General features: G+C 38.7%; 3 protein-coding genes across 3 annotated transcripts; 2 read left to right on the forward strand and 1 right to left on the reverse strand.

The window, feature by feature from the left end:
* Positions 1 to 9,788: 9,788 nt before the first annotated feature.
* Positions 9,789 to 20,889, forward strand: BTNL2 (butyrophilin like 2). Its single transcript, XM_046639254.1, has 6 exons — positions 9,789 to 9,867; positions 11,519 to 11,866; positions 13,594 to 13,875; positions 15,065 to 15,085; positions 18,931 to 19,278; positions 20,600 to 20,889. Exons 1-6 carry the CDS (start codon positions 9,789 to 9,791, stop codon positions 20,887 to 20,889), a joined length of 1,368 nt encoding a protein of 455 aa, XP_046495210.1.
* Positions 20,890 to 27,264: 6,375 nt separating this feature from the next.
* Positions 27,265 to 37,500, reverse strand: LOC124226376 (butyrophilin subfamily 1 member A1-like). Its single transcript, XM_046639565.1, has 9 exons — positions 37,422 to 37,500; positions 36,506 to 36,853; positions 31,252 to 31,533; positions 30,967 to 31,134; positions 30,568 to 30,588; positions 30,447 to 30,473; positions 29,630 to 29,656; positions 29,396 to 29,422; positions 27,265 to 27,923 (listed from the first exon to the last, which is right to left on the reverse strand). Exons 1-9 carry the CDS (start codon positions 37,498 to 37,500, stop codon positions 27,265 to 27,267), a joined length of 1,638 nt encoding a protein of 545 aa, XP_046495521.1.
* Positions 37,501 to 39,688: 2,188 nt separating this feature from the next.
* On the forward strand, positions 39,689 to 48,549 carry LOC124227038 (butyrophilin-like protein 1). Its single transcript, XM_046640959.1, has 9 exons — positions 39,689 to 39,842; positions 42,510 to 42,860; positions 43,443 to 43,724; positions 43,866 to 44,066; positions 44,649 to 44,669; positions 44,759 to 44,785; positions 44,966 to 44,992; positions 47,071 to 47,097; positions 48,032 to 48,549. The coding sequence occupies exons 1-9, from the start codon at positions 39,689 to 39,691 to the stop codon at positions 48,547 to 48,549; spliced, it is 1,608 nt and encodes a 535-aa protein (XP_046496915.1).
* Positions 48,550 to 72,089: the final 23,540 nt, after the last annotated feature.

The raw sequence follows: 72,089 nt of genomic DNA on the forward strand, positions 1-72,089 counted from the left end.
TGTCTTTTTGACAATACCCATTCTGACATGTGAGAGGTGATATCTCATTTTGGTTTTGATTTGCATTTCCCTGATGGTTAGTGACATTCAACCTCTTCATATGTCTGTTGGCCATCTGTATGTCTTCTTTGAAAAAATGTCTATTCAGGTCCTCTGCCCTTTTTTTAATTGAATTGTTTGTTTATCTGATATAGAGTTGTGTGAGTTCTTCATATATTTTGGATATTAACCCTTTATCAGACATATCATTTGCAAATATATTCTCCCATTCAGCAGGCTGTCTTTGCATTTTGTTGATGCAAAAGCTTTTTAGTTTGATGTAGTTCCATTTGTTTATCTTTGCTTTTGTTACCTTTACCTGAGGAGACAGATCCAAAAAAAATATTGCTAAGACTGACGTCAAAGAGCTTACTGCCTATGTTTTCTTCTAGGAGTTTTGTACTCTCGGGCCTTTTATTTAATTCTTTAATCCATTTTGAGTTGATTTTTATGTATGGTGTAGGATAGGGGTCCAGTTTCATTCTTTTGCATGTAGCTGTCCAGTTTTCTCAATACCATTTATTGAAGAGCCTGTTTTTCTCCCATTGTGCATTCTTGCCTCTTTTGTCATGGATTAATTCACCATATGAGCATGGGTTTATTTATGGAATCTCTATTCCACTCAACTATGTGTCTGTTTTGTGCCAGTCTCATACAGTTTTGACGACTATAGCTTTGTAGTATAGTTTGAAATCAGGGAGCATGTACCTCCAGTTTCTTCTTTCTCAAGATTGCTTTTGCTATTCAGGGTCTTTTGTGGTATCATGCAAATTTTAGGATTATTTGTTTTAGTTCTGTGAAAAATATCATTGGTATTTTGCTAGGTATTGCACTGAATCTCTAGATTGCTTTGGGTAGCTTGGACATTTTAACAATATTAATTCTTCCAATCCATGAGCACGGTATATCTTTCCATTTATTTGTGTTACCTTCAATTTCTTTCATCAATGTCCTATAGTTTTCAGAGCACAGATCTTTCATTTCCTTGGTTAAATTTATTCCCAGGTATTTTATTCTTTTGGATGCAATTGTAAATGGGATTATTTTCTTAATTTCTCTTTCTGATTGTTCATTATTAGTGTATAGAAACACAACAGATTTCTTTATTTTAATTTTGTATCCTGCAACTATACTTAATTCATTTATTAGTTCTAACACTTTTTTGGTGGAGTCTTTAGGCTTTTCTGTATATAGGATCATGTCATCTGCAAATACTGACAGTTTTACTTCTTCCTTTCCAATTTGAATGCCTTTTATTTATTTTTCCTGTATGATTGTTGTGGTTAGGACTTCCAATACTATGTTGAATAAAAGTGAGAGTGGGCATCCTTGTCTTGTTCGTGATCCTAGAGAAAATGCTTTCAGCTTTTTACCATTGAGTGTGATGTTGGCTGTGGATTTGTCATATTTGGCTTTTTATTATTTTGAGGTAAGTTCCCTCTATACCTAGTTTGTTGAGAGTTTTTATCATAAATGGATAATGAATTTTTTTTCAAATACTTTTCTGCATCTATTGAGATAATCATATGATTTTTATCCTTCATTTATTTAATATGGTGTATCTTGTTGATTGATTTGCAGATATTGAGCCATCCTTGCATCCCTGGAATAAATCTTACTTGATCGTGGTGTATGATCCTCTTAATTTGTTGTTGAATTTGGCTTGCTAGCATTTTTTTGAGGGCTTTTGCATCTATATTCATCAGGGATATTGGCCCGTAATTTTCTTTTTTGTAGTGTCTTTGTCTGCTTTTGGTATCATGGTGATGCTGACTAACTAGAATGAGCTTGGAAGCATTCCTTCCTTTTCAACTTTTTGGAATAATTTGAGAAGAATAGGTATTAACTCTCTGTAAGTATTTGGTAGACTTCGTCTGTGAAGCTGTCTGGTCCTGGACTTTTGCTTGTTGGGAGTTTGTTGATTACTGATTCAATTTCATTACTAGTAATCGATCTGTTCAGATGTTCTATTTCTTCCTGATTCAGGCTAGGAGGATTGCATATTTCCAGGAATTTATTCATTTCTTCTAAGTTGTCTAATTTGTTGGCATATAATTGTTCATAGTAATTTCTTAAGATCCTTTGTATTTCGGTGGTGTTGGTTGTAATATCCCTGCTTTCATTTCTGATTTTATTTATTTGAGCCCTCTATCTTTTTACTTCATGAATATAGCTAAAGTTTTATCAATTTTTTTTTTATCTTTTCAAAGAACCAGCTCTTAGTTTAATTGATCTTTTCTATTGCTTTTTTTTCGGTCTCTATTTCTTTTATTTCCACTCTGATCTTTATTATTTCCTTCCTTCTACTATCTTTGGGCTCTGTTTGTTCTTTTTCTAGTGACTTTAGGTATAAGGTTAGATTAACTGATATTTTTATTTTTCTCCGAGATAGACCTATAGCACTATGAACTTCCCTCATAGAACTGCTTTTGCTGCATTCCATAGATTATGGAACATTGTGTTGCGATTTTCATTGTCTCAGGGTATGTTTTGATTTTCTCTTTGATTTCTTTGAGGACTCATTGGTTATTTAGTAGCATGCTGTTTAGCCTCCATATGTTTGTGTTTTTTCTAGTTTTCTTCTTGTAATTAATTGCTAGTTTCATACTGTTGTGGTTGGAAAAGATACTTGATATGATTTCAGTCTTCTTAAATTTACTGAGACTTGTTTTGTGGCCTAACCTGTGACCTATCCTGGAGAATGTTCCAGGTGCACTTGAAAAGAATGTGTATTCTGCTGTTTTGGGATGGAGTGTTCTATATATACCTATTAAGTCCATCTGGTCTAATGGGTCATTTAAATCAGTATTTCCTTGTTGATTTTCTGTCTGGATGATCTATGCACTGATGTAAGTGGGAGTGTTGAAGCCCTCTACTATTATTTGTGTTAGTGTCAATTTCTCCCTTTATGTCTGTTAATATTTGCTTCTTGTGTTTAGGTGCTCCTATGTTGGGTGCATAGATATGTACAAGTGTTATATATCATTTTGTTGGATTGATCCCTTTATCATTATGTAACACTATTTATCTCTTGTTATAGTCTTTATTTTAAAATCTATTTTGTTTGGTATAAGTATTCTTAGTCCAGAATTCTTTTCATTTCCATTTGCATGTAATATCTTTTCCATTCCTTTACTCTCAGTCTGTGTGTGTTTTTAGACCTGAAGTGAGTCTCTTTTAGGCAGTATGTATATGCGTCTTTTGATTGGCACATTTAGTCCATTTACATTTAAGGTAATTATTGATAGGTGTGTACTTATTGCTATTTTGTTAATTGTTTTCTGGCTGTTTTTGTAGTTCTCTGTTTCTTCTTCTCTTGCTCTCTTCCTCTGTGATTTGTTGACTTGCTTTAGTGTCATGTTTGTATTCCTTTTTCATTATTTCTTTTGTATCTGTTATAGATTTTTGGTTTGTGGTTACCATGAGGTTCATATGTAACAACCTAGATATAAAGCAGTCCATCTTAAGTTGCTGGTCACTAAAATTCAAGTGCATTCGAAAAACACTCCATTTTTATTCTCCACCCCACAGTTTATGTTTTTGATGTCATATTTCATATTTTTTAATTTTATGTATGCTTTAAGCAATTATTGTAGATATAGATGATTTTACTACTTTTGTCTTCTAGCCTTAAAACTAGCTATATAGGGGCCAGCCCAGTGGTGTAGTGATTAAGTTTGCCCACTCTGCTTCAGTGGCCTAGGGTTCACTGGTTCAGCTCTTGGGCATGGAACCACACACCGCTCATCAAGCCACGCTGAGGGAGCATCCCATATAGATGAACTAGAAGGACCTACAACTAGGATATACAACTATGTACAGGGGCTTTGGAGAGAAAAAAAAGAGGGTGATTGGCAACAAATGTTAGCTCAGGGCCAATCTTCCTCACCAAAAAAAATAAAAGCATACCTTAAAAAAGCAAAACAAAAGGGGCTGGCCCCGTGGCCGAGTGGTTGAGTTCGCGCGCTCCACTGCAGGAGTCCCAGTGTTTCGTTGGTTCGAATCCTGGGCGCGGACATGGCACTGCTCATCAGACCACGCTGAGGCAGCATCCCACATGCCACAACTGGAAGAACCCACAACGAGAAATATACAACTATGTACTGGGGGGCTTTGGGGAGAAAAAGGAAAAAATAAAATCTTAAAAAAAATAAAAAAGCAAAACAAAAAACTAGCTATACAGATGGTTAATCCACTACCTTTACTACGTGTTTGCCATTACCAGTGCATTTTTTTCTTTCATAATTTTCTTATTTCTAGTTATAGTCTTTTCTTTGCCATTTAAAGGAGACCCTTTAACATTTCTTGTAAGGCTGGTTTAGTGGTGATGAACTTCAGCTTTTGCTTGTCTGGGAAACTCTTTATCTCTCCCTCAATTCTGAATGATAACCTTGCTGGGTAGAGTATTCTTGGTTGTAAGTTCTTTTTTCCTTTAAGCCCTTTGAATATATCATGTCATCCCTTATGGCCTGTAAAGTTTTTGCTGAAAAACCAGCTGATATTCTTATGGAGTTCCCTTGTATGTAACTAGTTATTTTTCTCTTGCTGCTTTTCAGATTCTCTTTTTATCTTTGACTTTTGACATTTTAGTTATCATGTGTCTTGGTGTAGGTCTCTTTGGGTTCATCTTATTTGAAACTTTCTGGAGATGCACAAAGATTTAAACAGAATGTCTTTAAGTGGCCAATGCCTGCCCATAAACAAAATGCAAACATGGGTGCTAAGACTCCTGAAAGAATTCCAACACCATATATCATCAAGATGATACAGAATATGCACAATAGGTAGAATATTTTCATTCCACAAATGTGGGTGTGAAAAAATAAATTTCTGTATTTTCCTATTACTGATCCTAATTTTTATGTCAAGCGCTATACTGTTTTATAGCAAGGAGTTAATCTAGCAATTTCCAGATAAACTCAATGGCTTTCACAACAATTAATAATTTAAAAACTGCCCTCTGCCTAGGGTTATTTGTAAGCCCTAAGGTAGGAGATGGTTCAGGGTTGGTGTGGAATGTTTCCTTCATATTTTCAACATTGACTCTTACTATATGTCATGGTCACATCGTGCCCTCCAGTTGTCACTGTTCTTCCCATACAGGTGATGATGACCGTTATGGCCATAGCACCACTATCCTTTTGCTCTATCATTCTGTGCCAGCATTTTAGGCAGCAACTTTCATTCCAATATTTGAGCCTTCCAATGCCTACCTCTTCTTGCCTTGGGTAATTTTCCCTTTGTTGCTGCTTTTCAGCAGCATTGTAAGAAAGGCAAGTCTGTAGGCACTGCTGTCATTCCAGGAACAAGAAGTACAGGGGAGCACTGTCCCTTCTACTCTGATTGAGAGAGAGAAACAGAGTAAAGAGACCCTCACCAATGTTTCATTGTATTCCTCTCCTTTTCAAACTCCTCATCCTTCACAGTGGCAAGGGTCTTTATGTACACTGAAGATTAGAAGGAAAAATCTTTACTTTAAGAATAGCAACCTCAGGGGTCGGCCCTGTGGCCAAGTGGTTGGGTTCGCACACTCCACTTCGGTGGCCCAGCGTTTCACCAGTTTGGATCCTGGGTGCAGACATGGCACCGCTCATCAGGCCATGTCGAGGCAGCATCCCACATAGCACAGCCAGAGGGACCTACAACTAGAATATACAACTGTGTACTGGGAGGCTTTGAGGAGAAGAAGGAGGAGGAGGAGGAGGTGAAGGAGGGGGAGGAGGGGGAGAAGAAGGAAGAAGAAGAAGAAGAAAAGAAGATTGGCATAGATGTTAGCTTAGGAGCCAATATTAAAAAAAAAAAAAAAAAGAAGAATAACAGGCTCAAGTTAGGTGACCCAAATATGGGCTGATCATAACAGGGGAGGGGAGAAATTTCATGGAAAAAAACCAGCTTAAATCTTATCACATCATGATGTCACATATGCTTACATTACTACATTCAAATGAACATCTAAAATTAAATTTAAAATTATTCTGGAGAACTCTTGTATCCTTGAGAATACATCTGCAGAACCCTGGGGTTACTTGCACTCTGATTCAAGAAAAACTGACTTAAAGGGAATTTAAAGGAAAATCTAGCCTAAACAAAAGCACACACACAAAATGTGCCTATAACTCCTGTCACCATAATTTTTGGGCCCAAACATTGTGTTGAGAAGCTTATTAGATTTCTTATTAAACATCTGAGAGTAATTAAGCTCTTTATTACCCAGCCAAAGGAGATAAAAAACCAAAGTAAAAAGCAATAAACTAGCATGCAAAGGACCTTGGCCTGGTGCTGTGATGCTGCATAAGTTAATTCTTTTCTCTGGCCCCTGTTTCCTCATCAGTGATGAGGGATAGAGTATTTGATATTCAATCTTGCTTCTGGCTCTAAGCCCTGTGAGTACTGTATTTTGGTAGAGACTTGGCATTAGGTGGGAAATCCTTGACATCTGGTGAGGCAGAGGGAATGATGAGGACAGACTGCCAGCACTAGATGCTGTGTGAGGACCTAAGTGGAGGTGGTGCAGATAGGGTGTCACCTGGGGACAGCATGAGTGCCCTGACTTTCTGGGGAAGGATGAGAAGTGCTAATGTCACAGTTTTGTCTGCAGGTTTAAGGAACTCATAACTAAACCCAGTCAAAGTCCACTTGTTGTCTGAGTTTCACTTTTCAGAGGTGAACATGCTGTTCTAATTGGAATCTCACTTTCAGAGCGGGCCTCAGGGATTTGGCTCTCCCTTCAGCTTGAGTGGGATCTTCACCGAAAGCCTGGGGGCACCAAGAGCTGCCTCTACCCAGTCTGGCTGTCCCACAGTTCTCTCTCCAGTCAGCACTGCAGGGCTCTGATCTGTCCTGGGACACCTGCTGCGTGGATGAAGCATACACCTGAGGCCAAGTGAGGAGAGGACCCAGCAGGCCCTGGTTTCACGTGAGTGGTTTGCAGAGTCCTTGGTGGAAGATGGCCAGGGGAAGTTGGGGGAGTCTACTGAGCTGAGGAAGCTGGGCATATAGACAGTCAGTCCCCTGCAGGGAAACTTGCCACTTGTAGTAATACCTCCCTTTGTATTTATACTCACACCCTACTTTATATTTTTCAATCTGATATCATAGCTCACGAGATCCTCACAATATTACTGTGAAGCAGGCTGGGTGAGGAGGGGCACTCGGTTAAAACTCAGAAGACCTGGATCACATTATCCATTTGTCACACATGATGTTGTGCTTGTGTCTCAGTCTCGGTTTCCTTGTCTGTCACACGGTGATAATACAGCTGGAAAAATGTTAGGAATGATTGTTTCCATCAGAGAGGAGAGAAAGGAAAGATTCAAAAAGTAAAGTGAGATTCTCAAGGTCACTGAAATAAACACAAAGTCACCTGTCTCCTAGAAATCTTATTCCACTTTGTTTTCTTTCTATAAAAATGTGTTGTTTTAACATATGATAAACTATATGTATTTTTAAAATTTATATAGGTATATAAGCTTCAAACTTCATGAAATGGATAAATTTATTCTCATCAGTTAGTTACTGTGGTCTCTTGGCATTTTGAGAATTTAACATTTGAGTTTTTTTTGTTGAAAAGAAAAACCTCTAATGACCCACAACATGTGGTAATTTCTAATTTTCTTTGGTGTGAATTTTAACAGTGCATGTATAAACCTTGGAATTCAGAGTTGTTATTCATTTAATGCCTAAATACAAACCACCACTTATCATCACATCTTAACACTTGTACTTTATCCAGAAAATTAAATGAAGCACCAGTTTTTGAGAATTTGGTGATACATATACATATTAAATCAAATCTCTTGACACTATCAAAGTTTACCATATTTAATATCAATGGCAGTTTCAGAAGACTCTTGTCCTACTTTTAAATGGTAAAATAGAGATGTAAAACATCTTATAACTAAAATGAGTTGATTTAAAGTTGACAACTTAAGTCCAGTTATTTATTTACAAAAATGTGCCTAAGATTTTTAGCACGCTGACAGCAGATGGTCTGTGGCCATGTTTTTCCTCGGCACTATTGACCTTTTGGGCTGGATAATTCTTTGCTGTAGGGGCTCTCCTGTGCATTGTAGGATGCTTAGCAGCATCCCTAGCTACTACCCATTAGATGTTCCCTGCCTCCAGTTGTGACAACCAAAAGAGTCTGCAGACACTGCCCGATGTCCTCCAAGTGTGAAACCGCCCCCTACCCCAGTGAGAACCCTGGGCTAAGGCAGTTATTCTCATCGTTTATACTGGCTCACAAGTCTCTCTCTGGGCACCAATGAAGGCTAAGATGCGTTCTCACAACTTCCTTCAAAGCTTCATTGATTTGGGCAACTTTTTTACTAGAGTGCATTTGTAGGTTTCCTCTTTGCTTTAAAATAAAAAACCTAAAGGAACACAAATCTATAAGCTGGTTTGTACGAAGTGTGGTCCTTCTTGGTCCACACGACTGAGCTTGGCTGATGGTACTTGGCATGGGCTCTGTGGGCTCTCTTTGCTCTTCCCTGGTGGAACAAAATGTTTCTGCTTTTCATAAGAAGAGTCAAGGAGGCGTCGGCCATCTCCTCAGTCTGAGGGAAGTGACTGATAGGTTTCAAGAGGCAAGCTACTGACGGTCTGTGCTGTCCTCTAGTGCTCAGCCCCATTTTCAAATAAGTATTTTAGCACCCTTTCAGATCTAGGTATTGTGACTGGGCTTATATCAGCTTCCTGAGAGCTATTTTAAATGAAAGTATGCATCATTTTAGAATGAAAATAGGATAGTAATAGAGTAAAAATAATCTCCTGAACCACTTGACTCATGATCTCCATTTCAGATGACTTGATTTTCCCCCTGCCTTATAGAATCTTACTGGCATTAGTTTCTGGGGAGAGAGAAGCAGTAACCAACTTACCATTGCTCCTGAGCTGGTAAGTCTACTTGTCATGAAGCAAGTTGTTCTTTCAATAAAGATACTTGTCACATCAGATAGAATAAGTCTTAGAGGTCTTTCACTCTTAATTTTTCATTTTCCAAAACTAAAGCTGGCATTCCATTTTTGTCCTGGTAGTTTTAAAACTTTTTAGCTGGGAGGAAGTATTTTTATAATGCAGGTAAAATGGGCATGTAGGGCTTGCCCATCTCTGACAGTTGGGCTATTTCTTTTATTCATTCCTATGTGTCTTCAAGATGATTCTGAAAGGCCATTTAGAGTCATTTCTTTGGCCAACTCCTTCTGTAGTACCATTTCCACCACTTTTTCCTTCATTTTCCAAGGCATCTCCTTGCCCCTGGGTTCTCCTGAGATACTAATGATAGCCACCTGGCTGCAGTGTGGGACTGTAGAGCCTTTCCTCTCGTTCCTCTACACCTGGGAAACTGTGGTGATGAAGGACTTTGCAGGAGGGACTGGGAGGAGGATGAGGAAAAATATCAGAAGCCTGCTTTATAATTTCTGCAGGTTCAAGATGGATGGACCAAAGGAGGTGTTTTAAAAGTCTAAATACTATTGTCCCTTTAGCCCAGGAAGGCTTTTCATTTTAATCAGAAATCTTCCTTCAGGCCTAAAAAATGGCTTAAAGTACAACACATTAGGAAGGGGTTGGAAATGATCGATAACTGCAGAGAAATGGAGCCAAGTACATTTCATTGTTTGATTGTGGAGGGGTTGATGTTGATTCTTCGTTATGATTACATGACCATTGGAAACCATGGGGTATGCTTGCTGTATTGCAGCCTCATTTAGGTACAAGTCATAGTTTCTCTTGTGATTGCTCCAGGGAAGATGGTGGATCTTCCAGGATACCGTCTGTCTGGTGCTGTTGCCTCCTTCATCTTTGTACTGTTCACCATGAAGCAGTCAGGTAGGATGGCCTTCTTCCCTTTACTATATACCCGAATGTCCCAGAGATCCAGTCTGGATGCAGAGTTCTAAATCAAAAGGGCTAGTTCAACATTAAGAGTGAGAGTCCAGGGTACAAAGCATTTGTGTTCCAAAAAGAGCTCCTCCACTTCCAGCTGTGTTACCTTTGGGAAGTTATTTGAGTACCTTCCACCTTAGTTTCCTCACCTTTATGAGAAGACTAATGACATTCCTACATCTCACAGGCTAGCACAGGCTTTAGGATTAGACTAGGCTGCACTTAAATCACTACCTGGAACACATTAAGTTATTCATTCACTCTCCTGCTTCTGTGCAGGACAGAACACTGGGGGCTAGAAAAGTGACTACTTCTTACCATAAATTGAACAGCATAAAAATACTTAGAAACAAGAAACTAGAAATGGACTTGGAAATCTCATAGCTGAATGTTGTCAGTCAAAGCATCCTACCTTGATAAAGGATTATGAAAATTCAATGTCAGAGGGAAATATCTGAGCCCCGAGGAAAATGCTGGGTGGTGAAGTAGGAAAAACACTGGACAGGGCACCCAAAGGCACAGGCTCCAGACTGAGTGCTGCCAGAAGCTGTGTGATGTGGCAAGGCTGCCCTCCCTTCTCTGTGCTGCACTTTCCCAACCTGTAAAAGAAGTCAACCAGGTGGTATGACTTCAGTTCTAGCTTCACAGTCAGACGCCGTCAATGGAGAATGCAAGCGGATCTCTACTTAAGTTTTATAGTGACCTTTTGAACAGCATCTATTTGACATTGAGCCGCAAATAAACAAGATGAGGCTCCTTCTTAGGAGGACTGAATCTGCACAGAGGAAGTGCAAATGGCCCTGACGCATTTTACGATGAAAAGAAACATAATACACATGACAAATGAAATTGTTAAACATAATAACAGATAGAATTATTAAACGTTGCTTCAATTTGCAGGTAACAACAAAGAGGTCAAACATGACTCAAAATTTGATTGGAAGGCTCAAACCATTGTCCTTAATCTATCACAAAATGTCCTTGCAAAACCTGCATCATACATATAGCCCCAGTAACTGGAGTCTTCCCTGTTCCAGACCCGAAACAAAAAAGCACAGTTCCTTACCTAGGACGAGAGCAATCCTGAAAAGCTAAAAGATCTAATGAGTGAATATATTATCTAAATTTTAGGAAAAGTGGTTACAATGTCAGTCACTAACAATATAAAGTGAAATCACTAACTATAAAATAAATTACTAACTAATAAAGTTCCCAATTAAAAAGAATGAATTTACACATTAACTTATTTGAGAATAAAAACAACCCAGAGATGGTGGTTTTAGTGTCTTAAAGACGAAGAAATTGAGGTTACAAATCTCAAGTCTCACTGAAAATAATGGTTTTGTCCCCCAAATTATGCAGCTGGTGACAGATTCAGCACTGACTCTCAAATTTTTGAACTGCATGTTATTTTTAGTACACAGAATTGTCACTGTAACAGCCAAATGTGCAAATCCTGCTGGATTTCTCTAAAACATTGAAAATAAAGCCCTCCCTCCAGGTGCCTCTATTTTGATAGATTGGACCTCCCAAGCAAGTGTGTTAATCTTCTGATTGACATTTACTCGTTCCTCTTTTTCACTCTGTTTTGTAGATGACTTTAGAGTGAGTGGTCCTGCCCATCCTATCTTGGCCAGGGTTGGGGAAGATGCCCTACTAACCTGTCAGCTCCTCCCCAAGAGGACGGCGATGCACATGGAGGTGAGGTGGTACCGCTCAGAGCCCGGCACACTTGTGTTTGCATACCGGGATGGATCTGAGGTGACCGAGCTGCAGATGGAGGAGTACAGAGGCCGGATAGAATGGATAGAGGACAACATTGCTGAGGGAAGTGTGGCTCTGAAGATGTACAACATCCAGCCGTCTGATAGTGGGCAATACTGGTGCCGTTTCCACGAGGGGAACTATTATGGAGAAACAAGCTTGCTGCTCAAAGTAGCAGGTGAATATCTGGGAAAAGACATAGGGTCTTAGGGGGAGAAGTATGTAAATTTGTGTGGTAAGTTTTTGCCAGTTGAAGAATTTCCTTCTAATCATCAAAGCAATTCCTAATGCCCAGTCCTCTATCCTGATTCATTTGAAGACAAGCAGTTCTGAAGTCTTCAAAGCAGCTCACTTATAAACAATTTTCCCAAATCTAACTTACACAGTTTTGACTATTCTTGATAATTATTTGCAATCCATGACATGTGGTCATTAGCAATTTTGCTGATGCACAAATTTGTGCCACATAGCTGGTATGCAGGCGCAAGTCAATTGCTGAGTGAGTGAGTCTAGCTGACTGCCCAGCATCTGTATTTCAATGGAATTGGTTGTTCTCTACCCAACCTCAAACATGCAGTAACTGAGATGTGAAAACTGTTTCTTTGTAATGCCTCTAGTTAGAAAGCTAGCGATCAGTCTTAAGAGGTAAGAACATTGTGCTCTTGTGGACATTATCAAATACTAGTGTTCAATGAATTGGAGACTCATAGATGATTTGGACATGCCCGCTAAGAATGGCATGGTTCTACGTGACGCTTTTGTATTAGCAAAGCAGGAAAGAGTTGAGAAAAAGGGGATGACTAAAGAAAGGGTCTGTCTTAAGAAAAAACAAATATCTGAAAAGTAAACTATCATATGGTTCCCTGGGAGGAATAACTCTTCAGCGCCCTAAAGAGAAAATCAGGCAAATCTGTTAACCTTATCAGGGAAATAATTCTCTGTAGATGTTAATAGCTCTGGCTGATGCTGCTTCCTTCTTTACTGTTTCCTAACACCTTTCTCTTAATGTTCATGACTATGATTATTATTATTATTATCATTATTATGTTCAAGGTGATTCAAGATGGATGAAAGAACCCATGTATTTCTGAGATGTGGAGTGGGGAGGGCACATACTAAGACATTTCACTGTCAGGGACATTTCAAAATAAGCCACACATTTTCTAAGGCTCTAGGTGAAGGGAGTGGGTCCCTTTCCCCCAGGAAGTGATAGAGACAGATTCCCATCTATGGAAATATAGACACCATTGAGTTTGAGAGTTGTGTTGACTGGAGAAATAATTTTATGATTATATAAAACTAGGATTTCTCAAAAAACATTTTCCCATTGAATGGAATATTTAGATAAAAGAACTCTTCACAGACCTTCCTATTTCACACACTCCACTTTATCTACTTGCATCCCAAGATCACAACTACCAACAAAAGGAACGGGAGGAATAGTCCCCATGGAGATGATTTCTGACTTTATATTAAATATTCCGTTTAAATTAGAGTCAGAATATAAAACAGAGAGCCTTACACAGATAATATTAACTTGAAAAAGGCAGAGTTTGTAGCATGGGGGAGTCTATGAATAAACTACAACACATCTTTGTTTGCAGTACTAAAGAAATAAGCAAATTGTCATTTTGTCCCCCTTCTCTTATTCTTCTGTCTGGATCTAACGAAAAATGCTAAAGATGCTAAAATATAAACATCTAGACTGGGGAACAAATAAAGTGTATGTGAACTACAGTTTGAATAGGAAGATGACTTTAGACCACTCTCTGCTCCTCAGACCCCTGAAGTCTTGCCCTATCCCTATGAGCAATGTCGATGGGGTCTCAGTCTCTATTATGTGTGCCTCCAAGGGCTCCAGGGCTCTGGGCTATGGCTTCCTTCCTAACCCTAACCCTAACCCAGGTCTGGGGTCTGCCCCTAACATCCACATGGAGGGACCTGTGGAAACTGAAGTCCAGCTTGTGTGCACTGCAAAAGGCTGGTTCCCAGAGCCCCAGGTTTATTGGAAAGACATCACGGGAGAGGAGTTGCTGACTGTCTCCGAGCATCACATCCAAGATGAAGATGGCCTGTTCTATGTGGAAGCCACTCTTGTCATTAGGAATGCCTCTCTAGAGACCGTGTCCTGCTTCATCCACAACCACATCCTCAATGAGGAGAAGGGGTCAGTCATCTCCATCCCAGGTCAGTGCTCTGCCTCTAGGACCAAGATGCTCAGATTAACAGGAAAGATTTCAGGGACTGTGCTACAGCACTTAATAATTTTTTACTGAGAAAAATCTCTAACGTTTAATAATATGTATTAAAAGCTATAAAACATTTATGACTGGAAATATATATACTATATTTTGACTGAATAGCTGTTAATGGTTTTTCAGTTATTTTCAAGTTCTGCCTTTTCTTCTTTCTGCATTGATTTTCTTTACTCACAAGTATGCATCACGTTGTGAAGAAAATAAAACCATATTCTTTCCACTGAAATTTTTTCCTATGCTCTATTGTGCCAATTACTTCTAGGAACCTATCATATGAAGATAATCAGAGATGGAGACAACTATTTATATAACAGCATCTTACTTATAATCTCTTTTATAAATAGCAACTAAAACAAGGGTCAATAAAACAGTACAACAGTGGAGTATTGTGTCTTATGTTACTATAAATTATAACATGGATGAAAATGATTTTTTAAAATAATTTTAATGGTTAAAAAAATCCTCATCATGCGCTATTCAATGGTAAAGAGTCTATCTATCTATCTATCTATCTATCTACAAATAGACATTTCCAGTCATATAAACATTATTGGCTTTGGATACCTTATAACTGCACTAAGACTTTTGAGACACTCTCTATATTTAGATATAAGGAGATAAGGATATAGTTATTCATATAAATGGATATAGGAAAAAATTAAAAGTAAATGTTATATGTTAATGTTAAAAGGAGTCAAACTATGTATATGTATATGTATATCACAATAGCAAAACATATATATATGTATTTTGTCTCTAAGTTTGGAATTATAGGTGATAATCATCTACGTCCATATATTTTTATACTTTCTATGCATTTATAAAAAATATATTATTTGTATAAGGTAGTTAAATATCTATATGTTAAATATCAGCAGAAACAAACAGAATCATGGGATGGTAGAACCAAGGGCGTTTTTGTTGTGCAGAGAAAAGGAAAAGCAGCTGGACCACCAGGTGACGCATGGGAAAGACTTAATGTTTTTCTGTATTTAATTTCTTTTTTATGAATCAAGCTTTCCAATGAAATACAGGACTTGCTTTTATTCTTTTGAAATATTTTCTCTCCTTTCCCTTAAACCAAATTCCTTACTATGTTACTCTTGTTCTTTTTCCAGAGAAACTCCAGACTGAGCTCGGTAAGTTCGATATGGCGACATGCGCCAGTGTAGATGAGCCTCTGCCCTCCCCAGAGGGAGGCGGTGCTCCATGAACAAAGCGGGTGGGAGTTACCAAGACACCTCATGATCCAGATGAGAAACTGAGGTATGGGTTTACCAAGTCTCACGTTCAGTTAGTAGCAGAGGGACCAGCAAAGCGCAGGCCTCCACAGCCTCCTTCTGGCACTTTTGCACTGCGTAACCTGCCGCTCTCAGTGTTCCACTGGGTCTCAAATGGACACCTATAAGGGGCATAGACGTAATCCACCATATTGGGCAGGAGAAAAGGGAGCTGCCTTTGGAGTGGAGGGGATGGTACAGGACAGCTGACTGGGTTCTGGAGGCCCCAGTGTGAGTTTCTATTGTGAATGAGGGCAGTGTCATCGTAACTGGAGGTCACCACCCACCCCCTCCGCCCTCTGGCCCTGCTACGCTTTCTGCGCCTGCTTCTCACCCCTGTAGGCCCTAATCTCATCTCTGGTGGGACAAATCTTTACTCTGCCAGATGCAGCCTGGGATCTTGTGCCTGGGTGGATAATTTTCTTTTCTTTTTTTTTTTTAATAGTTAGAGTGCAGGTATTATTTTACTGTACCTAAGATAAGTGGCTTAAAAAATAACCAACTGATGTTTGATCCTCTTTCAGTTTCTCCTTTACCATCTTCCTCCTCTCTGTGACCTCTTCTTCCAGCCCATGACAACTGGCCTGCTCCCTGCCCACATACATATGAACTTGTATCACTCATTTCCTCCTTCCATCAATACCCTGCTCCCCTTCAAGTCGCCTGTTACAGGAATGTGTGTGGGTGGATGTGTGTGTGCGTGTGGGTGAGTTTAAGCACACTTTTCAGCCCATATAGGAGTTTTTAAGGAAAGTCATGGTGACAAACACACCCCAATCTCTGCCAGAGTCTAGAGTGATACTTTCGGCCCCGTTGGGCCATAAAGATAAAGGGAAGATCCTCAGGAAGGTCAAAGGTAACTCCACAATCTGAGGAGAGCTGCACACCTGTGAGCCTTGCCTTGCAAGTCAGATCCCCTCCTGCCTGGGCGGCATCTACTCATGATTGCACAGAAACTTTAACCAGCAGAGCTTTTTAGTTATAGATCAGAAAGTCTAGCCAGTGTTGGGGCAGGTTGACACATGTCTCTGTCCCTCAGGAAGATTTTAGGTAAACAGTTACTCCTCTGAGTTGTCTCAACCAATATGGCACACACAATGGAGACCCAGTACACAAAATGCAATCTGATGTGTTATTCCTTAGTTGTGCTGACCTTCTGGAACCACTAGAAAACAACATAAAAAGAGGAGCTTCTCTTGACTCCCTGTCAGGTGAGGGGAGGAGGGCTGTGCGCTCAGGAGCTTTGAGGGTGCACAGTTGATTGAGGAGGCCAAGGCCTTCACAGCCGCCTCTGTATTAGCCTCATGAATTAGTGCTCGGAGGGAAGGACCCACCGCAAAGGGCCGGCCAGCAAATCAGCTCCCTATAGCAGTCCTGAGACGGAAATCCCGGTTCCCACTCTGGCAAATAAGGTTACTGGTTTATAAAAATAATGATGAATTGTTTTGAAATATTAATTATATTCCAGCCACTATTCTAAGTGCTTTACAGGAATTGCTTCATCTTTTTCTTATGATAATTACAAAAACTAACATATTTATCCTCATTTTACAGTTGGGAAACAATCTTAGAGACATATGTGGTTTGCCAAAAACCACTAGGGAAATTGTGATGTTTGCCTTCTAATCTATGTCTACCTGATTTAAGAATGCAAGTTCCTAATCACTTGTGATTTTAGTAAGTCATTGGTCTCCATCTTTCTCATGTTTAACATGAGCATGTTGACTTTAATTTCTAATGTAGTGTCAGGTTCTAGAAGTCTAGATATGATATATGATATGATACAATATGATATAGCATATTTGGGGAATGAGATAGCCCACTTAATTGAATATGCTGATTGAGGGAGGATTATACAGAACGATGATGAGATTATCGTTTTCAAGGAATGAGTAGGTTTTAAGGAATGAGTGTATAATTCAGTGCCCTTCACACTCTAGAGAGAATTTAATTTTTCAGTGGATATTCAGAAGGCATTTAAGTAACTCAAATGTTAAACAAAACAGTAAATGTGAGCACAAATTATGTGGAAGGTTGTATACAAAACTGCATAGTAAAAGGAGATAATGCAGTTACTCTCTAAGAGCTCATATATCAGTAGAACATTAATTATTAACAAATAGGGCTGCATGATTTTTTCTAGTACTTTAAACCTTATTTTTACATGAATTCCAGAAAAACAGGAGTTTCATATATTATAATGCACCTAATTAATTAAATCTCCATACTTAAATTTTGCTTTCTTTAGTCTCCATTAAAATCAGTTTTGGCTCTTAATTAACTTGTGGCTGGCAGGGTAATCCAGTTTGAGATTTGATAAGGACCATAGGTCCTAGCCAGGGGAAAAAAATTTCAAATGGGTAATAGAGATGAGGAAACAGTCTGTTTCATTAAGTAATTTACTTTAGGACACGTGAATGGAGAAATAGCAGCAAACTAAACTCTTGTTCTTTTTTTCTGACTCCTACTTTTGTCTTCAGATTTTAAGTGATACATATGGAATGAAGATAATATTGTTTTAGGTAAAATTGAAGGACAAAGCAAAATAAAATGCTGGAATAACTGGGAGTCAAATTTTAGCTGCACGAAAGGGAATAATCTGAAAATTACAGTTGTGTTGACAGCGAGTTTCCTCCCTAGAGAAGTACCCGGCAGGTTTGGGTAAATATGTAATGAGGGCATTTTGCCTTTGGTAGTTGACTGCCATCCATATGATATACAAATTTATGCCTGGATTTCTTTTATAAATGATCACCATGTATGTGAAAGCATTCCTACCATTTGATAGAAAAGGATGACTCTCAATTTAGAATAGAGCAAAGTTGGCACACGGACAGGGTGTGATCAGAGTGGAAATTGTAAAACAGCTTGGATCCAGGAAAACCCTCAGAAAAAGCGCCATTCTTGGCAGTGGGAGGATTAAACTCGTAATGTGATTCATCATTGTTTTCTGTTTTGTATTTTGCCAACCTCCCCAATTCTTGATCTTTTAATGTTTCTCAAAATCATGTGAGGACATGGAATCTGGTAGTGTGTGGGGAACTGAAATATAGTGGCTGGACCTGACTTATAAGGTACTATAAAGACAAACTAGGGGAAAGCTTCCTCACATTTCATTACTAAAAATTCACCTGAGACTCCTTTTCATCTCCTCCCCGTTATCAATGCAGAGGGCGGCGTTTGCTCCAATGCCTTCAAGTCTCAGTCTACATGCCTCCATTCACACTGCGTGGTCATCCGAGAGCTTTATATAGATTATTTTGTTTAACTCGAGGACAACTTTATGATTTTGATAATGATATACTTGTTTTATAATTTAAGAAACTGAGGCATACACAGATTAAGAAGTAGTTTAAGGTCATGCAGATTTGAAGTGATAAAGTGCTAATTTTATTTTGGGAGTTTTAATTGTAAAATTGTTTTATTGGGCTGTAATCTGAATAAAATGATAGGTGGGGGCAGATGTGGGTTACATTAGTGATTTTTTTTCCGACTGACACACAGCATGGGATGGTTCTGCCTTGAAACAGAACAACCTCTATCTTGATTACACTAAACCTCTCCCTCTCTGAAGGATGATCTTGCACCTCACAGCTTTCCTGGGATGCCCCTGGGTTCTAAACTCCACTTAACATGCTATTGCTGATGACGCTAGTTGCTCCATTGTGAGTCTTTTGTTGTGCTTTGTCCGTTCTATTTTACAGCTTCCTTAAAAGTGATTGGACCTTCCCAGCCCATCCTTGTCAGAGTGGGAGAGGACATCCAATTAACCTGCTCCCTGTCTCCCAAGACTAACGCACAGAGCATGGAGGTGAGGTGGGTCCGATCCCACCGTTATCCTGCTGTCTATGTGTATATGGATGGGGACTATGTGGATGGAGAGCAGATGGCAGAATACAGAGGGAGGACAGCATTGGTGAGTGATGCCATCCACGAGGGGAGGCTGACCCTGCAGATACACAATGCCAGAACTTCAGACGATGGACAGTATCGGTGCCTTTTTGAAAAAGATGGTGTCTACCAGGAGGCCAGTTTGGATCTGAAGATAGTAGGTATGGATTCTAGATGATGTTTTATATTCAACATCTGTTCCTACTGCTTTAAGATGCCAGTTCCTGGAAAATTTCTCTGGTAACTGTAATTTTCTTAATGCCCATTCACTCATAAAATTTACATTGACTCCTCCAATGTGAAGGAACTGTGGTAGAATCTTGAAGGATTCAAGTGGACCAAATTTAATTCCTTGGGTATAGAATTTGTATCTTTTCCAGGATCTCCAAAAGTGACCATACATTTAGTGAAATCTGAGAATTTTACTCCATAACTTTACACAAGACTCATTATTTCATGTTATGTTATTAAAATTCTGGGAAATGTACAGTTACTAGGAAGTGTAATGATTTGAAGACTAAACTAAATCCAACATATAAACAAAAATCATAACTATTGACAACATTAACAGGATGGAGGAGGAAAGACAAAATTGCCCACTGCATCATAATTTCCCGCTGTCAATATTTGTGAATTTGAATTCAGTTTTCCAGGTTAGCAAATGCCATTGAGGACAGAGGCCCAAACCTTGGGTAATATATTTGTTTCTCTCACTGATTTTGTGTCTAAATCAATAAGCATATTTAGGAAATATCCACAGAAACACATTTTGAGAAGTTAAATGGACTGCATCATTGTCTGCCATTGGACATATATATTTATAAATTTTGATCTTTAAAAATATTCTCTTACTTATTTTCTTTTATCCTGGCCATGTGATCCATGTCCTGGTCAAAATAAGACATAGAAGGAAAAAGATTGGATTTGAAATTTACTGTATTCCTTAGTCTGTCCCAGGATGATTTTAGGAATACAAAAAAATAATAATAAAAATAAGTAAACAAAACAAGCTTCCAGTTATAAAATAAATAGTCCCGGGGGTGTAATGTACAGCTTGATAACTATAGTTAATAATACCGTATTGTGTATTTGAAAGTTGCTAAGAGAATAGATCTTAAAAGGTTTCATCACAAGAAAAAAACTTTTTAACTGTGTGGTGATGGATGTTGATTAGACTTATTGTGGTCATCATTTTGCAGTATATATATATATGTCAAATCATTATGTTGTATACCTGAAACTAATGTAATGTGATATGTTAATTGTATCTCAATGAAAAATAAGAAGAAAAGAAAAACAAACAAACAAAAACCCCCAAGAAGCTGCTCCGGCTAGTTTCATCCCTCAGTGGAGTGTGATTCCCCCATCAGCTTTGCTCTCTTCCCCAAGCCTCTGAATCCTGCTCTTCCCCTCAGTGAAGTCACTCACCATATAACTACCTGCAGAGACTCTCAGTTTCATTCCTTGATCGCTATCCCCCAGGTCTGGGTTCTTCCCCACTGATCACCATGGAGGGACTGAAGGACGGGGAAACACAGCTGATGTGCACTTCAGAAGGGTGGTTCCCACAGCCCCACGTGCGGTGGAGGGACATGGAAGGAAAGACAATACCATCATTTTCAGAGGTCCTGACTCAAGGCAGCCATGGGCTGTTCCATGTGGAAACATTTCTGTTGGTCACAAACAGTTCTCTTGTGAATGTGACCTGCTCCATCAGCAACCCCATTCTCGGCGAGGAGAAAATAGCAACTTTTTCTGTCTCAGGTTGGTGATTCCATGTATTCCTCTCAGCTTTGGGAAATAAATATGAAGACCAACCTAGATTTACTCATTTTACTGCTCTTCTATTTTTTATTTTTTCTTTCCAATGAAGGCTTCTGCTACCTCTGGTAAAACTGGTCTTCAGAGATATCTAGGGATCCAACTGCTCTTTCTCCTTGACATCTCCAACTAAAGCCCTAAGGTTACATTGTTACATATTTATATACTAAACTCTAAGAATTGACTCTGTTGTCACTCTGTCTACAAACTCTTTCACTTTGGTTTTTTTCCCTCATGATGGATTTTCTTCTGAATTAGCAACTAATTTTCATTAACACCATCTTCATAGCTGTGGACTGGGTAATTTTATCCTTTTGCCACCCTTGTTATCCCAGTGATTGTGGTGATATAATTGGAAAAGAGAGGGGAAGAAATGTGCGTGTGCATGTATGCGTGTGAGTATTTCTGAGACGGGCAAACAGTAAAGGGAGCATAAACTTCTAGTCTCTCCTCAGCTTCTGCAGAACAGGGAGGAGACAACCAACTTCCTCCCCAGGAGGCCCAGTTCTAACCGTCATCTCCAGTGCAGGAGCCGCTCAGATGAAATGGACAATCTTGAAATTTTTCCAGCTTCATGATTTAATGAGATTCTGGGGTTTCCATTTTAGAGTTCAAGATGACGTTCTCATGGAAGATGCTGCTTCTTTTGGGACTGCTTTTTGCTGGAGCTGCAGGCCTGATCAGGAGAAAGAGCTGTAAAAAAGGTAAGTCAGGTAACCAGGAACAGTGTGGAGCACACTTTGCAGTGGGAAGCTGACTGTGCATGTTCCTTAGCCTGTCTTTTCAGCAATCTCATACGGGAGGCATTCAGTGAATGTTCAATAATTAATGAAACACGACAGCCCACGACTTACATTCATGTAATTGAGGTCAATGCTGAATGAGATCAGAGTTTGCAGTGATAATAGAAACAAAAGGATTAAAAGACAGTAATTTGATCCCCTAGTGCACATTCTCAAGTTACCTAGTTAGAGGAGGGGAAGAAAAAGTTAGTGGCATAGCCATGCTTGCTTTGAACATTGAGAGCTGAAACTTAACTGCAATTCTACTGGCATGAACATTTCACTAAGATCTTTGAAAATATGGTAACTTGCTTATTGGCTTTTCCTGCTCTGCCAATGAAGGACTTCTCACATATTGATAGAGATGCTGTTTTGTGTGTGCTAGAAAGTTCTTCCACTTTAAGTTTCTTATGTCACTGTAACTTGCCTGTTTGGATGTTAATAGTATGAAATTAATATTTTTAATACCCCTCATATTGATTGTTATCAGAATGGATTTTTTTTCTCTACAGTTAATGTGACACTGGATCCAAATTTAGGTCACCCGGAACTGATCCTTTCTGAGGGAAACAAACATGTGACCCATGGACATTCACACAGCCAGACGTCCCACAGAGATTTGATGGCTTCCTCAACATCCCGGGCCAGGAAAGGCTCATGTCAGGGAGGTGGTACTGAGAGGTGGAGGTTGGGGACAGGACGGGATGGGTCCCAGGTGTTGCCAAAGACAATATTGTGAGGGAGTCTTCTCTGTGTCACCTGAGAACGGGTTCAGGAAATTGGTTGCTATGGAAATGAGTCCTAGGCCATTACCTTCTCTCTCTGAAGACGGCCCTAGGTCAGGTCAGAATCTCCCTTGACTATGCCTCTGGATACCTCTTCTTTTATAACATGACTAACAGGTGCCCTACCAACATTTTCCCTCAAATTTTCCTGAAACTGGACATTCCTTCTTCATTCTTTGGTTTCCTAGTGTAGACTCTCCTGACATCTTTCCTGCACCCAGGCAGGCCTCTGCAATACCTCCAAGGAAAACATAAACCTTGGATTCTGGAAACCAGGATTATATTCCAAGTCCCAGATCTTTTTTCCTTTCACCAACTACTTGAAGGGAACTCATGCACTCATCCAGGTACCAAGTCGAGAGTGCTTTAACCTCACTCTGGCTTGAAATCTGACCTGGAGACTGATTCCTTCAGAGACCTATCCTATCCCAAGCTCTCTGATATCCTGCTGATCACAGTATGATATCTGATGGCCAAAGACCTCTGGAAAATCCAGTGGGAAATGTAGTTTAGCCTAGAAGAGGAAATGCAAGGAATGATCAAGTATTTGATCAGTTTCTTTAAGAAGATGACCATTAGTTATCCAAGTGGGGCTGAGAAAATGAAAATTATAGTTAAAAAAGAGTAAGAGAGAATGCGTCTTAATATAAGAAGAAAAATATGATCACTAAGATATAATCTTGAAATTCATATGCGATGTTGTGGAACCTCTGCTCCAGACTTTGTCAGAAAGTTAGTAGAGGACATGGGGTGGGGGAAATTTTTAGAAATTCTAGTTCAAGAGAAAAATTAATTATGTATCATGGATATGAAAATTTCAATTTTATTTTTACAAAATAAAGCATACAATTTAAAATTAGTAATTATAAAATGAATAAACATAAGCAATAAATGCAACACAGTAAAAATATTTTAAAGTGATAATTAATTAAAGAGAAGCTGCATCTGGAATAAAGAATATGAAAAAATAAAGTTGTGGAAAAAGTCTTAAAATCTTCTGTAGTGAGAATGAGGAACACCTGGATATGACGCTCTGCTGTGCTCTAGGATGGCAGACCCCACAGAGTTATTGCTGTCCTTTGAAAACCATTCATCTATGGTGTTCTGGAGTTTCTCTTTTGGGTCATAATATGTTTTCTCCATTTTTAAAGTCATAAATTTGTGTTTGAAAATATATATTATTCTTCCACAAGTATTTACACATTTATTTTATTTAGGTTTTAATTTTTTTCAATTGTGGTAAAATACACATAACAAAATTCATCACTTCAGACATTTTAAAGTGTACAATTTAGTGGTATTTATATCTTCACAATATTGCACAACCGTCATCCTTATCCAATTCTAGGGTATTGTCATTGTTCCAAAAGGAAATTCCATAGCCGTTAAGCAGTCACTATCCATTTTTCCCTCTCTCCAACCCTGGCTAACACTAATCTACTTTCTGTGAATTTGCCTATTCTGGATATTTCAAATAAATCGAATCATGAAATACATGAATTTTTTGTGTTCGGCTTCTTTTACTCAGCATAATGTTTTCAAAGTTCATTCGTGTTGTAGCATGTACCAGTTCTATATTCCTTTTTTTTATTTAATTAAAAGACTTTATGTTTTAAGAGCTGTGTTAGGTTTACAGAAAAATTGAATGGAAAATCCAGAGCCTTTCCATATCCTTCCTCTCTCTTTTCATAGTTTTCTCTGTTATTAACCTCTTGCACTGGTGTGGTACATTTGTTACAACTGATAAGCAAAATATTGACACATTATTTTCAACCGCATCCAGAGTTTAAAATAGGGTTCACGTTCTGTGTTGTACAGTCTATGGGATTTGACAAATGGTTTACACAATTTTGATACATTGATATACACTTATATGCCCTTTTATTTATTTATTTTTTTGAGGAAGATTACCCTGAGCTAACATCTGTTGCCAATCCTCCTCTTTTTTTTGTTGAGGAAGACTGGCCCTGAGCTAATATGCATGCCCATCTTCCTCTACTTTATATGTGGGACCCCTGTCATATCATGGCTTGATAAGTGGTGCGTAGGTCTGCATCTGGCATCTGAACTGGCGTACCCCGGGCCGCCAAAGCAGAATGTGTGAACTTCACCGCTGCACCACTGGACAGGCCCCTATACCCTTTTATTTTTGAAGACAACTGTATTAGTAAATATGCTAGCTCTGCCTTAAAATATGTTTGATGTTACTCTATTTTGATTTAATTTGATCAAAAATGTTTTATTTAACAATGTCTGAAGGTTAACTATCCTTTTTCTTTCATTTTTTCTTTTTGAATCTTCCTTCCTAATCAATCGAACTCTTTGCTTGTTAGCCTTGTGTGCTTGTGTGGGCCCAAAATATAAACACACAGCCTTTCCCTAGCAAAGTCTCATGAAAATGTGTTTTTTATCAGTCACATTCTTTCACTATATATATTAAGAAACATTTTTCTCTAGCTTCCCAAATTGGGGATTAATTTACTTTCTCAGTTCCAATTCCACTTAGAAAAATTACAGGGGAGGAGAATGATTGGTGGTTTGAGTAAGATTCCCCAATCGATAAACAGTCACTGTGGCTAATACATGAGTAATTGGGTTGGCCCCTCAAGGATCCAGTTCCTTCTCACAGCTGATGCATAGACAGCCGATTGTAGTCATGTAAAGCATCGTACAGCAGCTCTCAGAATAGATGTATGAGTGGATGGATCTCACATTCAAGGAACGGCACTAGAGAGACTAAATTTCGTAATCCCCCTCAGGACTTTTTCCTCATTTGTCAGTAGACTATAAGTTCCATTAGAGCAGTGACTTTTTTCTTTTTTGTGTATCCTCACAATCTAGAGAAGTGGCATATATTAGTTGATCAATAAACATTTGAGGAATGCATGAATAGATCCATAAATAGGATATTTATTGAATGCCTTATCTGTAGAGTGCAGCGTGCTAGGCCTTAGAGATAAAATGCTTAATAAGACAATTCCTGCCCTAAGGTATTTCTTTATTCTAGAGAAGTCTCTTTGTTTTTTGAATGTTTTATCATACATTTATGATCTCTATTCAACTTTACGCAAAATGAGATTGCCAGAGTAGTCCAGAAATAAAGAATTAATTAACAGAGTCAGAATATGAATTCAAGGTCATTGCTTTGCCTCAAACTATGGGCTACTTGGAGAGCCTTCACCGCTTGTTGATTTACCCATAGCTAGAGATGAGGACATGATGGAAGATGTTATCCCTGACATGTCTACAGCTCTGATTCCAATGGACCATCCACCCTCACGTTTTCTTTCCTTGCCCACCTCTAGCCTATGCTCCCCAATCCCCAAGTTTGGAAGGGCAAAAACTCATTAAAATGAGTAGAGAAGGACAGGCAGAAGAATCCTGTTGTAGAACAAAATATGACTTTAGTTCCTGCAGAAGAGACACTAAAAACTCATTTGGCAACCTCATGCCGAATATCCTGATTATATAACAAACGTAAACTATCCAAAACTGAATCCATTTTCCTTTCTGTTCTATATTATAGTCCCAATCCCATTTGTTCTTTTTTGTTGTTACCCTCATGAATAGCGTTCTCATGTCCAGAAATCTGTCCTCATCCATCATGTCCATTTGATTATATCTATTAATATTTTTCCAATGTTCATTTACCTCTCTCCTGCCTTTATTATTTTCTTGCTTGTTATATAATCCCTCCCTCCCTTGACTCCCCTGAAGTTAATATTCTGGGCTCTGGATTTATTCTTCCTGGGTTCAAATACTGGTTTTGCCACTTGATGTGCCAGGGAAATTTTGCTAAGGAGATAAATCTTCCAAGAGAGGTTGTTAAAGGGACTTGTAGTTTAAAGATTTGTTAATGTTGCAGAAAAATCTAAGTGGATCTTTTCTGTTGCCAGGAAAAGAAGGCTTATTTAACAGGAGAAGCTCATATTTTATATCCTTGAAGACATAAGCTTGGTGATAAACAGCTGGAGAAGGTATGAAAGGCAAAGGAAATCCTCAACAGTGGGAAGAACATGATCAGAAAGAAGAAAAAAAGTCAGCATTAGCAGTGGCTCTTTCTTCATGAAGGCTGCAGATGTTTCTTCATTCCTATTTGATGACTTCTTTTCTGAAAACATAAACTGCAACATCAATTCTTTTTTCTAAAGGAAAGGGCTCTTCCCTCCCAGAAAGCTTGGGCTCCTGTTCAAGTGGTTTAAAGTTATATATCAGTCCTCCCCACCCCTTGGCAAAGTCCAAGTTTATAAGCCGATGGACACTAGAGCCTGAAGAAGAGACAAGATGAGATATTACATTTAAAAAGACTTGAACAGGTTTCTGTGTCTCCAACAGTAGTAACGTGTATTGAGAATTCTCTCAACTGAGACCCTTCCCTTCAAACACCACCCCCTCCTCCATATTTGATAACAAAAATAGTAAGAAGAGACATTTTCTTTTTAAATGTAGCTGTAAAAATATTTACTTCAACGCACACTGAGCACCAGAACAGAAGGGAGGCCATGAGTTTGTTCGGAGTTTTCTTATGACAAATTTTTGCTGCTCAAAAAGACGCTGTATTTCCCCAAAAGTGACACTAGAGGAAATGCCCCTGGATATTTTTCAGTTGTCCCATTTCTCTTTCTGCCTCTCTCTCTTTGAAAGGGGCTAAAATCATACCTAGTGAAAATGACCTACTCTCCACACAAGGACAGCTTTCTTGGAGAACATACCCATAAGAAGCTCGAGTGGAGGCAGCAGAGGTGTGACACTTCACTTCTTACGGAGGTAATAGAGAATTAGCTTCTTGGGGGACATCCATATCACAACTCCTTAAATGAGTTAGAGAGGTCTTTGGAGAAGAATCTGGACAATTTTCTGTGCGATCTGAAGCTAGGCAGATGGTTATAGACGTGCCAGGACCCTGAAGGCTAAAATAAGGATGGAGGATCCCACAGAAGGTAACTTCAGTAAAAGAATAGATGTGCGACCCATCAACCATATTGTAAAAGGACACATCCCCAGCTTCCCAGTCCAGGAAAACTCCTATCCTGTGGGAGTGCTGCATCAGTGACAGAGTCTGTGGCCGGGAGGTGAGAGTCCTGATTTCTCCATCCTTGTATATCATCACCCAGAAATTCTTCTCTGGACTTTCTACAAACCACCCCTCTCTCTTCACTGTATCTGAGCAAACACCCAGAGCCCATCTAGTCCCAGGTCCAACTTCTGTCCCTGTTTTCACTTCTACCTCCCAGTAATGTCTCCCTGTGGTAAAGGAATTCTGGCCCAGAACACTGAAGATGGTTTCAGATTCCCCTTGCCCTTGGTATGTTGGGGCATCACAGTTCTGAGGTACATTCTCTATTGAAGAAACATGTTTTCCACTCTTGGATAAGATGAGGTTGGGATGAGCTGTGTCTGGATCCAGAGTAACAGCCACTGCAGATGTGGGGGAAAAAAAATTAAAGATCATTCCACCATGGAGACTGGTTGACCTCAGAGAAGATGCAAATACTGAGAAAGGATAATGGAAGGAAACAAGAGGGAGAGAAATGGAAGAGTAGATAAAAAAATTATGTTCTATCCTGTGTCCATTCATAGGAGACACATGATGTGTAAATCATAGAAGGCCAGAGTTGGACAGGACCCTGGGTAACCATTTGCTCCAGACAGGCTGAGACCATCTGGTCCAGATGACTGTCCCCCTGGAAAATCTCCAGGGTCAGGTATTTCAGGATGTGGTCTCTCCATTCTTCTTCAAATGTCTGTTACTTTAATGCTTGCTCTTAGTAATTAAGCCCTGTCATATTTCCAATCAGAGTGTACCTACTTTCATTTAAGCTTCTTTGGTATCGTTTTTTTGTGGGCTTATGTAATAACTAACTTATCTACTTCTCATACACTCTTACCATATTTCTAATGGTTGAAATCCCAAGCTCTAGTCAGAAAGATCTGAATTTTGATAATCACTCTGTCCTTAATGGCTGTGATCTTGGTGAAGATGTTTTTGCTTCTCTCAGCCTCAATTTACCCTCACGATGATGCATGTAATTATGATACCTCAGCATAGGATTATTGTGAGGAGTAAACGACATAATGTGTAGAGAACTTAGCACTGTGTCTTGTCCATGATGATCACTCGGTAAGTTTTAGCTTCCAATAGTTACAGTAACACTAATACCAGTAGTGATAGTAGCAACAGTACTAATACTGGTGGTAATTTATCCGCTTCTTGTCAAAGCAGACAAATTGATAATTAAAGTTTTTCTCATAAGAATTTGTATGTGGGACATTAGGGTACGTTTTAATTTTCAGAGGATTAAACTAACTAGAAAATGTTTGTGGATGCAGGGACATTCAAAGTAAAGTAGGCTGCACTAGAAGTTGGTAATCAACTCACAATTCTGGAAAGACTCTTAAGATGGTCAGGAGCTGTTTTCCACTTGCACTAAGATGCACCAAGCTCTTCTCTGTCTCAGGCTGGTTACATGATAGACTTCCTTTTGACTGAATTACTCTTTCAGTGTTATTCACAATAATGAATTGACCATAACACTTAAGTCTCAGACTAAATATCAATCCATCAGGGAAATTCCTTTAATCCATTGTTTTTTTCTCATGGAAATCTCTTATTCCTTCATAACATGTATCACAGTTTGTACATGTACTTTCCCATGAAGTCAAGATCAGATCTGCTTTGTTTATTTGCCACTGAATAAATGGTTGCATAAATTTCGGCTGAAGGAATGAATGAATGGTATCTGAACAGTAAGAAGTCTGTTAACGTTTCAGCAGGAGATTGAGACTGAAGTGAAAGCTACAAGCAGGCATTATTGGGAATTTATACAAATACAAGAGTTTCTTACTTGTATAGAAGAGATTATGTGGGACAAAATCATAAGGTTACTCACCTTCTTCAAACTGTTCCTTTCTCCAGTCTAAAAAGAAAAAAATCATATGGGAAATTATGCCAAGACCATGTCTTCTGAACTAGTAGGATGCTTATTCCTTACTGTCTGTATTTTTTTGGACCCCCACCTTCAAAATAAAGTTTCCAGAAGATGGTACATCTCTGAAAAATGCCCTGGAAATACCTCATGAAATCCAGGGGTGGCTGTAGCCCCAAGACAACCTCTGTTACTCACCAGCATATAATTTCGCTTTCCTCCAGTCTGAAATAAAACAAAGGAATTAGATTCTCCCATCCATAGGACCTTCACTTCGGAGCATGAAATGGCAGCAACAACATACAATATGAAGGTTTTTGATAGTGCTATGTTGCTGTATTCATCACTTCATGACTATTCTGAGGTATTTGACATTTTTTACATCTCCTGTGTTATTTTCCACATTCCACTAACACTTCTGTGATAAAACATGAGGGTCTTGTTCTTTTGGGAGAAGGAGAAGATACGCTCAAATTGTGAGAGTGTATTCTAGGGTCTAAAATTTCATGTGATATTTTGACATCTTTGAGCCTCACAGGGCTCCAAACACCTAACTAAATTTCCCTGCTCTCACCAGATATGTCCTCCACCCAGGAGGAAAATCTCCCCACTCGGCTAATTTCCTGATCAGCCAAGCCAGCTGAACCCTACCTGGTCTTCAACCTAATGGGCTTCACCTCCCTGTCAGCCTGCAAAATTATTCAAACAATTCAATCACATACTTCCGCAGACAACAGCCAGCCTCCCACAGCCCTTGCTGCTTTACTCTGTTCCCAAGTGCAACCCCCATGTGGCCCTGCATGGCTTGTGGTGTCCTCCAACCCCAGGATATGAATATATGTGATTAATAAACTGCTGTAAATTGCATATGTCCAGTTTGGGCTGTTGTGCATCTGACCATCTCATTCTATTTAGGGTGGGTGATGTCTCCCTCACCAACAAGGTAAAGAGGAGGCGATCAGAACACAGGGGCAGATGAGAGAGTTGACCCAACTGTAACATCAATATAACTCACCTTGCTGATATAATTCCTTCCTTCTGACTGAAAAAGAATAACAGCCTGTTAGATGCCAAGTACACAGCATGGAATAAGGACTCTATTTCCCCTATTAGAGTAAAGACAATGGAGAACTTACCAAGCTCTTTCTCAAGTGATTCTAAAAAGGAAAGAAAATAACAAAACAGACTTTACAGAAAAAAAATCCAAGGTTTATTTTCTAGAGTATGTTACTAAGCCCAGATCCTGAATGCTACTTCCGTATACCTACATAAAGAAATTTACCTTAATTGAGAATTACTATGGCCATTTTTTCTAACTCCATGTTTATACTAGTGAGTTTTCTCTCTCAGTTGAACTCTCTATTATAATATTTTTGTCATGGAGATCCTGGGCTCTATGTCCTGTTGAAGGTCTTGGGGCTCTAACTCAGTACACGTAAGTCTCTGTGTTCCAACAGATGCCACCCATATGCACAGCCATGCTAAAAAAAACCCTGTAAATTCACAGATCCCACCAAGTCTGATTCACAGTTTACCTTTGGCTTTACTTTCTTTCTCTTTTTCCTCCATGGCTTCCAATACTCTCTTCTTTTCCTGCTGTTCTTTCCAGGCCAAAAACATAACAGCACCCACAAAAATACCAAGGATGAGGAAAGTCACAGCAAATGCTACCTTCCAAGGAGAGGTCCTAGGGAAGAAGGGTTCTGACACAGGACCCCCAAAACTTTATCAAAAACATACATCAGGCAAGTCTATACCATCCCAGGTCCCAAATATCCCCTCTTTCCTTTTGTCCTGTCCCCAAAATGAGCAACACTGACCTGGGATGGAAATAGTTGCCTCTTGCTCTTGTCCAAAGAAGGGGTTCTTCATGGAGCAGAACACTTCTCTCTTTGAGCTGTCTCTCACAATGAGGGATGCCTCTATCTGAAACAACCCATCGTCGTCTTGGGTCTCATCCTCAGAGAGAGACGGTAACTTCTCTCCTTTTGCGTCTTTCCATTGTACCTCAGGCTGGGGAAACCATCCCTTGCCTGTGCATGTCAGCCTTATTCCTTCATCTTCTGGACCCACCATGAAAATATGGGGAGCAGAACCCAAACCTGGAGAGGAAAGTAATTCATCTGAGACCTGAACACTTTTTATCCAGAATTTCCTAATGTTGCATAGTAACACCAGTGGGGAGATGGACGAAGCACCATAGTTCTTGGTGAAAGGAGGGGGTTTCTTTTCTTCTTCCATAAGATAAATGGATGTCTGTGGTTCAAAAATCACAAGAGATTTTAAGCTGACACTAGGACTTATATTACTGCCTGTTCATAACTACTTTACCCAAGCATATCAGCAATTTCTCATAAAGGATAATAGGAAAGGAGCAAAGTAAAATTTGTCAATGTTGAATATTTTCAGGAAAAAAAATCAATATATCTATATCTATATCACGTATCTGTCTATTCCATTTATTGGAGTCTCAAGGAAGACTATCTTTCTAGGCTTAAATTGAGACTTTGTGTAGTCACTTCCTTAAACAATCTCTGTAGTTTTTTCCAAATTTTCTTTCTTACTCTGAGTAGAGATCATCTAAAAGATGAAGGTAGCAAGATGAAGTGAGTCCATAAAAGAGTAAAGGTGTTCTTTTATCTTTGCACTCTCACCCCTTCTTTTTTCTTCCACCACCTCTCCTCTTCTTCAGCTCTGCATAGGCTGGGTCTACTAGTAGATTCATGTAACCAGTAGCCATATGAAAACATAACAGTACCAGAATGCTAGAAGAATCCATTGCCTCCTTGAGAATAATGGCTATCCTGACTTCTAAGACTATATGTTATTTTGTCTTTTTTAAACTTGACACCACAAAGAATGAATCTTCTTATGTCTGGCTCAGTGCTATTCCAGTTCCTCAGATGTAGAAAATATATTAGGAACCTCACCTAATCGTCTTTTTTTTTTTTTGGATAAAAATTATAATACAGCTAATAGTTTTTACTGCCAAGCCCTGACCTGCCTGGGAGGACACACTCTGGAAAACAGAAAGCAGTCTGAAAGACAATCCATCTTCTCAGAATTGCCTGAGGGAGCTGTCAACTCTCTAGAATAAAGGAAATGAATATAAGTGAGTGAAATTGGTCCTGAGCAAAATGAAGCAGAGCAAAGCCTAGGAAGCAAGAACTAATAGACCAAATAGACCTTGCACCTCCTGGAAGAATATAACCATTGAAGTTCCAAGTTGAAATAAGCAGACAAAAGCTATACTTATGTCAAGAAAGAAAAAAAAGAAGGGATGCCCATTCCTGAGCATAGAAGCAGCTGTACTAGGCAAAGGTTAACTGAATGGAAGATAAGTGTGGATAGATAATCAACCAACTGCTCCTAAAGGTTGGACTTATCTTTACACCCATAAGTCAATGAACTGATATGGAAAAGGAACTGAAAAATGCAATGACTCCAATGAGGTTATTTCTGGGACTGTGAAAATCTTTGACCTCTTACTGAAAGTAAGTGGGATCAAAGCAACATGGCTCAGGAGAGTTTGTCTTAAAGGAAAGAGCACTTTCCTTTAAGACATAGTAGGTTTGGCTTCTTCCCATTAAAGTTACACATAAAGAAGATGGATAAATGAGCCTATATATATATTGTCAGATAGCGTTGTTAGAAATATTAGTTTAAAATAGGCTTAACATATTCAAAGAAGAAGAAAAAAAATTCTAAAAACCAACACATTTGTCTAGGCAGAGAGTACAAAGCTTTAAAAATGGAAACACTCTGACATTGTCAAAGAAATGGACAGACAGATCATTATAACCATGTAGAGAATTTAGAATATACCTTGGTATCTATGAGAAGGTTATGGGAAAAAATGCATTTGTAAATTGATGGAGATTTTCTACATTATTCTCTAATGGCAGAGAGATAAGTGAATATACATTAAGAAAGAATATTTTGAGCATTCCATGAAACTCTATACCCAAAACACATTTCTGTAAAGATCTAAATGTAGAAAGCAAAGCAATAAAAAAAGATAGAAACAAACTACAACTACATGCAATTAACTTCATAGAAAAACCTCACAAACATAATTGTCAGCCCAAAAAAATGCCAGACATGAAAGCATCCATGTACGTGAAATTCAAAGATAGGCAAAATTAATCCATGAGGTTAGAGATGAGAATGGTGATTGTCCTTGGGGAAACTGTGACTGGAAGGGGAAAATCAGATTTTCCTGGATTCTAATTAAGCTCTGTTTAATGATTAGGGTGCTAGTTTTTCAGGTGCATTCGCTTTATGAAAATTCATTGAGAGAGACATTTAAAGTCAGTACTAAATTCTCTATGTATGTTACACTTTAATATATCTTACAGAAAAGGTATTAGGAGAAAGGAAAATAAAATATTTTTGTAATATTAGTATAGATGGACACATCTAAGAGCACCATAAAACTAAGAACACATGAAAGATAATGTTGACAATTCTGACTACAAAATACTTTTAAAGGTCTATAAAGGAAAGATATCATAAAAATTATAAGTCAAACACAAACTAGGAAAAAAGTGTTTTCAAAATTTGAGTAGAAGAGCAACCACGAATCTATAGAAAATTTTCAAAAAAAGATCTCTCTTAAAAAAATCCGGTTAATTAAGGGATATTAACAGGAAATTGAAGGGAGAAAAAATGCAAACAGGTAAGAAATACATAAAAAGGTATCCAATTTATTTGTTATGAGAGTAATACAAATTTGTTATGAGATATTTTTACCTATCAGACTGATAAAAATGAAGCAAAAGAAATATAATATTCAGTGTCATCAAAAGTGTAAATAAATATTTATTCTCATGTAGCACTGTTAGGAGTATAAACTGGAACAATTATTGGACTATCCATAATTTAAAGAAATTTCATGATTATCTTGAAACTGGAATTGTTAAATTATAGGATATAAACTTAATCATTTGAGAAACTTATCTTGTGAGAAACAACTTATATCACTGCATAGAGATCTATGTGCAAATATGTATATTTCATTATTTTTGCCATGACATAAAGTTGAAAACTGTCAATGCTCATTAGAAAGTAAATATTCACATAAATTACAGAATTTCTATATAATGAAAACATTTACAATCATAAAAGAATACAATATTTTGTAATTTGTCTGCTATATATTGTTAAGGAGGAAGAGGTAAGTTATAGGAAAAAGATATTGTGAAATATTTTAAGTAAAAATATCAATGTATGTATATAGAGCAGAAAATTACTTGACATTTTAATGTGTTGTTAATTCTGCTTAGATAACTGTTACTTGAGTTTTCCTCTAAGGTTTTCCCTCTCCTGATTCCATTGATAGTATTTCAGTTTCAGGGATATCTGTTTGGCATAAAGCAGGAACTGCATGAGGAAGATCCTTCTTCCTATATTGTTGAATGCATAAGTTAGTTAAAGAAGTTGTGTAATATGGGCGGGAAAAAGAATGTTGATGAGCTAGCATCCTTAAGGGGAATAGAAAGAAGCTTTGATAGAGTGGAGGGGAGGTTTCTCGAAACCTAAGGAAGAGACAGAAATCTTCAGCTGCCTCTTGAAGAATCGCATCAAGTCTTCAATAATATTCTTGACTTAATCTTCCTGGAATCAGTTTGGAGAGATGTAGCAAAGCCTGGGAAGATAAGCACCCCAGCACTAACCAGTGAGGCACCAAGACTGGAGGGGATTTTCTGAATCCCAAGCACTACGGGTTGCATGAGACTCCAAGGACCTTTTGCCAATTAGTACTCTAGGGATTGAGCAGGAGCAGGAAGCTCCAATAAGAACCAAGACATAACTTCACACTAGGCTTATGGGCTGGGGGCTCAAAGATAGATTTAATTTTGTTTTTAAATAAGTTAACATGAACATTTTTGAAGATTAGTTTATGAATAAAGATTAAATTTGCTACAGAAATATATTAGAAATATTGTGATTATATAATATACTATTAAGATTTAATTATATATAAATGTATTACATAAAGAAAGAGAGGGGCCAGCTCCATGACCGAGCGGTTAAGTTCACGCGCTCTGCTGCAGCGCCCCAGGGTTCGGATCCTGGGCTCAGACATGGCACCGCTCGTCAGGCTACGTTGAGGCGGTGTCCCACATCCCACAACTAGAAGGACCTGCAACTAAGATATACAACTATGTACAGGGGGTTTGGGAAGATAAAAGCAGAAAAAAAAAAAAAAAGATTGGCAACAGTTGTTAGCTCAGGCGCCAATCTTTAAAAAAAAAAGAGAGATAACTGAAAGAGCATAGAACAATCTGGTATTCATTGCTACTTTGGAAGAGAAAAAGGAATATTGAAGGGAGAGGGGGGTTATCAGTTTATATTTTATACCTTTCTGAATTGTTTGAGTTGGATACAATGCACTATGAAATTACTGTAAATAAAAATGAAAGAGCACCAATGATGACAACACTCACGGTGGTCAGTTCAGTGTTCTGTGGACTAACCCTCAGTCAGTTCCAGCCTTTCACACTGATCCCTCTCTTCAGGGCCTTTTTATTCCCCCAAAACCCACTCAGTTAATTGTTTTCTCTACTTCTGCTTCACTTAGTTACTGAATGTCGGTTATTTTCTGACCTCAAGCCTCTGACGACAAATTTTTTTTATTACAATACCAATCAACTCTGTCAAACGCTCACAGTCACTTCCTCCAAACAGTGCTTTCAAGACTCAACCACTAACACTGTCAGTTGAGCCTCTGTCTGTCAGTGTAGTCAACTGGGATTACAGTCTCTGAGAGCAATGGTACATTTTAGCAATCATGGTGGCTTCCTTCAAAATGTGTGAGGAGAGACATAAGAAGGAAATAAATTATTTTTCTGGTAGATATTTATGAAAGTTTTTTAATTTTAAAGTAGAGCACAATAAATGTATAAATAGATTAAGAGGATTTGGGGTTAAATCCAGTGTCTGAAATGTTGACCAGCTCCAAGGATACTTGCCTTTTTTGTCTCTGACCTGTTCACCATCCTCCCCCTAAAATCAAATAGGGAATATTTACATTTCTCTTAGAGTGGTCTATCTTCTTAGGTAATTACTTACCTATCACCTTTAGCTCCAAAATGGCTTCTTCATAATCACTGCCTTTTTTAAAAAAACACTTGTACATTCCATTGTCTGAGATCCGGAGGCTGTGGATTCTCACAGCTACTCTTCCCTCAGCGATGTAATCTTTCACCAATTCTGCTCTCCCTTTGAAATCTACTAGCTGTTCTCCCGTCTGCTCCATTCCATCCTGATACACATACACAGCCTCTGAGAACTGGGAGCGGAACCACCGCAGCTCCATGTTTTCCACGCTCATGGCTGGGGACACACGACAGGGCAACACCGTGTCTGCACCCAGCATGGCCACAATGGGCTCTGAGGGGCCAATCACTAAGAATGAATCTGGAATAGAGCCACAAGTGAAAAGGGTATCAGAATGACCTGCCTGGGAATTTTAGAACACAGCATTATTACTGCCAACCAGAGCCCCATAGACATTCTCTCATTTATACAGCAATGATTTGCAGCACACATTCAGGATGAAGATGTGGTAGTGAACAGAACAAAGAGGATTTCTTCCCTTTCAGAGCTTACAATCAACAATGTAATCTCATATTAAATAAATGATTTTTTAATTGCAGTGGTGATAAATTCTCTGAAGGAGGAGGGAAGAGTGCTGAGAAATCATTAAATTGGAGTTATTAATCAGGTCTTGGACATCATAAAATGCACTTCTCATGAAGCTGAGACCTGAATGAATTAGAAGGCATTAGTGAAGCAATTCTACCTGGTACTTCTCTCTAAAATAATAACATTGATTTATTTGTCCTCATGTATGGCTAAATAAGTCATTATATCAAAGGAAGGATTTAGAATTAACCCACGAATACATGAGAAGTGATGGAGTGATTTAATCCTTCTACTCAGAGAACAAGAGAATCCAGATATACATAATATAAAATATTCTCACCTGAGCCCCACATGGACACCTGGAGAAGCAGGATAGAGAAGAGGTCACTTGGCAGAGAGAAGTGCAGAGAACCCACCATCTTTCCCACAGCAGAGAACAGTATGACACACAGATGGGGGTCCTGAAAATATCTGGAGTAAAGATAAAAATGGAACCCATAAGGTAAAGGGGTCATGGCTAAGGTGGTTCACAGTCCTTCTAAGAAACGGTCTCCTGAAGCTCTCAAACAACTGTAGTGTCTCTCAGGGAACATCAGGGAAGCCTTTGACACTCACAAAAAAAGATCTTTTGTTTCCTTTTTCTAAGGAAGCAGTCTTCATCTCAACAGCCATGTTCTTCAGTGATAGATCTGTCCACAGTCTCTCTAAACTCTTCTCTTATTCAAGAACATTTTATCCAATTGACAGAGAGACAGAGAGAAGGCAATGAGCAGCCACAGAGAGAGATCACCTTAACAAGAACATTACTCCAACCTCAACAAACTTTCTCCCTATACATTCCCATACGATGAAGGCAGGGATATAACTTGACCTGTCCTCCATCCCTGGGATCCTTGGTCAGATTCTCTCACTTCCCTCCCTCTTGCCCATCACCCACAAAATGAAGCACTCACATTGTTTACAGAGATGAGGGCATCCTGGAACTTCTCATCCTCACTGCTGCAGGCACCAGGAATACTCTCTGCCCTTTCTCCCAGTTACCGTTGCTCTCAGCTGTCCACAGGTCTCTCTTGTGAGACTTGCTCCAAGATGTCAAGGTGATATCAGACTTTACAAAACTTGGGGCCCCAGAGGAAGTTTTGGGTGGTCTTTTAAAGGGTTTTGGAAAACAGAAAGAAAGATGGCCCCTCCACAGGAATGTGTCAGCAGCGTGCTTCCCTTTGGCCACACTGACATACTCAAACCTGAAAGTAAAATGAGATAAGGAGCAAGAACTTTGACTTGGCATGTGTAATAAATCTATCTAATAATTACATACTTACAAGTTAAAGAGAGAATCAAAAACAAGTGGTTTCTTTTTTTCAGAGAAGTATATTATCCAGGTTCACAGCATAGATATTTGAACTCGACTGCCTGAGTTAAAAGCCTGGGGAGGCTATTTACAAGTGCATGATTTTGAGCAAGTTACACAACCTCTCTGTGCCTCAGTACCCTCATCTGACATTGAGTTTAATAATAGTACCTACCCTAAGTTTGGCTTGGGGATTACATGAATTTGTATGTGTAAACCACTTAGAAGAGTGTCAGTAACATATAAATTCTGTGTTAGCAATTTTTACTTTAACGTCTTGCTCAATTCATCTCAATATATCTGCCATTCGGATGGCAAAGTTTCATCTGCCAGTTAGGTCTTTCATTCCATTAGACAGAGAATTGAAAAGACATTCTCTGTATATCAAAGTATATCTCAATAAATGTAGTTTCTTAGAAAGCCAAATGCACCTTACTGTCTCTAGAGAATATTTATTTAAGATCTTGGTGCCCCTTTGGCCATATTGTTAGTGGCTCTCATACTAATACTTACGCAATTGTTATTTGCGTCCCTGATTATCCGTAACCCTTACGTGACATGAAGAAATATAAATTAAATTTAGAAAGAAACATGAATTAAACTTGGAAAGAATGTGAAATGTAAAGAAAATTCCTTCTGATCACATTCTATGTCTGGCACTGTACAATTGTGTTATTATTTCTATTCTACTATTGGGAGCCCTAAGATTCTTGGAAATACAGCTCTAAGGTCCTCAGAGCACAGAGCCCTCCATCGTTGACCTCTCTTTTTCCCCTGCACAGCTCTGCCCATGGCTTCCAATGTCAATTATGGCATGGTAGGAGGACATGTGCTTCTCCTGGTTTTCTTCTCTAAATCAGTTAACCTTGTGAGTTGAACATTGGGATGACCAGAAGACCTGAAAGTCATACAGGAAGATGACTCCCTTTCCCTCAAGAATGTGATTTCAGCCCTTTGCAGATGAGAGGAGAGAGTTACACTGAGCATTTTAAACAAAAGCAACTTTAGAGTTCCTATCATTCTATAACTCAACCCAGTCCAAAGTCCCTTGGGATGATCTTTATTACTTCCACTTCTAAAGTAACTAGAAGAGCTGGAGGCAGGCTGTGACTTTCTTGTTAGACACGTTCCAAGAGGGGTATTCAAATGCCAGTGCCTCTTGGCAGCCCTATTTGTCCCTCTTATGAATAGTGTTTTTCCATTCCAGAGATGGGTGAGAAACCTGCTGCTCCCAGCCCCTGCCACCACACGCTCGGATGGTGACCACAAGAACAACCAGGTGCAAACTCTCTCCGGAGCTGGGCCTTGTCGGTGCACTGAGGAGTCCAGGAGCTTCCGGGAACCCCCTTGGCTCAATCCAGATCGTGAGAGGGGAATGTGTGGTGATGTGCAGCTGTGTCTGTGGGAGATGTGGGTTCTGAGAAACAAAGGGTTTGAGCTGTGGGTTACATGGTGAGAAAACTCCTTTCCCTTTTGAAAGTTAAGCCACAAGTATATTTGTGGTCAAAATAAATAAACAAATGATTGAATTAATTCCAATAGATTGGCTGAGAGAAGTGGACAAATTTTGTCTAACTTTATTCCTCACTATTGAACTCAGGGTTTTCAATTTCAAGAGAGTTCTGTTGGGAGGGTAAATACACAAATAAGCGAGAGAGTGCATAGGACACAAGTGAACAGTTTACAGTTTTCTACACCTGCTGGGGACACAGTGGTTTCCAGAAAGAAGAGAGGGAAGGAAAACCCATTGGGGTAGATAGGAGTTGGTGGGTATTTGTCTTAAGGTCTATGAGGGAAAACAGCCAAAAATCTGCATATAAAAGTAAATGTTCAAACAGGAGATTGTTTCCTAAGAACTTTCACTCTGCTGGCTTTCTCACCAACTTCCTCAACAGAGCACCTCATTGTCACAGGGAACAGTTCATGTTTCCACCGTGCTCCACTTTCTTCTCTGAAGAAGATGGTGTGTTTTCCTGGCTATTCTCCCGCTGGCTTCCTCCTCCCTCTTCTCCTTCAGGCGTCCAGATGGTGCTCAGCAGGTCAGTGTTCTGCTTCATGCCTTTTATTTATTGGCGTGTTTCAATGGCTCTTCTCATATAATGAAAAAACTTGGTCATCCATCACTCACAACTCTGGCCCCTCTCAAAGACAGTTATATCGTAAGGAGTCTGTGGCTGTGTCTGTTGCTAATAGGAGGGTTGAAGTGTCCAGCCAAGAATGGGAGTGTTCTCCTTCATATCAATGCCCTTTCCTCCTTTGAGCAGACCTCATAAAACTCATAGCTGTAATATTTATCTAAACATTTATTGAGTATGGGTGATTTTAGCCTGTTTGATTTTGATGTAACTGTTGGTTAAAATATGCTTTGTAATGTTCACACTGCCAAGAAAACCCAAGTCTGAGTACAAGGAATTTGGACTCAAGATCCCTAAGCTCTATATGGTTATGTTCTTGGACAAATCATTTATTCTTTTGGAACATGAATCCTTCTTTCATAAAATAAAAGGAGCCCTCAGGATGAAGTTTTTAGACTCTAAGTTTGGAGAGACACCAGCTATGAGATAACAATAATGACATTTTTGTTATCATCCCTTTAATTTGAGGACAGTTAGGCAGTGAGTATCAAAGTGTTTAATTCTCATACATGTTGAATCTTCAATTCTACAAGAATCTATCCTAAAGGCAAGCTCTCCTATCTGTATAATCAGGTAGAGCTGACTACATATACTAAAATGGTTGGATGTTCTTTATTGCAGAAATTGGTATATAATGATCCCATTTATGTGAAACATAATGATATTTTCCACTATACTGTGGTTATAAGCAATGTCAATACCTTTTCTTAAATTAAATGGCTTATATAACAGGTATGGCCAACAGCCCAGAATCAGTTAACTAAGGGCACACATCCATTGAGTTATACTAGTACCCTGGGTTTTACACAGGCATGGAAAAGAAAGAGGGACCACAGCCTCAGTGCAGCCTAATGGCCAATGTGATGCTCCTTGCCCAGAACTGCCTGATCCACACTCCCTGGGACAGACTGGCCATGGGCTCCTTCTTCTAAGCTCATATATCCTTGACATTTGTGCTCACTCCTCCTGAATATCCACATAGCCATGGCTTGGGGAACTCTTCCCACTCCACAGTCGCTGCATTTGCAGGCCCTAAGTCCTCACTTTTCACAGGATCCACAATATTCTGGGCATCTGATAAGCAGTTTTGCCCAGGGGGTACCTGTCACTTTTTGGCTAATGGGATCTCTACAGTAAAATAACTTTCAAGCAAATGGCTGTAAGTGACTTTGTGAAAGTGCATATTTTAGAATTCAGACTAAGTTCCCATTTTGGTCCGCAGCATCCTCCTTCCCTCCCTTGGGGACTCCAGCTGTCCTCTCTGGTAGGCACGGCTCTGCCTCTTAACATCTGGAACCACTGGTCTCCAAGTCTTGCACCCCTCTCGGGAAAATATTTTTTATGAAAAAAGTTCTCTATGATTCTAAGCTTTCACAGTTATTTGAAAAACCAAAAAGGCCTACTTCACCTTATAAATTCTGCTTTTCATCTTGGTATAAAACACTATTAATCCTCCCCCCACCCCACCCCAACACACAGTAACCTAAATCTCAAGGTCAGAAACATCTACTTACCCCTAGGAGCAGAGTGCCGAGAGACAATGGGATGAATGAGGAGAGAAGAACCTTCCAATACTCCCCTTCTTGCCACCACAAAAAATATATATATATTTGCTTAATAAGTTACTTTGCCATATTTAATTCTCAATAAATCTCTTTTCCATAGGTTTTACATAATTCATATATAAACACTGTTTGTAAGTGTGTAGAAAAAAAATATGTCTTCTCAAATGCAAACTGTCAACAATTGCTACTTCTGGGGACTACAGTTGAAGAAGTAGATTTTTATATATAAATAAAATTTAAAATGTATATTAATTTTTTGGAAAATAGTACAAATAAGAAAGAAATATGTTTAGGTCCCTAAATAAAGAGATGCAGATGGGTCTTCCATCTCATGTTCCCTCACTCATTCCCCCAATCTGTCTCTGATTTTCATGCAGTGTCTGAGTTTTCTGTGAAGGGACCAGATGAGCCCATCAATGTCTTGCTAGGGGCAGATGCCACTCTGCCCTGCCAGCTGTCCCCTGAGCAGAGTGCAGCCCACATGCACATCCGGTGGTACCGAGACCAGCTCTCCCCTGCTGTGCTTGTGTACCAGAATGGACAGGAACGAGGCGGGCAGCAGATGCTGGAGTACCGCGGAAGAACGGAGTTGGTGGGGGACTCCATCCACAAGGGGTCTGTGGCGCTGCTGATCCAACACGTCCGTGCCTCTGACAATGGCCAATACCAGTGTCGTTTTGAGGATGGTCACATCTCCCAAGAGGCCATCGTGGAGCTGCATGTTATAGGTATGTTAATTTGACACAGAGTGTATATGTCATGCTGTAAGGCAAAGAGAACGGTGAGGACATCTGGATTCCTAACCTAGTATTTCTTGTGACCCTCCATCTGTTGCTATGCTACTTTACCTTGCAGAATGGCAATTTCCTCAACTGTACAGTGAGGATAAGACTCTATACTCTATTTGCTTTTAAACACCAGTATTTCTGAAGGTGTTTTGGCAACCTAAAAATCCTGAATTAACTATTATTAATTCAGATACGTACTGAAACTCCCAAACATTAGTTTTTACCCAATCAGGAGAGAAAGACAACTAACAGAATTAAACTCCTTTTATTTTTAACTTTGTGCATTTTTTTCCTCTCTTTGGAATGACTCCAATGCTCTCCTAGTCCTAGAAGAATGCAAAGGCATTAAGCTGATTTCAAAACTGTTTCATAGGTTAGCCTAACACTGGCTGTGAGTGGTTTCTTGACCTCTGAGCTTCAGTTTACTCATCAGTCTAGTGAAGGGTATAGTTTGGCCTTCAGATTCAGGAAGTCCTAAGCCCCGAAGACCACAAGCCTCAGGCACGTGGCTTTTCTCCTCAGGTTTGGGCTCTGCCCCTCACGTTCACATGATGGGGCCTGAGGATGGTGGGATCCGAGTGCTGTGCTCCTCAGGTGGCTGGTTCCCAAAACCCAGAGTGCAGTGGAGCAACATGGCGGGAGTGAAGCTACCAACCCTCTCTGAGTCTCAAACCCAAGATGGAGATGGGCTCTTCTATGTGGAAGCATCTCTTGTGGTCACAGACAGCTCCCTGGGCAACGTGACCTGCTCCATCCAGAATCCCTTCTCTGGCCAAGAAAAAGTGTCAGCCATCTTCCTTCCAGGTCAGTGAGGCATAAACCCCAAGGCAGAGTTGGGAGTGTGGTAAAGGCAGAAAGGAGGGAAGAAGGGCTGGAGGGAGCCTTGGAGAGAGGGCAGGGCTTCCTCTAGGCTGGTCCTTACTGTGTTTCCCCTTCCCCTGTTAGAGCCTTTCTTCCCCAGGACATCTCCATGGAAGGCAGCCCTGGCTGGGACACTCCCTGTGTTGGGGCTCCTCCTCATCGGGATCAGCTACACTGGCTGGAGAGAACATCAAGCCAAAGAGAGAGAAGTAAAGAAAACAAAGAAAGAATCTCATGAAAGAGATCAGATGAGGAATGAAAAGGAAATGGCACTTACTGCCAAAGGTAAATCGGGGCAGCAGGGCAAGTCAGAGGTTCATGGAAAAGCTGGGGATACAGGTAGTATAAGGCAGATGCGGAAATGAAAGGTTGTGAAAGGACCCCAAGGAAAACAGAGGGTATCAAGAATTCCACTGAACTGAGAGTCTTGTGGAAAGGAGAAAACCATATGGGAAGCTAGGAGATCTGTGGGCAGAGGTCATGAGTCCTCCAAAGTGGGGCTCCTCAAACCACACCAGGCCCTTTCATGCCTCTGTGCTCTGACCTGTGCTGCTGTTTCTCCTTGTGGAATTGTCTTCCTAATCTTCTCTTCCTATTTGTTCTTCAAGAATAAGCTTCAGAAACACCTAAAAAATCTTAGCTCCCATGAAGAATCGGCACTCCTTCCTCAGTGATCCCACGATACTTCCTATGAGCTTTTCTTAATCCTTGTCATTTTAGATTTGACATACATTTTTGCCAATATTTCATGCCTACCTGACTATGAGACCCCTAAGGGAAGGCCAAACTGAATTCACTTAGCTCCTCCCCGAACTCAGGAGCAGCTAAAGCCCAAGTTGATGAATTTTACATCTCTTCCTTTTTCAGCAAACCTTGAGGCAGAGCTTGGTAAGTCTTGCTTCTTCTCATGCTGTGTTTAGAGTTTGTTTCCCTGTCACACATGTTCTGGGTCTCTCACTGAGTGTTGTTTCTTGCAGAAGGGCGAAAAGCATTATACAATGAAGGTAAGAGACTCTGGGTTTCCCTCGCCACCTGATGTCCTGATGCCCAACACTTCCTCAGCTTCCTTCTCTTAGAGGGAATGACTCAAAGATTTAGTGGTGATCAGTGGAAGAAAAATAAGGGGAAGGAAAATGAACACAAGGCCCCAGATTAATGTTTCACCTGGATTTGTTCTGTTTTAGATTGGAAGAAGGCCCTGCTGTATCCTGGTAAGTAACTCTCTGGGCTTAGATCCTGCCATCTGCCTCTGGTATTCTGAGTATAATCAGCAGAGACATAAACACACACATCCATTTGCAAACTGTGAAAATTTATTTGGTATCAATCTGTAGTATTTTGTATTTGGAGGTTCAAATAATCAATTGTTTTCCAGAGCTAAGGATAAAGAAAAAATAACTGCTAACTGGTAAATTCCACAACATGCCTAGGTTAGGACTCAACATGAATTGTGAGCCCATCCACTATGGAGAAGGAAGGAATAGAATTCAGAGTGATTTTGATGAGATTTGGGAAAAATAAAGACTACCCTATATCACATCAGCATTTCTATACTGTAAATAAAGTTTTTAAAAATTATATCACATTTTTAGTTTTTTGGTGAAGAAGATTGGCCCTGAGATAACATCTGTTGCCAATCTTCCTCTTTTTTTAATCCCCAAAGCTCCCCAGTACATAGTTGTATATCCTAGTTGTAGTTTCTTTTAGTTCTGCTGTGTGGGACACCACCTCAACATGGCTGGATGAGGGGTGCTAGGTCCTAGGCCAGAATCTGAACTGGCAAACCCCAGGCAGCTGAAGTGGAGCGTGTGAACTTAATCACTCCACCACGGGGCTGTACCCAGCAAATAAAGTTTAAAAGAGAACATAATGTACTATATTTTATATTTGGAAAAATAATGTTAATTGTGATTTTACTTATCTTACCTATTCAAAATAAAGACAATAAAGTTCAATATACAGGAACAAAGATTTATGTTTGAAAAAGTTTGAAAAACAATCTTTCAAAATATTTTAATATCATTTCTAAAAATATATTTATCTAGTGATAGAGGGAATTGGCTATTTTTATACCTTTTAATATCTGTGCCTTTGTATTGTGTGGGTTTACAAGTGTGTGTGTGCATGTGTAATATAGAGTTGGATCTCAAAAACATACCAGGTCATTTCTTAAACATATACTTGTGCAATGTTAACATGCCCGATGGTAGCATAAGCCATTATCTCTGAGCATGTGGAACTTAAAGTCCACTGGGAGAAGTAAGCTAGGAACCAGGCAAATAGACAAAGCCTGATAAGTGCTTTGATAAAAGGAGGTCAGAGGAACCCCTCCCAAGGGTTAAAGTTGGTTAAGTAGTTTCTATGAAGAGTTTTCTTCATGAGCTGCTTAAAAATGTTCCCATGATTCTAGAAGAGAGCGCAAAGTACTAAGGGTGAGGACATATGAGTTTTAGTCCCAACTCTGCCAATTATAGCTGAGGAATCAGGTCATTTTCTCTTTCTTCACCTTAGTCTCCTTATCTCTAAAATGAAAAGATTGTAATAGATGATCTGAGATGTCCTTCTTGATTCATATATTCATAGATTCTATACATCAGAGTGCTACACTTCTTACAGATGGGCAGTTCAGTGAGAGATCATAGTGCTGCTTCTGTCAAGAATTACAGATACGTCCTTATCTGCCTATTGCCCCAAGACTCTATGAGAATATCCAATCTTTAAATAAAATCACAAGCCCTATCATAAGAGAAGTGGCAGCAGGAAGAAGCACATGCAGTTCTATTCCTCATGAGGAATCTGTCTCAGGAGAAAGATATTTAAAAAATCTGATTAAAGGGATAAAAAATGAGTCAGTTCAAAGGCCTTAGTCACAAGCTTAAGCTTTACTCTGAAGAGGTCATAGGCTGGAAAAACCCCAAAATAAAATAAAATGAAACGACATTCAAAGCTCTCATCCTCGGTGAGGAGAGTCATAAAGGTCTTAAGAGAACAGGCACCTAGAACACTAGACCTCATTCCAGGTGTTCTCCAAACCTGGTTCAGGCTGCAGAAGCTTATTGCCCCAGCATCAGGCTGAATTAGGGGATAATTCCTAAACTGGGATTGAGCACAGAAGTCATACCACATGTGTTATAGTCCCTGGACACTACCAGAGTTTGAGGGGCTTAGAGGAGAAAGTGAGGAGAGTTGAGCGGAGAAAGTGATGAGCTAAGGAAGGAAGCATTTTGCCTCCTTTTCATTCCCTGGATATGCTTCCCCCTTGGTCTCAATTTGTATTGCTCTTTTTCAGACTGGAGAAAGGAACAGTTCCAGCTTGGTGAGTGGTTCTTTATCTCTTGGCTTCCTCCAATCTGCCCTCTGATGTCCCATTTTTATTTCCTAACATCATCTCCTAGTTAAAAAGATAGAGGCACCATTATTCTACTAAAGAGAAGGAAGAACATGAAGATCATTAAATGTTAGCCTGAACTGAAATTGCTGCTGGGATTAGCTACTCTGGTTGTGTTCTCACCTTTATATATTGGCCCAGCTTTTTTGTCTGTGGAGTCTACTTGGTTCTGAAACAGGAATTCACATAGTCCCTCAGCTGAGGAGACCTCCAGCTAGTCAAAAATGCTCAAAGTGGCAAGAGTAACTCAGCTTCTCTCTTTTTTTTTTTAAAAGATTTTATTTTTCATTTTTCTCCCAAAAGCCCCCCAGTACATAGTTGTACATTTTTAGTTGTAGGTCCTTCCAGCTGTGGCATGTGGGATGCCGCCTCAGCATGGCCTAGAAAAGTGGTACCATGTCTGTGCCCAGGATTCGAACCAGCGAAACCCTGGGCGGCCAAAGCGGAGCTCGCAAACTTAACCACTCTGCCACAGGGCCGGCCCTTAGTCAGCTTCTCTTTTTAAAGAGCTCAGCTCACATGGAGGCTGTTGCTAACTGAGGAACATAGGTCTAATTTGTAGAGAATGTGGAAAGAACACTGTTCTCAAGTAAATACTGCAAGTCCTCTGCTCACTCCAGCACTCTCCCAGGAAACTGATAGTAGCATAGCCAAGATCAGATGAGATCAGTAGCCTGGAACCCATGGTGAGAGCACATCTAACACCCCAGCTCCACCTCCCCCAACCAACACACATTCAGAGGAGAGGTATTCTTTCACCAGTGGATCCACATTTGCCCTGTTTTGTTAAGGTTTCCCCTGTACAACAGCTTTCTGAAATACACAATGTTGGCCATTTCCTTTCCTTTTATTCCCCTTACAGCCCCTGTGACTCTAAGTCATGAAATCTTTCACCAGAACGATTCTGACCCAGAGAGAAAAGAGAACTTCAGGGAGGGAACACAGGATCTATCTCTCAGTAATAAGCAAGAAGACTGCAACCTTATCACACTTACTCAGGAAGGCTTCAGTTTCTGGAGACATTTTTGGGAGGTGGACATTGAAGACATTGATGAGTGGACTCTAGGCATTTATGAGGAGCCCATAGAGAATAACAAATATCTACAAAAGAAGAAATACAGAGTCTTACAGAAGAAGGGATGTGAATACAGGGCTCTCACCTATTGTCTACAAGATATTTCTCTAGAAAAGTCTCTCCTGATAGAAAAGTGTCCGCGAAAGATTGTGATTTTCCTGGATTATGAGGATGGTGATATTTCTTTCTACAACATGACTGATGGTACCCACATTTTCTCCTTTACCCAAGCAAGCTTCTCTGGGTCTGTCCATCCTTACTTCAAACTTAAATCCATGGAAATGTCTTCATCTGCACAATATTAAGTAACTTAGAGGAAGAACCTATGCTATGAAGACAGTCGCCCATTCTTTGTAAACCCTGGGGCTTCAGTCCTGATGGGGAGCCTCAAGCCCACTGATTATGAGGCCTCTTGGTCTAAGTCTCCATGAGTCTCCATAACCATAGTTTCTGACCACATCAGGCACTGTTTCTTAAACATTCTGCAGAGAAGAATCTTTTTTTCTTGTTATTGTTATGAATGATGTTTCTTACTTTATGTCTACTATATCACAGACTGATGATTTTCTTCAATGAATTACTGGAAAAATGAAGTGAATAAAAAACAAAGCCATACAATTACAAGTGCTAATTATTTTATGATTATGTTCAATAGGCCTAAAATAATTCTGTCAGTTTGCTCTAAAAGTTTTTTAACACTCTACGTCTGTATTTGTTTCATAAATAACTGGTAAGAAAAAGTTTGTAGATAGGTACTGGTCTGTGGACCACACTTTGAGTAGCACAGCTAAAGCCATATTCAAATGAATAAAACTTAGATAAACCTCCTCACATTTCTCAACAGTAGCGCAGAATAAAACTGACATTGATTAGAGTACTGGAATTGTCTTGTCCCAGTAGCAGGGAATAATTAGTGCTAGACTATAAAAACTGATCCAGGGGCCAGCCCTGTGGCTGAGTGGTTAAGTTCGCATGCTCTGCTTTGGTGGCCCAGGGTTTCTCCAGTTCGGATCCTGGGCACAGACATGGCACAGCTCATCAGGCCATTTTGAGGCAGCATCCCATGTGCCACAGCTAGAAGGACCCACAACTAAAATATACAACTATGTACTGGGGGAATTTTGGGAGAAGAAGCATGAAAAAAAAAGATAGGCAACAGTTGTTAGCTCAGGTGCCAATCTTAAAAAAAAAAACTGATCCAGTATTAAAGAACAAATCTTAAAAGCAAAACTCAAAAGGATCAAATTGCTTACAAGTGTATCAACTTCATCCCAAACCAAAGCTCAAGAGAGTAAAATTCACAATGTCTGACATCCAATCAAAAATTACAAGGCCCCAGGGCCAGCCCAGTGGCATAGACGTTAAGTTTGGCATGCTCTGCTTTGGTGTCCTTGGTTTGCAGGCTCAGATCCCAGGCTCAGACCTATACCACTCATCAAGTCATACTGTGGCAGCAACCCACGTACAAAATACAAGAGGATGGGCACAGATGTTAGCTCAGGGCCAATCTTCCTCACCAAAAAAAAAAAAAAAAATTATGAGGCACATAAGAAAGCAGGAAAATATAACTCATAATAAAAAGAAAATCAATAAATTAAAATTGACACGGAACTGATTTAGATGTTAGAATTAACAGACAAGGACATTAAAACAGAAGTTATAACTATCTTCCAGATGTTCAAAAAGTTCACTAGAGATGTACATTTAAAAGAAAGACTCAGATTGAACCTCTGGAGATGGAAATGATGTATGAGATGAAAATTATAGGGGATAAGATTGACAGCAGGTTAGCCATTGCAGAAATAAATTATTAGTGAACTTGAGGACATAGAAATGGAAACCATTCAAAATGAAACACATGGGGGAAAAAAGTACTAAAAAAATGAAGAGTATCAGTGAGTTGTGGGAAAACTTTAAAGGGCCTAATACAAAAGTAATTGAAGTCCTTGAAGAGAGGAGAAGGGTAAACAGAAAAAAGATTTCAGAAAATAAGGGTGAAAAATATATTCTAAATTTGATCATTATAAATTCCAAATCCAAAAGGCTATCTTAGTCTGTTTGGGCTGCTCTAACAAAAATACCATAGACTCAGCAGCTTATAAACAACAGAAGTTTATTTCTCACAGTTCTGCAGGCTGAGAAATCCAAAATCAAGGTGCCTTCAGATTTGGTGTTTGATGAGAGCCAGCTTCCTGGTCCATAGGTAACTGTCTTCCTGCTATGTCCTTACATGGCTGAAGGGGCGATGGAACTCTTTGGGGTCTCTTTTATAAGGGCATTAACACCATTTATGAGGGCTCCACCCTCATGACTTAAGCACCTCCGAAAGGCCCTATCTCCAAATATCATCATTTTGGGAATTAGGTTGCAAAATATGAACTTTAAGGGTACACAAACATTCAGTATACAGCAAAGTTCAATGAACTCAAAGCACAAAAATGAAGACGATACCATGGCACATAAAAGTCAAATTTCTCAAAAACAAAGATTTAAAGAAGCCAGAATAAAAACACACACAGAAGAATAAAGATAAGAGTGACAGTCTATTTCTCATCATAAACAATGCAAGTGAGAAAACAGTGGAGGAATATCTTAAAGTACTGGAAAAAATACATTGCCAGAATAGAATTTAATACCCAGTGAAAATATTTTTCAAAAACAAAGTGAAATAAAGACGTTTGCATTTATAGACAAGCGGGGGGGGGGGGGGGGAACATCATCAGTAGCAGACCTACACTATAAAAAATGCTAAAAGCAGTCCCTTTAGGCAGAAGGAAAATGGTAACCAATGAAAATTTGGATCTATACAAAGGCATGAAGAGCACTGGAAATAGTATCTGCGTGGGTAATTATAGAATGGTTTCTTCTTATTGTTTAAAAATTTTAAAAGATAAAAGACTCCTTAAACAAAAATAATAACAATGAAGTATGGACTTTATAACAGAGGAAAGATTTAAATGTATAACAACAACAGCACAAAGGCAGGAGGGAAGACATGAAAATACATTGCTGTAAGTCCTATAGTAGATATAAAGTGGTATAATATCACTTGAAGTTAGAATGTTATAAGATAAATGTGAATGCTATAAACCACAAACAATCATTAAAATAACGAAAAGAATTATAGCTATTAAGCCAAGAAAGGACATAAAATGGCTCTGAAAAAATAATCAAAACAAAAGCAGAAAAGGAAGAAAAAGGTAACAAAGTACAGACAGGACAAACAGAAAACAAATAGATGATAGACTGGAATCATATCAATAATGACATTAAATGCAAAAGTAGACAGCACATTCTTTTCAAGTTTACACAGAATATTTATCAAGATAGACCACATTCTGCCACAAAAATATATCTCAATAAATTTTAAAAGATTCACATTGTAGAAAATATCTTCTCTGTTCACAGTGAAATTAAATTAGAAACCAACTCAAGAAGATATCTGGAAAAATCCCCACATATTTGGAGACTAAATAACATACTTCTAAATAAACCTTGGGTCAAAGAAGAAATAAAAAGGGAAGTAAAGTGCATTTTAAACTGCATGAAGATAAAAACAGCAGATTAAAGTTTGTGGCATGCTTCTCAAGCAATATTTTAGGGGAAATGTATAGCACTAAATGTCTATATTATAAAATAAAAAAGGCCTTAAATCAATAACCTTAGCTTCTACCTTAAGAAACTAGAAGAAGAAGACCAAATTAAACCAAAGAAAGCATAACCAAAAGAGAAATAATAAAGTTGAACGTCGAAATAATTAAAAGACAGAAAAACAATAGAGAAAAATCAAAGAAACCTAAAGCTAGTCCTTTGGGAAGCTCAATAGATTTGATAAATCTCTAGCTAGATTGATCAAGAAAAAAGAGAAAAGACACAAATCACCATATAATCGATAGAAAGGAGACATCTCTACATATTCTACAGATATTAAAACAATAATAAAGGGACATTATGAAAAACTTTATGCCAATAAACTTGACAATGAAGATGAATAAATTACTTCAAAGACAAACTCCCAAAGTGTATTCAAGAAGAATTAGATAACCTGAATAGCCCTGTATCTATTAAGGAAATTAAATTTGCAGTTAAAGGCCTCCCTACAATGAAAACTCTAGGCCTGGATGACTTCATTGGTGAATTCTACAAAACATTCAAGTATAATATAATACAAAGTCTGCACAAACTTTTCTAGATAATTGAACATGGTGGAATTTTTCCCAATTCATTCTATGGAGACATAATTACCCTGACACCAAATCTAGACAAAGACATCACAAGGAGAGGAATTACAGACCAACATCCCTCATGAATATAGTTTCAAAATATCTAACATAATATTAGCAAATTAAATCCAAGACTATATCAACAGGAGAAATCAGCATGATCAAGTAGTGTTTATGCCAAGAATGCAAATCAATAAAACGTTAATCAATGTAATTCACCCTATTAGCAAACTTAAAAGAATAAATAGATGGTAGAAAAAGCATTTGACAAAATCCACATCCATTTCTAATAAAAAGCTCAGCAAACAAGAGACCTGCCTTACCCTGATAATGGACAATTATGAAAAATCTATAGTACTACTATACTTAATCATGAAAGGCTGAAGATTTTTTTCCGTAAGATGAAGAATAAGTATGTTTGCTCTACTAAGCTTCAACATTAAGCTAGAGGTTCTAGCCAGTGCAATAAGGTAGTAAATATAGTGAATGGGCAAACAGATGGGAAAGAAAAAAATAAAACTGTCCTTATTTTCAGATGATATCATCCTCTAGTTAAAAATGTCTATGGACTCTACAGAAAAGCTACTGGAACTAGCAAGTGAGTTTTAAAAGACTGCAGAATACAAGATCAATGTGAAAACAGCAATGGAATTTCTAGCATCAATCAGAAAGAGAAACAAAAAGCAATACCATTTGTAATAGCATTGTACATACTCGTACACTAAAAACTATAAAACTTTGCTGAGAGAAGTTAAATATTAAGTTGCTGATTCTCCCCAAGTTTATCTACAGGTTCAATACAATCCCAATAAAAAACCCTACAGGCTTTTAAAAAAATAAATTAGCATGTATATTCTGAAATTCACATAGAAATGTAAAGGATCTAGAATAGCTAAAACAACATTGCAAAAGAAGAAAAAATTGGGGGACTAACATACCCTGATTATAAAGCTACAGTAATCAAGACAGTAATGTATGAGTATAATGATAAACAGTTCTATGATACAGAACAGAAAGTCTAGAAATACGCTCACATGGAAAACTGATTGTCCAAAAAGATGCAAAGACAATCAGCGTGGAAAGGATCATCTTTTCAACAAATTGTTCTGTAACTATTTGTTATCCATATACAAAAGGTAAAAGAATGGATCCATACCTCAACTATAAAAATAATTAACTAAATGGATCATAAACCTAATTATAAAACCTAAAACTATAAAACCTCTAGAAGCAAATAGGTAAAAATATTTATGACATTGTGTTAGGTAAAAATTTCTTAAATAAAACACTTAAAGCTTATTCCATAAAATTTTAAAAAATTGATGATTTGGATTAAGGAACTAGATGACTAGATTACACCAACTCCCCCTATATCCTTATTTCCATCCTGAAAGAAATCTGGAGTATACTGTCCAGAGAGGATAAACTGATCATTTTGGTGAGGGAGAAAACAGACAACAGGTTAGGCAGAAACAGATAATAGGGCAATAAAATGTAAATATGTTCAAGAATTCCATAATCTGGACTTGTAACTTCCATGTAACAATTTGTAAGCCCCTTTTCTGGGGAATCTGATTTTCCTAAGAGGAAACACCTAAAGATACTGACATCCGACAAAAGATTTATCAAAATTACCCTATATTGAAGTTCAGTGTCAACAAGATCCATGTATGTACTCAGACTTAGCACAATCCCCCTGCTCTTAATCAGGGTGAAAAATTCAAAGACTAACAGGTATTGGAGGAAAATTTCCAAAATGGAATACAGAGACATAAATGGATAGAAAAACTTGAATGAAACAGAGACTATTCATGGAATAGAAAGTTTTAAAAGAAATTATTATTAATATTTCCAGAGTGATCCAAAAGACATTGCATCCACTAAGCAAGAACAAGGTACTATAAAAATAGGTCAATCATGTAAAGCGAGAAGTTTTAGAAATGGCAATAGATATGAATGATCCCAGAGAAGATGTAGAAGATAAAGTTGAGCTTCTCCCAGATATTAGAGAATAAAAAAAACAGAAACAGAAAATAAGAGGAAAAGATAAGAAAACTGTATAATCAGTGGCTCAGTCCTGAGGTTCTAACATGTGAATAATGTGTGGAAGAAAGAAAGAACCGACAATGTGGAAGAGAAAACATCATAAATGAAATAATTAGACAAAATTTTCCAGTGCAGAAAAATGTAAATATCCAGTGTAAAATAGCACACCAAATTATTGCACGACTGAAATTACATTCATATGAAGACACATCATTGAGGATTTAGACCTTACAACAGAATCACTAGAGATAAAATAGTAGTGAAGGAAAATAATTTTTTATCCAAGCTTCTATAGCCAGCCAAATAATAAATCAAGCATTAGAGTAGAATAAAAATATTTTCAGGCCTGCCAAATGCCTATCTTGATGTTTACATTGTTTTATGAACTATCTTGCTCACTGATTTCTCCAGAAAGTGTTTTTGTAAACTGTCAGAGAGCATTTTACTGGGCTATGGCCAAGAAATTCTGTTTGTTTTATTCTATTGTTAGAGCTTTCATTTAACAGTTACAATATTGTCCTTTCTTTCCAAAATTAGTCTTAAGCCTGCTAGTTGGTTTTTCAAACTAAATTTACACTGTTTAAAGATAGCTAGGGTGAACAACTCATTCTAGTTTGCCTGGGATTTTCTCAGTTTCATCACTGAAGGTCCCACATCTGGGAAACTCATCAGTCCTGGGAAAACTGGAATGATTGGTGACCCTAGGAACAAGTGATACAGCTATAAAAAAAATTAACACACAAGTGAAAATAGTGGGTACTTTGGGAAAAGGAGGGGATGCACTCAGAGAGCGACACAGTGGAAGCTTCTCAAGTGACTTTAGTCTTAATTTAGGTGATTTATTATTATTTAAAAAATATGTAAGGGCCGGCCCTGTGCCCAAGTGGTTAAGTTTGCAGGCTCTGCTTCAGTGGCCAAGGGGTTGCCAGTTTGGTTCCTGTGTGTGGACCTAAGCACCGCTCATCAAGCCATACTGTGGTGGCATCCAACATAGAAGAATTAGAACTACCTACAACTAGGATATACAACTATGCACTGGGACTTTGGGGAGGAAAAAATATAGATAGATAGATAGACTTCCAGTTCCATCACAAACATATAAAGAGCTTGGAAATCAACATTACCACCCTTCCAACAATAAAAGATGAACAAACCAAAATCAGTGACATTTCTTGGACCCATTGGAGAAATGAGGTCTTAGAGACAACCACCACCTTGACATCTGGAGAGACATGTGCATCCAGAGAAACACAGCATCTGAGATCTGCTTACCTGGAGGAGAAGTCACTAAAGCCATAAACTGGTAGGAACATTTAAGTTGCAATATGGATGAATTTCTGGAGTGTGGGCTAACTTGTGAGTAATAAACTCCTGGCAGTGTCAGTCTTATTGGATCCCCCACACTTTTGTGGACCTTCCCTCTATTAACTTCACCTGGTTCTCATGATGAGTATTGGAGAAAGATCCCCTCATATTCCTGGAGAGAAGAGGGGAGGAGTAATCTTTGAAACACATCCAGATCCTACTTCATACCAAAGACCTACTCTCCAGTGGAAGGGACTTCATCAGAGCAAATTCTGAAACCTTATCCAAGCTAGTAGAAGGGATTCCTCCCACTACAGTCCCCTCCATCTTTCCTATCTCACCTAAGGGTGAGGGGAGTGAAACATAGTCAACAGGAGAGAGAGTTTCAGGAAAATACTTTGGGAACACTGCAGCCAGGGAAAGGAGAAGGGAGCAGGGGGAAAAACACATTTTAAGGCCACAACCTTGAGATACAGGCCCACGAAGAGACTTAATGAGAAAATTGCAGAATTCTCTACCATCCCCAGGTGCTACGACATATCAGCAAATTTCCAGTGTAGTAACAGTGGATTACATCTGAAAGAGCTTCATGACAGACTCACTGTGAAGAACCATATATAAGGAAGCCCCAAATACAAGAGGGGAGACAAATACAAGGACAGTAGAGGAAGTTAAGGCCTCTAGTGCCTATGCTACAGCAAACATTAAATTCAGCCCAACTCCTATCAGATGAACATAAATCCTCTGACTAAAGGCCTAAGTGCTTTAGTTCCTATTACCTGATCCAACATGTCCGACTTTCAGGAAAATATTACAAGGCACACCAAAAGGCAAGAAAAAGCGCAGTCTGAAGAGACAAAGTCAGAATCATAATGAAACACAGACAAGATACAGATGTTATAATTATTAGAGAGGAAATTTAAAATAACTATGATTAATATGGTAAGGACTTCAGTGGAGAAAAGTAGACAACATGAAGACCAGATGGGTAATGTAAGTAGAGATAAAGAAATTCTAAGAACAAACCCAATGCAAATTCTAGAAATCAAAAAGCACAGTAACAGAAATAAAGAATGCCTTTTTACAGACTTGTTGGTCAACTCAAAATGGAAGGAAAGAATCAGTGAACCTGAAGTTCAGTGAATAGAAACTTCCCAAACTGAAATGCAAGGGAAAAAAGATGACAAAAACAGATTAGAACATACAATAACTTGGGAAAATATCTAAAGATGTCACAAACTTACAATTGGAACACCAGAAGGAGAAGTAAGAGAGGAAGCATAAGAAATATTTGAAGTAATAATGGCTGAGAACTTCCCAACCTACTTGACAGACACTGAAGCACAGATTCAGGAAGCTCAGAGAACTCCAAAAAAGCTAAACACTAAAAATACCACACCTAATTATATCATATTCAAACTGCAAGAAGATAGTGGATTGGAATCTTTCAGTGGTGTGGGGGAAATTGTATAGTTCACAAAGTGTACTAAGTGAAAGAAACCAGGTGCAAGAGGTCACATACAGTATGATGCCATTTATGTGAAATATCTGGAATAGGTCAATCCATACAGACAGGAAGCAGATTGGTGGTTGCCAGGAGATGGGGAGAGGGGAGTGATAAAGAGTGACTGCTTCATGGGTGTGGAGTCTCCTTTGGGAGTGATGAAAATATTTTGGAACTAGAAAGAAGTGATGGTTGCACAACATTGTGAATGTACTAAATGCCACTGAATTGTACACTTTAAAATAGTTAATTATATGTTATATGGATTTAACCTTAATAAAAAATAATGTGGAGAAGAAAAGACTTTCACAGACAAATGTAAACCAAAGAAATCCATTGCTAGTTTACCTGTCCTGCAATAAATGTGAAAAGAAGTTCTTCAGGCAGAAAAAAAGTGACACAGATCAAAAAGTGGATCTTTATAAAGAAAGAAAGGTTAGAGAAAAAAACAACTGAAATTAGAATTAAACTTTCTTTTATTCTCATTATTAACTGATACAAAAGACATCTCTTCAAAACAATAATAACAACAGTGTATTTGATGATTATAGTATATGGATGAATAAAATGAAAGACAGTGATATCACAGGGTACAGGAGAGAGAATTGAGGAATACTGTATTATAAGGTATCTGCATTACACATGGAGTGGTATAGTATTATTTGAAGGTTAGCTTAGAGTATTTAAAAATGCATATTGTAAACTCCAGGTAAAACACCAAAAATTTTAAAAAGATGTGTAAATGATATGCTAAAGGAGGTAATAAAATGGAATCACATAAAAAGTTCTATTAAAACCAGAAAAGGAGGAGGAGAGAAAAAAAAGAACAAATTCAATGAATAGACAACAGCTACAAAGATAGTAGATATTAATATGACTAAAAAAATCACTCCAAACGTGAATGGTCTAAACACACCAATCAAAAGACATAGATTGTCAGCATGGGTGAAAAAACAAGACCCAACTATACGTTGTCAATAAGAAACTCACTTTGTATTATAAAGATTCAAATAGTTAGAAGTAAAGGGATGGAAAAAAATATACCATACCAACATTAATTGAAAAAAAGTTGAAGTATTTGCATTAATTTCAGATGAAGGGCAACACATAATGACAAAGGAGTTAATTCCCCAGGAAGATGTAACAATCCTAAACATGTATGTAACTAACAACAGAGTATCAGAATACATGAAACTAAACATCTATAAAAGGATAAATAGAAAAATCAACTATTACAATTGGAAATTTAAACAACCCTTGTAATAGTCTTATATTGCTGCTGTTAACAAATTACCAAAACTTAGTGGCTAAGCACCACACAAATGATCATTTTACAGTTCTGTAGGTCTGAAGTCTGACAGGTTTCACTGGGTTGAAATCAAGGTGTTTGCAGGGCTGCACTCCTTTCTGGAAGCTCTAGAGTAGAATCTGTTTCCTTGGCTTTTCCAGCTTCTAAAGGCTGCACATATTTGGCTCATGGGCTCCTTCCTTCATCTTCAAACTAGAAATGGCAGGTTGAGTCTATCTCACATCTCTGATACCTTAATCCCTATTTGCTATGTAATATAACATATTTTACAGGTTTTGAGGATTAGGATGTAGACATATTTGGAGAACCATTATTCTGCCTATCATCTTCCCCTATTGGTAATTGATAGATCAGTATTAACATCAGGTGATCAAAATTAAAATCAACAGTGATAAGTCGTGTTGATTGTACAAGCATACCTCAGAGATATTGCCGGTTCAATTTTAGACCACTGCAATGAAGCAAACATCACAATAGAGTCATATGTTTTTTTATTTATGTTTACACTATACTGTAGTCTTTCAAGTGTCCAAATACAATTATGTCTAAAAATGTATATACTTTAATTTTAAAATATTGTATTGATAAAAATTGCTAACCTTCATCTGAGCCTTCAGCAAGTCATATAATCTTTTTGCTAGTGGAGGGTCTTGCCTCAATGTTGATAGCTGCTGACTGATCAGAGTGGTGGTTGCTGAAGGTGGGGGTGGCTGTGACAATTTCTTAAAATAAGACAACAATGAAGTTTGCACACGTATTGACTCTTCCTTTCACAAACAATTTTTCTGTAGCATGTGATGCTGTTTGATAGCATTTTCCCACAGAACTTCTTTCAAAATTGGAGTCAATTCTCTCAAACTCTGCCACTGCTTCACTAAGTTTATGTAATATTCTGAGTACTTTGTTGTCATTCCAACACACTTTACAGCATCTTCACCTGAATTAGATTTTACCTGAAGAAACCACTTTCTTTGCTCATCTATAAGAAGCAACTCCTCATCTGTTAAAGTTCTATCATGAGATTGAAGCAATTCAGTCACATCTTCAGGACCCACTTCTAATTCTAGTTCTCTTGCTATTTTTACTACATCTGAAATTACTTCTTCCACTTGAACACATCAACGTCATCCATGAGGTTTGGAATCAACTTCTTCCAAAGTCCTGTTAATGTTGATATTTTGACCTCTTCCTGTGAATCAAGAATATTTTTAATAGCATCTAGAATGATGAATCCTTTCAAGAAGATTTTCAATTTACTTTGCCAAGCTACAGCAGAGGAATCACTACCTATGACAGCTATAACATTATGAAATACATTTATTAAGTAATAAGACTTGAAATTTGAAATTACTCCTTGATCCATGGGCTGAAGAATGGACGTTGTGTTAGCAGACAAGAAAGCAACAATTGTCTTACTGTACATCTCCATCAGAGCTCCTGGATGACCAGGTGCTTTGTCAATGAGCAGTAATATTTTGAAATTTTTTTTTCTGAGCAATAGATATCAACAGTGGGCTTAAAATATTCAGTAAACCATATCATAAACAGATGTGCTGTTATTCAGACTTTGTTATTCCACTTATAGAGCACAGGCAGTATAGATAAATAGCATAATTCTTAAAGGCCCTAGGATTTTTGGAATAGTAAACGAGCATTTGTCTCAGCTTAGTCACCAGCTGCCTTTGCCCATAGCAAGAGAGTCAGCCTGTTCTTTGAGGCTTCGAAGACAGGTATTGACTTTTCCTCTCCAGCTCTGGAGAGGAAGTTATGGAAGAAAACTATAAATAATGTCTGCAATGCACAATAAATGTCTGCAAGGCACAATAAAACAAAGCACAATGAAACAAGGTATGCCTGTACAGGACTGGCACCAATAAAGCTGACAGTTGTAGTAACCTTCACAATGGGTCCCTGATCTGTGGAGTAAGGGCTCTCTTTGTGCTGAAGACCCATGGAAACCTCTGAAACTGGCCTGGAAGTCTGAAACTGTGCTGAAGACCCACGGAAACCCCTGAAACATAGCTGGAAGTCCTATTTTTCTGCTTCTTCCAGTATAAGGCTATTTCATCTACAGTGAAAACTGTTGTTGAGTGTAGCCATCCTAATTAATTATCCCAGCTAGATCTTCTGGATAATTTGCTGCAGCTTCTACATCAGCACTTGCTGCTTCATGTTTCACTTTTATGTTATGGAGGCTTCTTTCCTTAAACCTTATGAACCAACTTCTGCTAGCTTCAAACTTTTCTTCTGCAACTTCCTTACCTCTCGCAGTCTTCATAGAATTGAAGAGAGTTAGGGCCTTGCTCTGCATTAGGCTTTGACTTAAAGGAATGTTGTGGCTGGTTTGATCTTCTATCTAGACCACTAAAACTTTCTCCATATCAGCAACGAGACTGTTTTGCTTTCTGATCATTCATGTATTCACTGGAGTAGCACTTTTCATTTCCTTCAAGAACTTTTTCTTTGCATTCACAACTTGGTTAACTGATGCAAGCAGCCTAGCTTTTGGCCTATCTTGGATTTCAACATTCCTTCCTCACTAAGCTTAATAATTTCTAGCTTTTGACTTAAAGTGAGAAATGGGCAACTCTTCCTTTCACTTGAACACTTAAAGACCGTAGTAGGGTCATTAATTTGCCTAATTTCAATATTCTTGTGTCTCAGCGAATAGGGAAACCTTAGGAGAGGGAGAGAGATTAGAACAGCTGATCAGTCGAGCAGTCAGAATACACACATTTACAGATTAAGTTCATCCTCTTATCCATGTGGGTTTTGTGCTGCCCCCAAACAATTACAATAGTAACATCAAAGATCACTGCTCATAGACGACCATAACAAATATAATAATAAGGAAAAAGTTTGAAATAGCGCAAGAATTACCAAAATGTGATGCATAGACACGAAGTGAGCAAATGCTATTGGAAAAATGGCACAGATAAACTTGCTTGACGCAGGGTTTCCACAAACTTTCAATTTGTAAAAAATGCAATGTCTGCAAGGCACAATAAAACAAAGCACAATGAAACAAGGTATGCCTGTACAGAACTGGCACCAATAAAGCTGACAGTTGTAGTAACCCTCACAATGGGTCCCTGATCTGTGGAGTAAGGGCTCTCTTTGTGCTGAAGACCCACGGAAACCTCTGAAACTGGCCTCATCCTGGTCAAGTCAGAAATGATACCGTGTCCCAGGGGCAGGTACTGTGGAGGGGTTAGCACTACCATTAGAGACCTGATGGATGCAGGGGCCATGGTGGTGTTGTCTATTATCTCCATTTAATTCAGCAATCTGTCCCTGCAGAAACCTGACAGGGTCTAAAGAATGCATGAGCTACTTCAGACTTAACCAAGTAGTGGTCCTGATGCAGCTGCTGTGCTGGATGTGATGCCACTGCCAGAGCAGGTTAGTAAGGCCTCAGGCACAGGGTGTGTGGCTTTAGATGTGGTGAGTGCATTCGGTTTTATTCTGTTAGAAAAGTGGAGGTGGAATGATTAGCATGTACATGGAAGGAACAACAATATTTATTTATAGTTTTCTTCAGGGCTCTTTTAACTCTCCTGCCCTCTATAAGATAGTCTTAAGAAATCTGAACCTCCTGGACATCCTATAGAATATCACATTAATTCATTTCATTGACAATATCATGTTGATCGGGATGGCTGAGTATGCTGGAGGCGTTGGCCAAAGACATGCACTCCAGAGGGTGGAAGATAAACCTGACAAAGACTCAGGGAGTGGCCACCTCAGTTCAGTTCTAGAGGTCCGGTGGCTAGGGACATTCAGGACATCCCATCCAAAGTAAAAGACAAACTGTGCATTTTGCATCCCTCACTACACAGAAGCCTTTTGGGGTTCTGACAACACATGCCACACCTCGGTATATTGTTTGGCCCATACTCTGGGTGACATGGAATGATGCCAGCTTTGAGTGGAGCTTAGACATGAAAGGACACTGCAGCAGATCCAAGAAGTAGTGCAATCAGCCACCATCCATCAGACCTGATGGTGTTGGAGGTGTCAGTGGTGGGAAAAGATGAAGTGTGGAGCTAAAGGCAAATAGCACTGGGTGAATCTCATCCCGGCCCCTGGGATTCTGGAGTAAGGCCACGGCATCCATAGCAGAGAAATATACCCCCATTTAGGCGCAACTTTAGGTGTGTTACTGGGCCCTGATAAGACAAAATGCTTGACCATGGGACACCAAGCACCCATGTGATTAACAATTGACATATGCACTGGGTTCTGTATAACCCACTAAGTTATCGATTGGATGGGTCCACAGCAGTCCATTATAAGATGGAAATGGTTCATCAACAGTTAAGCCTGAATCACCTGTTCACACTTAAACCAAATCATCCACTCCTGAAGAGTTATTGAATAACCAAGCAGACAAACTGATGTTAGGAAAAGTCCATCACTGGTCAACCCAGGACTGACAGGATGGACACATGAACGGAGTGATCAAAATGGCAGAGGTGAAGCAATATGGGTCCAGCAGCATTGACTCCCAGTTACCAAGGCTGTTCCAGCTACTTTCACCTCTGAATGTCCAACTTATCAGCATTAGACAAACACTGGGCCCTGATATAGCACTATTTCTTTAGTGACAAACTAGCCACCAAGTGACAAGCTGACTGCTTTGAGATCCTTCCATCCTGGGAGGGCCAGAGGTTCCTCCTCACAGGGATAGACACCTATTCCATGTGTGACTTTCACTTTCCTGTCCTCAGAACTTCAGCCAGCACCATTATGGGGGCTATTGAAATGTTGGATCCACAGGCTTGGAATTGCTCTTAGCACAGTATACAACAGAGGGACCTACTTCACAGTAAAGAGGTGCAGGATGGGCCTTGACTAGGGAATCCACTGGTCATATCATAATATGCACCATCCAGGGGCTGCTGGCCACACAGAATGCTGAGTAGGCCTTCTGAATACACAACAGAAACTCCAGCTTTGAGGAAATTCCCTGAAGGGATGGGGTTACATCACGCAGAATGCAGTGTATTTATTGAATCAGAGACCCCTATATGGTATCCTCAGTAGGAAGAGTACATGGGTCCAGAAATCAAGGGCTGGAGCAGGTGCCACCCCACAGACCATCACTTAGATTCATCTACTGGGAGATTGTCCACTTCCTGTCTTCACAACCCTGGGCTCTGCAGTTTAGGAGGTCTTGGTTCCCAAAATGGGGGCACTCGTACAAGAAGACATGACAAGGGTCCATTGAACTACACATTACTGTTGCCTACAGAGAAGTTTGGACTCCATGTGCCCAGAGACCAGGAGGTGAAGAGAGGAGTCCCCTCTTCCTGAGGCAGAAGTACTCAACCCTGATCTGCAGGAGGGGGTAGGGTTGTGTCACATGTGGGGACAGGAGGAATACCTGTGGACTTGGATGATAGACTTGGGTACCTCCTGGTTCTCCCTTGCTCCCTGAAACTGTGACTAGACATGTGCAGCTACCTAGCCTGAGAAGGCTTTGAGTCCCAAGGGCCTAGACCCTTCAGGTAGGAAGATTTGGGTCACATCCCCCAGATAAGCCACAAGGACCCCTACTCTTGTGCTCTGAAATCCATGGCAACATTTGTGCAGTGACCCTGCTTTCAAAGGGCTGTTTCCAGAATGACTAGTCACGGCAGGGACACTAAGGCAGGCAATTCCTGGAAGACGTGGGGATCTTCTGATGGCTGAATGTGGCTTGAAGACTCTCTATGTCCTTACTCAACTTCACTTAGATTGCCTGGTAGTCCAAGTTACATCCAACAAACCTTTTTTCCTACTGACCATCACTTGGGATCAGACACGCATCTCAGTCCGCTGTCCTCCCCAGCATTTTCTGGTTCCTTCTTCATCTTCTCTGATGGGTGTTTCCTCTAATCAAATACTGATTAATTTAATCCCATCTTGGTGTCTGCTTCTTTGAGGACTTGGACTAACAAAATCATTTTCATCCATATACCGAAAACCTATTGCTTATTCCACCTTGTAAAATTCTCCTCAGCCAACTTTTCCCACTAGCATCTGCTCCATTTTGCTTGTCTTCCTGTTACCTCTTTGAGGTAATAGATGTTTATTATTTTAAGCCACTAAATTTTGGGGTAGTTTTTAGCACAGCAATAGATAACTAATAAAGCTCTCAAGTTTCTATTAGTCTATCTCTCCTGTATTTCCTTGCACTTTGAAAATGTTCTCTCTCCTCGCTGTTTCCAGTTCTCCTGTTCTCTCTTTTGTCCTTTCCTTCCTTCCTTTGCTTCCTCTCTCCCTCCCTCCCCTCTTTTTCCTTTTTATCATGGAAGAAGCCAAACATAAAATGACACTATGTGGTTAGGCTAACAGGAAGCATTATCTGGACCTGTATGCCAAAAGTATAATGCCAACGTATATGGAGTAAAAGTAAATAAAGTTGTTAATAGAATCTGAAAAAACTGCCTGGGCAATTCTTCAGCCAAGGCAGTGGCTTTCAACTCTTAATTCCTCCCCTTCAGCTGAGCTTTCTATTTTCAGAACAATCACATCAGCAACATGAGCTCTTACATATTCCTGGTAAAAATTTAAATTGATTCAAGCACTTTGGAAATCAAATGAGCATTATCTGGTATGGTAAAGTACACACCCCATATAATCCAGCAATCCTACTCCTGATCATACACTCTGGAGAATTTCCTTCCTATGTGCCCCAGGAGAGAAGTACACTAATATTTATGGCAAAAATTGGAATAACCACATATGCATCAATAGGAAAATAGCAAAATTGTGGTATAATCATAAAATATAAGACTTCAGCAGTAAAAATGAATAAACAACAGCCTCACACATGAGGGATAACTCTCCTGCATAAAGCTGAGTCACAGAAGAATCCATGCAGTACGAGTTCACTCTACAGGAAGTTCAAAAACAGGCAAAACTTAAATACTATTTGATTTAGGGATATAAACACATTGTAAAATCTTTAGAGAAACTCAAGGGAATAGTAAACACAAGACCAGGATAGAGGTTACATCTGGGGGATGGGATCGGGGAGGCAGCCACAGAGGCTTTGTGGGTTCTGCTTCATACAACAGTGGTGGGTGCCCAGATATTTACTTGGTCATAATTCCTTAAACTGGTACTTTTTTTTAAAATGATGCTTCTTTTCTTAAAATTTTTAAAATGTTTTATAATGTTTTTATTGTGATCTAAATAGTTTATAGCATTGTGAAATTTCAGAGGTACATTAATATTTGTCAAACACCATATAAATGTGCCCCTGTACCCCTTGTTCCCACCCTCCTCTCCCTTCCCCCCAAAATTACTAAATTGTTCTCTTTGTCCATACATTTGTTTATATTCCACATATGAGTGAAATCACATGGTGTTTGTCTTTGTCTGGCTTATTTCACTTAACATGATGCTCTCAAGGTCTATCCATGTTGTTGTTAATGGTACGATTATGTCTTTTTCTATAGCTGAGTAGTATTCCATTGTATATATACACCACATCTTCTTTATCCAATCATCAGTCATTGGGCACTTGGGTTGCTTCCATGTCTTGGCTATTGAAAATAATGCTACAGTGAACATAGGGGTGCATAAGTCTCTTTGTATTATTGCTTTCAAGTTCTTTGGATAAATACCCAGTAGTGGGATAGCTGAGTCATATGGTAATTCTATTTTTAATTTTTTGATAGATCTCCATACTGTTTGCCAAAGTGGCTGCACCAGTTTGAATTCCCACCAACAGTGGATGAGGGTTCCCTTTTCTCCAGAACCTCTCCAACATTTATTATTTTTTATCTTGGTGTTTATAGTCATTCTAACGGGCATAAGATGATATCTAACTGTAGTTTTGATTTGCATCTCCCTGATGATTAGCGATGTTGAGCATCTTTTCATGTACCTGTTGGCCATCTGTATGTCTTCTTTGGAAAAATGTCTGTTCATATACTTTGCCCACTTTTTGACTGGGTGATTTTTTTTTTATAGCTCGGTTGTGTTAGCTCTTTATAGATTATGGAGATTAACACCTTATCGGATACATGATTTGCAAATATTTTCTTAAAATTGGTTGGTTGTTTTTTCATTTTTTTCTTGGTTTCTTTTGCTTTCCAGAAGCTCTTTAGTCTGATGAAGTCCCAGTTGCTTATTTTTTCTTTTGTTTCCCTTGTCTGAGTGGACATCATATTTGTAAAGATCCTTTCAAGGCTGATGTCAAAGAGTGTACTGCCTATATTTCCTCCCAGAAGTTTTACGGTTTCAGACCTTACCTTCAAGTCTTTGATCCGTTTTGAGTCTATTTTTGTGTATGGAGAAAGACAACGATCTACTTTCATTCTTTTGCATGTGGCTGTCCAGTTTTCCCAGCACCATTTATTGGGGAGGCTTTTCCTTTCTCCATTGTACGTTCTTGGCTCCTTTGTCCAAGATTGGCTGTCTGTAGATGTGTGGTTTTATTTCTGGGCTTTCAATTCTCTTCCATTGAACTGTGTGCCTGTTTTTGTACCCGTACCATGCTGTTTTGATTACTATAGCTTTGTAATATGTTTTGAAGTCAGGGATTGAGATGACACCAGTTTCGTTCTTGTTTCTCAGGATTTCTTTGGCTATTTGGGGTCTTTTCTTGCCTTGTATGGATTTTAAGATTCTTTGTTTTATTTCTGTGAAGAATGTCATTGGGGTTCTGATTGGGATTGCACTGAATCTGTAGATTGCTTTAGGTAGTATGGCCATTTTAACTATGTTTATTCTTTCAATCCATGTACATGGAATATCTTTCCATTTTTTTTATGTCATTATCAATTTCTTTCAGTAATGTCTTATGGTTTTCCTTGTATAGGTCTTTCATCTCCTCAGTTTAATTTATTCCTAGATATTTTATTCTTTTCGTTGCAATTGTAAATGGGGTTGCATTCTTGAGTTCTTGTTCTGTTAGTCCATTATTAGAGTATAGAAATGCCACTGATTTTTGTACGTTGACTTTGTATCCTGCAACTTTGCTGTAGTTGTTGATTATTTCTAATAGTTTTCCAATGGATTATTTAGGGTTTTCTATATATAAAATCACATCATTTGCAAAGAGTGAGAGTTTCACTTTTTCAGTGCCTATTTGGATTCCTTTTATTTCTTTTTCATGCCTAATTGCTCTGGCCAAAATCTTTAGTACTATGTTGAATAAGAGTGGTGAGAGGGGCCAGCCCAGTGGCAGTGGTTAAGTTAGCACTTTCTGCTTTGGTGGCCCAGGGTTCATCAGTTCACATACCGGGTGCAGACCTATGTACTGCTTGTCAAGCCATGCTGTGGTAGGCGTCCCACATATAAAGTAGAGGAAGATGGGCACAGGTGTTAGCTCAGGGCCAGTCTTCCTCAGCAAAAAAGAGGACAATTGGCAGCAGATGTTAACTCAGGGCTAATCTTCCTCAAAAAAGAAAAAAAAGAGTAGTGAGAGTGGGTACCCTTGTCTTGTTTCTATTCTCAGTGGGATGGCTTTCAGTTTCTCCCCATTGAATATGATGCTGGCAATGGGTTTGTCACATATGGCCTTTATTATGTTGAGGTATTTTTCACCTATATACATTTTATTGAGAGTTAATATCATGAACGGATTTGGGTCTTGTCAAATGCTTTCTCTCCATCTATGGAGATGATCATGTGGTTTTGCTCCTCCTTTTGTTAATATGGTGTAACACATTGACTGATTTGTGGATGTTGAACCATCCCTGTGTCCCTGGTATGAATCTCACTTGATCATGGTGTATGATCTTTTTAATGTGTTGCTGTATTCTGTTTGCTAAGGTTTTGTTGAGGATTTTTGCATCTATGTTCATCAGTGATATTGGCCTGTAATTTTCTTTCTTTGTGTTGTCCTTGTCTGGGTTTTGGATCAGGGTGATGTTGGCTTCATAGAATGTGTTAAGAATACCTCTGTCTTCCTCAATTTTGGGGAATAGTTTGAGAAGAATTGGTAATAAATTCTCTTTGAATGTTTGGTAGAATTCTCCCAAGAAGCTGTCTCATCCTGGACTTTTATTTTTGGGGAGGGTTTTGATTACAGTTTCAATCTCTTTACTTGCGATTGGTCTATTCAGATTCTCTATTTCTTCTTGATTCAGTTTTGGGAGGTTGTAAGGGTCTAAGAATTTGTCCACTTCTTCTAGATTGTCCAGTTTTTGGCATAAAGTTTTTCATAATATTCTCTTATAATCTTTTGTATTTCTGTGGTATCAATTGTAATTTCTCCTCTTTCATTTCTAATTTTCTTTATTTGAGCCTTCTCCTTTTCTTAGTGAGTCTGGATAATTTTTTTTATCCTCTCAAAGAACCAGCTTCTTGTTTCATTGATCTTTTCTACAGTCTTTTTTTTTTTTCCATTTCATTTATTTCTGCTATAATTTTTATTATTTCCCTCCTTCTGCTGAGTTTAGGCTTTGTTTGTTCTTCTTTTTCTAATAATGTTTGGTGTAGTTTAACATTGTTTATTTGAACATTTTCTTGTTTATTTATGTAGGCCTGTATTGCTATAAATTTCCCTCTTAAGACCACTTGTATTGCATGCCATAAGAGTTGGTATGGTGTGTTTTTGTTCTAGTTTGTCCCCAAATAGTTTTTAATTATCCCTTTATTTCTTCGATGATCCATTGGTTGTTCACTAGCATGTGGTTTAGTCTCCAAATTTTTGTTCATTTTGTAGCTTTTTTCTTGTGGTTGATTTCTAGTCTCAAGGCATTATGGTTGGAAAAGATAGTAGATATGATTTCAATCTTCTTAAATTTATTGAGGTTTGCCTTGTTTCCCAATATATGGTCTAGCCTTGAGAACATTCCAGGAGTGCCTGAGAAGAATGTATATTCTGCTGTTTTTGGGTGGAACGTGCTCTATATAGCTATTAAGTTCATCTTTTCTAGTTTTTTGTTTAAATCCACCATCTCCTTGTTGTATTTTTGTCTGGATGATCTATCCATTGATGCAAGTCAGGTGTTGAAGTCCCCTACTATTACTGTGTTGTTGTTGATATCTCCTTTTAGGTTTGTTAACTTTGTTTACTTTGGTGCTCCTCTGTTGGGTGCATGCATGTTTATAGATGTTATGTGTTCTTGGTGGAGAGTCCCTTTTATCATTATATACTGCTTCTCTATGTCTCTCTTCACTAGTTTTACCTTGAAGTCTACTTTGTCTGATATAAATATGGTAACCCCTGCTTTCTTTTGTTTGCCATTAGTTTGGAGTATTGTCTTCCATCCCTTCACTCTGAGCCTATGTTTTTCTCTAGGGCTGAGACGTGTTTCCTGGAGGCACTATATTGTTGGGTCTTGTTCTGTAATCCATCCTGCCACTCTGTCTTTTGATTGGAGAATTCAATACATTTACATTTAGAGTGGTTTTTGATATATGAGGGCTTAATATTGCCATCTTATTGCATGTTTCCCAGTTCTTCTGCATTTCCTTTGTTTCTCGCCCCATGTATTTCAGACTACCCATTTGGTTAGGTAGTTTTCTCTGTTGGTTTTCTTTGTTTTCTCCTTTATTGTAAATATCTCTGTTCTAATTATTTGTTTAGTGGTTACCCTTAGGTTTATGTAAAAAATCTCATAGTTGAGACAGTTCACTTTCTGATAGCCTCTTATTTCCTTAGACTATACTGATTCCATCTCTTTCCTTTTCCCCTTATAAGTTATTTTTGTCCTATCTCTTTCCATCCTGTGTTGTCAGTTTGTGCTTAAAATGATGAACTCATTTTTGTTTTTGTGTTTTCCTTTTCTTTATCCTTGATGTTAAAGTTAAGTGTTTACTAACCTGATCTGAAAGAAAGCTGCCATTTTCTCAATATTGTCTACCTATTCACCTCCTTGCTCAGTGCTTTGTAGCCCCTTTCTTATTTTTTTTTTCAGGTATGAGGGCCTTCTTGAGGATTTCTTGTATGGGGGGAGTCTTGTGGCAATGAACTCCCTTAGTTTTTGTTTACCTGGGAAAGGTTTTATTTTCTCCTGCCATATTTGAAGGATACTTTTGCTGGATAGAGTATTCTTGGCTGAAATTTGTTGTCTTTCAGGATTTTGAATCTATCATTCCACCCTCTCCTAGTCTGTAAGGTTTCTGCCGAGAAATCTGCTGAAAGCCAGGTAGGGGTTCCTTGCTAAGTTATTTTCTTCTGTCTTGCTGCCCTTAGTATAATTTCTTTGTCTCTGACTTTTGCCAGCTTCACTACTGTAAGCCTTTGAGCAGGTCTTTTTATATTGACAAAGTTATGAGATCTGGAGGCCTCCTTAACATGGATTTCCAGCTCCCTCCCCAGGTTTGGGAAGTTCTCATCTATTATCTCTTTGAACAAGCTTTCTGTTCCATGATCCTCTCCCCCCTCTTGAATACCTATAACCCTTATGTTGCATTTCCTGATTGAGTCAGATATGCCTCTGAGAACTTCTTGATTTCTTTTTAATCTTTTCTCTCTTCTCCTCCCTCTGAAGCATTTCTATAGCACTATCCTCTAACTGACTGATTCTCTCCTCCATATTGTCAGCTTCGTTGCTTAGGGAATCCAGATTTTTCTTTATTTCGTCCATTGAAGTTTTCATCTCCAACAATCTTGATTGGTTGTTCTTCATGGTTTCAATCTCCTTAGTGAAGAAGCTCCTGAATTTGGTTAAACTGGCAGTTTTTAAATTGCAGCTTATGAACCATTCTTGGTTAACTTTTTTAAAAAACAAAAGAGAAAAGAAAATATGAAAGTTCATTGCAAGGATCCTCAGGAGAACTACCACACTAGAGCAAAGCCACAACCAATGTTATAAGCCATGTGAGGCAGAGAGCCGGGATGCCATAAAAAAATGTACTGGTTAGAAATAGGTTATTTGATCTTTTGCTCACTGGCATCTCTAAGATTTTCTAGTATACAATGTCTAATCTGATGTGCAAGGTAATTCTATCTTGAGAAGGATTTGATGTATTACTTACATTTAACCTCACATACAACTGAATTAACCTGTTTTACAGAAGTGGAAAAGCACATTGTTGATCAATATAGGCTAAACTGCACAACCTTATAAAGGGATAACCAACCAGTGATAGAATAGAAAGTGTGAATGGAAAATACAGTAGAGTTGCTTTAAAAATCTTCAGAGATACATATAACAGTGCTTTTTGGAATCACGTTGGTGATTCTCATTCCAAAACATAGTGAAAGATGTTAAACTTATTACAGGATGCCAACTGAATAGCCAGTTTTTGGAAAACTTTGTTTCTAGATTGGAGTTAACTATTTCTGCCTCCTGCATCCCACCAAAATTGCTGTCATGATGCTAATCTAGCTACACAGACTGAGGTATGAGAATCACATTTTTCTAACTGAAAAGCAATTTCACTACACAAATGTATTTGAAGATGATGTTGAATAAGAAAACTGGCATCTTAGCCAATATCTTTTATGTTCTTAAACTAAATTTGAAACATCTATGGAAAAACAAAGATAGCTATTATTTTAAAGGC

The sequence above is a fragment of the Equus quagga genome, chromosome 15 (assembly GCF_021613505.1).
Source record: "Equus quagga isolate Etosha38 chromosome 15, UCLA_HA_Equagga_1.0, whole genome shotgun sequence".
Taxonomy (NCBI): domain Eukaryota; kingdom Metazoa; phylum Chordata; class Mammalia; order Perissodactyla; family Equidae; genus Equus; species Equus quagga.

What these genes read in the sequence shown, in the direction of transcription:
- BTNL2 (XM_046639254.1), top strand. Translation starts at nt 9,789, where the DNA reads ATGGTGGATCTTCCAGGATACCGTCTGTCTGGTGCTGTTGCCTCCTTC. An exon ending in GTTCACCATGAAGCAGTCAG is followed by an intron (nt 9,868 to 11,518) that starts GTAGGATGGCCT and finishes TCTGTTTTGTAG; the next exon opens with ATGACTTTAGAGTGAGTGGT. An exon ending in TTTGGATCTGAAGATAGTAG is followed by an intron (nt 19,279 to 20,599) that starts GTATGGATTCTA and finishes GCTATCCCCCAG; the next exon opens with GTCTGGGTTCTTCCCCACTG.
- LOC124226376 (XM_046639565.1), bottom strand. Translation starts at nt 37,500, where the DNA reads ATGGTGGGTTCTCTGCACTTCTCTCTGCCAAGTGACCTCTTCTCTATC. An exon ending in GGTGTCCATGTGGGGCTCAG is followed by an intron (nt 36,854 to 37,421) that starts GTGAGAATATTT and finishes GCTCTATTCCAG; the next exon opens with ATTCATTCTTAGTGATTGGC. An exon ending in GAAGGAATTATATCAGCAAG is followed by an intron (nt 29,657 to 30,446) that starts GTGAGTTATATT and finishes GTTTTATTTCAG; the next exon opens with ACTGGAGGAAAGCGAAATTA.
- LOC124227038 (XM_046640959.1), top strand. Translation starts at nt 39,689, where the DNA reads ATGGTGACCACAAGAACAACCAGGTGCAAACTCTCTCCGGAGCTGGGC. An exon ending in CGTGGAGCTGCATGTTATAG is followed by an intron (nt 42,861 to 43,442) that starts GTATGTTAATTT and finishes TTTTCTCCTCAG; the next exon opens with GTTTGGGCTCTGCCCCTCAC. An exon ending in AAAAGCATTATACAATGAAG is followed by an intron (nt 44,786 to 44,965) that starts GTAAGAGACTCT and finishes GTTCTGTTTTAG; the next exon opens with ATTGGAAGAAGGCCCTGCTG.